This window comes from Tiliqua scincoides, chromosome 3 (genome assembly GCF_035046505.1).
Source record: "Tiliqua scincoides isolate rTilSci1 chromosome 3, rTilSci1.hap2, whole genome shotgun sequence".
Classification (NCBI taxonomy): Eukaryota; Metazoa; Chordata; class Lepidosauria; order Squamata; family Scincidae; genus Tiliqua; species Tiliqua scincoides.
Window position 1 is genome coordinate 117,475,023 of NC_089823.1, and position 72,089 is coordinate 117,547,111.

General features: G+C 42.7%; 1 long non-coding RNA gene and 2 pseudogenes across 1 annotated transcript; 2 read left to right on the top strand and 1 right to left on the bottom strand.

The window, feature by feature from the left end:
- The first annotated feature begins 2,418 nt into the window (after positions 1-2,418).
- Positions 2,419-27,551, top strand: LOC136645410 (uncharacterized). Its single transcript, XR_010794127.1, has 3 exons — positions 2,419-2,583; positions 26,921-27,087; positions 27,369-27,551. It is a non-coding gene; the product is annotated as an uncharacterized lncRNA (long non-coding RNA).
- A 14,571-nt stretch (positions 27,552-42,122) lies between these two features.
- On the bottom strand, positions 42,123-42,242 carry LOC136646178 (5S ribosomal RNA; annotated as a pseudogene).
- Positions 42,243-43,836: 1,594 nt separating this feature from the next.
- Positions 43,837-44,909, top strand: LOC136645110 (craniofacial development protein 2-like; annotated as a pseudogene).
- Positions 44,910-72,089: the final 27,180 nt, after the last annotated feature.

The window sequence follows — 72,089 nt, forward strand, 5'->3', positions numbered from 1 at the left end:
TTTGCAAACACCAATATCCACTGGGAATACCATGAGGCAACAACCCAAAGATTTGAGTTACAGTACATGTTTGTTAGCATATAAACATGTTGTTGAACACATGTGTGAACAAGAATGTGAAGATAGTCTTGTTTAATTGAACAAAACAGGAATTAGTCAATGCATGAAGAGAGGTCAGTATCATACTTTGTCCATGATGTCCAGGTTGTGTGCATGGAGGCCTTGTACAAGTAGTGTGAAACCTACTTAGTGTAAAGTAGTGTAAAGTACATGTCCCCTGCATAGAGAGAGCCTATACAACTTCTGCATGCATCAACTTCATCAAAGAGTGCCAAGTCAAACTCAGGGATAGGAGCAGTAGGCATGATCTATCCTCTTTTAGTCAACAGAACAGGGCTAATGAGTTTATTCTCTGAAAATTGCTGTCATTGTTCGATAAGCTGCATATTTGAAACTGTTACAGTTGGTCATGCTGGTTCATTGATTTCTTCTTAGGCACAGGCCAAATATAAGCCAAGGATTGTCCTTTCACCATATTCTATTTTTTATTTATTTGACGCATTTGTATCCTCCCTTACTCCAAGCAGTTGAAGTTTCAATGTTTTTTCTCTCTAGAGTTGCCATTGATCATTTCACATAAGATGAAACTCAAAAAGAAATGCAGAGGTTCTTCCTCAGGCAAAACATCTGAGGAATTCTGAGGGATAACCTAACAGCTTCACTGAGATAAGTAAAAATTTCTGGGGGGCTTTTTTGTGTATCTAAGATGTAAGTGAATTTTGCCTAAGGGAAATTCAAAGCAAAAAGTTCCACCTTCGTAGAAATTTTGAGTGAAAACAAAAGAGCTTTGATAAGTCTGGTGATATTTCAAGGAGGGTGGTGGTATTTCACATCCCTTGAGCATCATTATCTGTTCCCACAAGTGAAGTTTTAGGTATCTTCATCCTGGGAGCTGGCAGTTCTAGTGTGATGTGTTTCATTAACTGGTGACTCTTCTACAGGAAGTCTGATAATACACAGGTGGCCAAACCATGGCTCATGTGCCACAGGTTGCTCTTGGACATATAATGTGTGGCTGGGGAAATACATTGGCTGAGCTTCTTTTTGCACCACAATTAATATAAAATAAACAAATTTTCAAGCTTTATAATTTATTGGGTATAAACTGAGTCTACTGGATTAAATCATAAGTTTAATGTTCATGAGTAAATATATTTAAAAATTTAAATGCTTCTTAAATATTGTAGCTCTCAAGTATCTAAAGTTTATTGTATATGGCTCTTTCTTACATAAAGCAATTTTGGCCACCCTGGATTAATAGCTTGCCCATTATTCAGTCTGCAGTGAACCATATCCCTGTGCTCAACCCACCTTTGGAGAAAACATATCCTTCTGAGGACTAAACAAACAACTCTACATGGCAAACCCACTTCCTACCCTTATCCATATTCTTAGCACTAGAACCTATATGGCCTTCCCTTGACCAGACTGGATTTTGTTCTTTGCCATTCCACAGATATAATTACCAACAGGAATGTTATATAATATAATGAGGATGAAATATGTCCATTAAAATTAGTGACAGATCTGTTCTGGTCTAAAATTACAGGCAGTTTCAAACTTGATAGCAAGTGAATGATGAATAAATCCTTTCTGTCTCCTAAGTTTTTGTCAGCCATGTAATTGTAGTGGAATCTAGTAATAAAATAGTTGCAGGTAATGGGTAATTTCCCTTTAAGTAATTTCCTGCTTATATCCATATGAATCCTCCAGAAATGGACTGCGACAGCAATCAAGCATTATGTTACATCCCTTGCTGCAGTGAGAATAATGATAAGCTTTCTTACAACTTAATAGGGATTCCATTAGCTTTTTAACTTCACCAAAATACAAGCAATATTTCTATTAGTTATGTATGAATTAGTGCTATAGAATTACACAGTCAGACACATTACACATTACACATTATTGTTAATGTGCTAATATTCCCTTATAAATAAGCATGCATGCTTTACAAGGGGATAAAAAAATCATTAAAATACTATGGAATTAATACAAGAAGAATGGGGTAGATCTACCCTGACTGAACTCTGGCTTTTACCAGAAGCTACCTAACAATCTGCCTTAAATCAGCTGGCTTGTGCCCTACTTTTTACCATCTTGTAATGTACCATCTTGTGAGAAGCCTGCATAGTTTAGAACACAATTTAGAACACATCAAACTTAGCAGAGCTCCTCAGTCAAGACTAGCCCTTTCACAAAGCTGGGCAAAGCAGGTCACTTCAGGTGACAGAAAGTGAAGGATTTGTTGAGCCAAGTTGGCAGTGTGGGGAGGAAATTTCTGATATGATATCTCAGTCACCCTTTAAAAAGAACAGGGGCTTTAACGCCCAAATCTGAAAGTTTTCATGCTGGCTCAGTACCGGCACACAGTGTCACAAACGTACTGTAAGGCACATCTGCGACACTGACTGCCCAGCCAGTGCAAGCACTGGTTCAGCACAAGCCTGTACTGAATCGGTGCTGAACGGAGGACATGTGACCACTGCCCGGAGCTCCAAGTGAGCGCCAGGTGGCAGAGAGGTGAGTGGGGGTGTGGGGGGAGGCATTCTGGAGTGGAGGGAGGGCAGGGGAGGGAAAGGGGCAGGAGGGGGCAGGACCGGTGGAGCTCATCTCTGCCTGATCCATAGCCCTGCATTGGACCTCCTGGTCTATTTTACTCTGTACTGGCTGGCTAAATAGCCAACACAGAGTTGAGTAGCCTCATTGTGGGGCCGCTTCTCTTACTTGAGGAAAGTGAATGAATGTTCCTTTCCCCAAGGAGGCAGTGGGAGCCTCCCATGGCTGCCCAACACCCATAGCATGCAGTGGTAGACATTTTGATGCCACTGCAGCCTTAGGCTTTGGGCAGCTTAGGACTCAGCTGTTAGCCTGCTGCTTTTTGACTCCTGCTTTTGGTTTCCTTCAGTTCTGCTTCTGGTTTCTGTCATTCATTCTTTTTAATGGCTTATTATTTTTGATTTGTTTTCAGAGTTGTTGTCAATTGTATTTTTATGTTGTATTATTTAACTTGTATTTTTGTTTTATTGTGGACAACTTTGGGTGCCCTTTCTGGGGCAGAAAGGCAGCGCATCACACGCATAAGCAAATGCGTGGAATTCTGTCTGCCTGGTCAGTCTTTCTGTGCTGTACTATTCCCTATGTAAGTACTATGTAAGTAAAGACTATGTACAAGCAGGGTCTCTGAGAGGAATTTCGTCAGGGGGTACAAAGTTTCTTTTGAGCTCCTTCCCAAAGAGGGAGGGGGGCAATGGAGGCAGGCAGAATGGGAGGCAAAATAGGACAGGGGAGGGTGCTGACAGCCAGAACAATCTTTGGAGCCCAGTTCTCCTCAGCTGTGTCCTTGAGCTCCTATACACTCCTTCATGGTTATTGGATCCACAAGCCAAAGAGCTACTGTCACAGGCCAGTTCTCTCCCAGATTTGAACCTGTGTTAAGGAGGGTCATGAATGCATTCCTGGGCCCAGTGTGTATGGCTTGTTGCCACTGCATGCCTGTGGTTGTGTCCCCAGCATCATGTGCAGGCAGCGAGTTTGGGTGAGACTGGAAAATCTAGGATCCAAGGAACTTTCTGGGCCCGCTCCTTTGGTTCCTGGGCCCCCTTTCTGACCCTGGGTCGGGGTACAAATTACTCCCTTTCCCCCCTCTCCTAGGCCCTGCCTGTAAGCAACCTGATCTAATGGGAGAACTTGGTGAAGAAGTGTGCCTTTTCCTGAGATACATTGTCTTGTATTTCTTTGCAGAGCTCTAGTTACATGCTCTGATACATGTCCAGCATTCAAGCACACCCTTGGATAAAAGGAAAAAGACTTTTGTTTTTTCTTAACAAACTGTAGCTTCCCTGTAAAGCATCACATACGGATTTCTGAACTCCTCTGAGACTAAAAAGGAGCTTGTTTTGTGGCTTCGGTTGGTGAGTTGGAAGGGGAGAAAAAAATAGAAGCATCTCTTATACATATGCATAATGGCTTACTGGATTATAGCAATATAATAATAATAATGTGTTTAATTCTGTTTGAACCTCTGCAACGTGCCAGCACACGTGTATAAAAGAATGTCTTTTTGATTCACAAGTGCACGTACATCACTTGAAATATCCTTGCAGCTGAGGCACATCATATTTTGTGATATTGTGTAGTTATAGTAACCAATAAGTTCCATCTTGAGCTCTTATTTGGGCATCCAGCAAATCTTAGAACTTGGCCATAAGAGTTTTAAACTCCTTAGGCTGTTTGGACATTCTTCCTAAGTAAATTGAACCACAGGGGCTAGAGGTATTTATCTTACTTGAGTAGCAATATTAAGCAGATTTTTACAGTGTACTGAATGCATGCGACATACAATACAGGGATGTAGCTATTCAAGAGCCGACTGGCAAGGGTGAAAAATGGTTCTCAGTACTGATGAAGACTCTTCTCATCCAGGACCATTCTGAGGGGATTTCTCTGGAGCATAGTTTGAAAATTGAGAATCCTGGTAGAAAAAGAACAGTGTCATTAGTTAATATATAGGGGACAACCTTACTGAGAACACTTCTAAAAAGGAGCAAAGAATAAAAGCAAAAGTTTTCTTGCCAATCAAGTAGCACTTATCTTTGGAAAATATAAAACTGCAGTTCTGGATAGGGCTACTTGTATAAAACAGCTAGACTGGCTGCTACTGGATTCAAACTTACAGTTACTAGCCAAATTACTATGCTCTGGCTTAAGCACTGCTTGGCAATGTATGGAAACGTGCTTTTTACACTTCCTTATCCCCAAAATGTTTACAAAATTGGAAAGAAATTGCTCCCAAACATAGCCATATAGTTCTCCTCTGTGGCTTTTGATATCTAATATTCTTCTGATAGCCTTTGATTGTTCAAATATTCACTGAGTATTCAATAGCTATATTTTGTCATCCTATATTTGGTTTGAATAGCTGATAATATTTGATAAGTAACATGGCATTTACAACCAATCTTATGAGCCAGGGCACCAATGGAATGAGTGTTCTGCTGGTGGCAACTGCTGTAAAGCAACTATAAAGGGCACTCCAGCAGTGCACAGAGTAGTGTGCTGCAGATGTGCTGATAAGAAGCAGCACTTGCTGTCCATGGCAGCAGATCCTGGAGGACTTGCTGAGACAGGTAAGATGGTGGGGGAGGTGGAATGGGGTGGGGGAGAGTGAACAAGGCTGGGGAGGGGCAAAACTGAGCAAGGAAGGGGGAGAAATGGAGCAGAGAGGCTGTGTGAGGAGTGGGTGTGGCAGTAATGTCATGTGCCAGACCCCATCCCTTCCATCAGCAACCTCCCCACTCCCTTTTTCTCCTTGAACTTGCACCAGCGAAATTGCTGGCACAGGTCCAACGAGACCCATTGTGAAGCAGGAGGCATACAGTCATGTAAGGGAATTTAAATCATCTTTTGCTTCCAAGTTTTCTGATCTCCCCCCCCCCCCCCCAATTTGGCATGTTCCTTTTCAGCACAGCTGCACCAGCGCGGGGGTGGGGGAATGTTAGGATTGAGATGTAAGTAGTTGACAGTATTCAACCTGACATGCAAAGTGATTTCATGTTTGACAGCAGTCATTTAGTATTTAACTAAGGGTGCAATCCTAACCCCTTATGTCACTGCTTTCTAGCACTGGCATAGCGGTGCCAATGGGACATGTGCTGCATCCTGCAGTTGGGTGTCACTCACAGAGGCCTCCTCAAAGTAAGGGAATGTTTGTTCCCTTCCCTCAGAGCTGCATTGCCCTTATGTCTGTGCTGGAAAGCGCTGACATAAGGGGTTAGGATTGCGCCCTAAATGTAGTATTTGATAGTTAACATGAAATAGTATTTAGTAGAATTTGATAAATAACACTATGACATGAAAATGTTCTGATGTTCAATCACTAGCAGCCTGTGAGATTCCATATTTGCTATCTGCAAAAACAAACTGGAAATGTTAATCTTCAAAGCAGATAGGAACCATTGTTACTGTTGCCAACACTGCTCTCATACTAACGCACATGTGTCTGCCAATACTCATGTCCGCATGGGTCCAGAAGACTTTGTTTACATGACCCAGAATTAAGCTAAATTGGAGAATTATAAATGTGAAAGGGGAGTTAGATAACTTTGGACAAAGAAGATGATATTCCTGGGAGAATAACATTATCTAGAATATCTCCTGCATGTATAGCCAGGATTTTCCTGGGCTTGTTTGAGTGTGGCCTTTCAGGTAGGCACAAAGGCATCCCAATTAGAGGTTTACCCCAATTATGGCAGGGTGCAGGATATACCCAGGCTTAGTCATGGGTGGGAGAGGGTTCCTGGAGAAGGAGTCTGGAAAGACTGTCCAGGAGACTACAGGGCAGGTAAACGTAATGTATTATGCAGGAAGGTTTGTGCTTGCAAGTGAGATCATGCCTTGGAGGAGAACCGGATTTGTAAAACCTTAGGGGAATGTGACACACAAATGCTCTACTGTACTACAACTTTCTGTTTTAACCAATGGCCATTTATTGGCATGATCTTGATTAGAGGGAGAATTGTCTCACCCTCTCTAGACTGAAGTCCTGGCTGACTCATAGGAATGCCAGCTATGGAACCAAGAAGGAGTTAGGAGAGGCTGTACGTATTTTGGAAAGTGAGGTCAGAGATAATATTATACATCACAAGATTGTGCTTACCCACAATTGGCTTAACTGAGCATGTGTGAGTACCCAACTCACTGCTTTAGTGGGAGCAAGTGTGTCAATTTGATGAAAACATATTCTGAGGACCTTATTAATAACTTAACCAAGGCATGGTTTTCACAGAAGTAGAATATCACAAATCTTTGCAGCAGCAGCCTAATTATCATTATTAAAATGAATACCAAAATCTTATTTTTCAGTTCCATCTATTCCTTTCTTGCACTTCCTGAGGCCTTCTATGTTCACTTCAGTGACAGGGTCAGCTACATATTTCCTTGCAAATTTGGAATTCCCAGGGAAGGCGGCACATTTAGGAATCCTTTGTGTGCATCAGAGCTCCTATAGAGGTTTGGATGAGGGTATTTGCCTAATGAATTGGAGTCCAATTAATCTTAATACTAATCAGACTTCCACTGGGGAAAGTGAATAAAAACAGCCTGGGAACTGTTTTTCATAATCGCATATTCTTTATGTGCACAGTATTTCTTGGAGAGCTTTAATGAATTATCCTACCCATAGGCTAGGCAATACCTTGTTGACATCCTTCAGTCTCTGAAGACTATGGTATCCTGCTCTGAATGATGGTTCTGGAAAAGTGTCCTCTCCAGTGCGCAAAGCCTGGGTAAAGTAAATATGGAGGATAGACTGTTACCCATGCAGCAAATCCCCTCTCCATGTTGCTGAAATGGTCCAATGGAAAGGCAGAAGCCAGTATGGTTGGTTCCAGTGGCGTCGCAGGAGTTGCCAGAACGTGACTGTGTTCAGCCATGAACTGCCTCAGGGACTCCGGCTCGGATTTTGCCTCGAGGTTGACTCCTGAAGCCTTTTCCACAACTGGATAACAAGGAGTGGAGGTTTGGGATCAGAGTTTTCCTTCTCTCAGATGAGCTGCCTTCCCAGGCTGACGAGTTCCATCTACCCGGTGGCTGTTTAGTCGCCTCTTAGGACAAGTACAGCCAAACTGAGAGTCTATTCTTATCCCCCAGCCCCCAGGGGTTATTGCCCCAGCTAGGCAATAATATAAGAAGTATCAGGTGACTTTGACCCGAATGGAGTATGTTCTTCCCACTTTTACAAATTGTTTCCAGTTTTCAGGTTCTGAACTATTACTATGTGAAAATCATTAGCTTTGAACAAAATGCCAGAAGTGGTGAAGTAATTCAGAAGAAAATAGATTTCCTCCCTTCACTTTTTCTATATATCCATTGGCAGTCCCCTTTATGTGCAAGGATATTGATCAACTAGTGGACTAAAAGAAAGAAAACCAATACTCTGATACACAAAGTTCAGATGAAACATTTGTATTCCAGCCAGTACAGCTTCCAAAAGAATAAAGTGAGACAAGCTAGGCTGGAATCCTAATACTGTTTCAACTTATTTGATGACTTTGAGGATTGTTTGATTAGGACAAGGTAAGCTAAATATCCTTGGATCCAATATCAAAGCAACTGGAGGTGCCATGGCTAAAAAAGGATAAAGGTGAGACGTGAAAGGGCAGTTGCTTATGATACAAAAAATGCTGGGGTTCCCTGGGAGCTTCTCAGATGTGCTTCAAGATATTCATACAGCTCAATCCTATCCCTTGTCAGTGTATGCAATGCAGCCATGCTGGCAGAAAGGCTGCTGCATCAAATGGTGGGGGTGTGGGGGGAGAATCAGAAGGTCAACCAGAGGTGAAAAAACTCTGCCTATGAATCTCCATGGACCCATATCAACTATGTAGCTGGTGCAAGTCTGAGGACAGAAAGGGGCGGGTTGGGAAATGGAGGATTGGATCTGGTGGGTGCTTTTGCTGCCAAAATCCACTCCCTTCAGCCAACTCCCTGTCCCATACCTTCTCCCAAACCCCTTCCTTCACACCCAAGAGTCATCCTCTCTACCAAATTAGCCTGGTCAGCAGTGTGTTCAGCTGATTCTGAAGCATGCATGGAGCCGCTGGCTGGTTCTACCACTCGCTCTGTTGCACATGACAGCTGTAAAATGTTTCTTCTGGCACTGCGCCTTTTATACCAGTGGATCAGAAGTTCTACCATTGCAAAAGACCCATAGGATTGGGCAGCATTCAGATCAGTAATAGCAGACAAGTGTCTCTGAAAACCACTAGCTTGCTACTATTGACCTTCCCCTGCAATATCTAGCCAGAAGGGTGTGTTCTCATATCCAGTCTTCATTTATGCAGACCAGTGAGGAGGCTCAACAGATCTGACCAAGTTTCTTGCAGGTACAGGGGATGCATTCTATGTAAGTAAGTCGATGTACCAAAAAAAAAAAAAAACCTTACTGTGTAGTGGACCTTTTTTTACACAGTGTCAAGATTCCAGTAGTTCCAGGGACCATGGTTCATCAAATCAAATTTTTTTTTAATAACTTGAACTTTATTGAAATCTCCAACTTTTACAAGAGCATAAAATTACAATGAAGGTAGAAGGGCAGAATAGAAATAACAAGCTGTTGTGCAAGAGTTACAGGTGGGTCCTTTATATTCCAAACTCATGCTAGAGGGCCCCACCTGGTTATAACCACAAGCACCTTCCAGTCACATCCGAGAGGCTTTCTGAGGCTGGGGAGGCCACGTGCAGCCTCTCTAGACCTCAAAAACTCCCTGGAGATGGAGGAGATGCCTTTCCAACAACTCCAGGGAACATTCTGAGGCCCAGAGAACCTGCATGCAGCCCCTCTGAGCCTCAGAACACCTCCAGACAAGACGGGATGGCACTTTTGTTTGTAGGTTATCTGTGGACCAGACCTATGGATTCAATTTTCTTTTCTGTGGGTTTTGGTATCAATGTGGGGGAGGTCCGGAAATGGATCCCCAACTAATAACAAGGGCCAACTGTATGTATTGTCTTAGCTTTATTTAAATTTATCCAACTCCAACAAGCATAATGAATTTATCGTAACACTTAGCTGGAGTATAGCACTTGCTGAATATGCAAAGCAGTTTGCATTCATCATCTTGATGCTGTCCTTACAATAAATCTATAAGGTAAGTCCTATTATACCCATATTGCAGCTCGGGAGCTATGGTTGATAGGGAGTAGCCTGTGTAAGAACACTCAGTGAGTTTGATAGAAGGGAGATATGAACCAGGGAAGTTCTGATTTGAAGCATGGGGTGCAAGCCTATACATATTTACCAAGGAGTAGGTCAAATTCATCTCAGTGGGACTGACTTCTGATTAAACATGCATACTGTTGGGCTGTTAGCCACTACACTGCACCAGTTTTTTATGAATTCATCCACAAGTAGCTACAGAGCAATTTTTTTAGAAAGCTTGTATAATAAATTGTTGGCTTCAAACATACTCTGTTTGCACATGATAGGTTTATATTTCCTTGCACGTAATCCTACCCTGCGCTGGAATAAGCAAGCTAGGAGGCTGCTCATTGTTTCAGCTGGAGGCTTGCGCTGTATCCAGCACAGAATAGGGGCCAAAAGTGGCTCAGCCAGAGGCAAGGGGAAACTTTTCCCCTTACCCCTGGGTAAGGCACCCTTGCCTCTATGGGTCTCCTCAGACTTGCGCCACCTCTTGGGTGGGAAGCAGGAGGCAGGGCTGGGATCTGGCAGTAATGCTGATCCCAACCCCCATTCCCAGGGAGATCGGATCAGCTTGAAGCTGCTCTGCTCACCACGGACTTGTGCCAACTCAAGGCGTGGCGCAAGTCTGAGCAGAGCACAGCGGCTTCAAGCTGATCCGATCTCCCCAGGAATGGAGGTTGCAATCCAGCATTACTGCCAGATCCCAGCCCCACCGCCTGTTCCCTGCCCAGGAATGCCTTCCTCCTTCCTCCTCTCCTCCTGCCTCAGAGCCTTGTGTCGGCCCAGCGGTTGTTTTTCATATCTCTGGTCACCAAAAGTTGTTTAGTTAACATGTTCTTAATTGCAAGATTTCATAATAATTTATTAAGCTAGTGTGAAATAGATGGTACCTAAGTGGATTTTCGAAACTGTGAAATACTTAGCTTGGCAGCAGCAAGTAATTTCTTAATCTAGTCCTTATATATTAGGAATGGAGCATCTCTCATTAAGGAGAATCTGTTGTGGATCAGATGTCAGTCTGAGCCCACTGATTTAATTTATCTATTCAAGATTTCCAAAAGTTTGTACTGTGTTCTAGTGTCTGAGCCAGTGAGAGAATGGAATGACATTGGAAGAGTGAGAAGCAACTGTCAGAGAAGGTTCTATGGACGAGTAGATGAGAAAGAGGTCTAAAAAATTGGATCTCAGGGAGTTAATAAATTGTGGTATTGTTAACTAACCATTACCAACACCCTGAGATAACTGAGTCATTGAGGATGACTTTACACTTTACACAAGCTGTACCTGCATTGAATGGACTATGAAAATAACTGTACCCAGGTACAGACTATCATGACTAACTGTTCCTCCACAGAAACCCTTTAATCTTACATAAATTTCAAGAAAAGTTAGTATTTCAGAGTCTAGAGATGGAAATACTACTTCCATTAAGTCTGATCATCACATGTTAAACTGTATCTAGGTACACTGTGTTCCTGAGAACACAGTTGTGTGTGCTCATACTGCATGCCCTGGTTCCTCCCCTTCCTTCCTGGTTACTTTTCTCAATCACATGGAGGGCAGCACATTCAAGCTTTCTCTTTATGGGTGTTACTAAACATATTTTTAAAAGTTTGGATGAACTGTACTATACGCAGTTAGAGAAACTAGAAGGAAGGGGATGAGTAAGGACATGCATGTAGTGTGAGCAGACCATCTCTTATCTGGGGCTAGTTGTGGGGGGTGGCAAATTTTGTCCAGACTGGTCGTGATAGTCTGTACCTGGGTACAGTTTTTTACACAGTCCATTCAATGCAGGTACATCTTGTGTAAAGCGTACACAGATTATTGATCTATAAAAATGAGCCCAGGTACAGTCATTCATATGAAAATGTGTACAGATAGTTGTACTCAAGTACAGGTACTTTGCACCCGAGTATAGCACAATGCATGAAAAGTATAGACTACACATGTATGGTCTACAATGAACAGTTTGATGTTGAGATTATTGTAAATCCTGTGCAGCTATTGTGATGAGTGTGGGAAGGGAGAGGGGAGTGAAATGGTGCCTGCTCTTCTTGCTCCTGGCCTCCACATGGTTAACTGAATCCCAATATAGAGCCTACATGCAGTGGCGTAGCTAATGATCATGTAGCCCGGTGCCAAGTTCAAAATGTTGCCCTAGAAGTGACATCAAAATGCAACTAGAAGTGACATCACGCCCAGGTTTTTTAAAAAGTGAAAACTGGGAGGAACCAACCTCCTGTCCTCAGCAGCTCACCACCCACTTGCTCTGCTGCCTCCCCCCAGTCAGAGGCATAGCTAAGGCATATATCTGCTACCTGGGGTCAAAGAAAATTTTGTAGCCCCCCCCTGCATGACAAAATCAAATTTAATTAAGTAAATAAATAAATGGTTATTGGTTCCATGCTGTATCATAATAATCTCATAGGCACTCAGAACAATCACTCTCATAGGTCGGTTTGGAGTTAAGAAAATCCACTTTCTGTTCCACAAGGCAGTTGTGTTTTCATTTTCTGGTTAATTGACCATAACTTTTGATACGAGAATACAGATATTCCAGTGCTGTTTGTTGCATTGCATTCTGCATTAAATTACCTTTCCAATGATATATAACATGATGTTATTATTCATACATAACAAGATTTTCACAATTTTGGTCACTCGTGTCCAGCTCAGCTTGTTGCCCTCCTTGATGCCCAGTGCAACTGCTACCCCTTGCACCCCCTTACCTACGCCACTGCCTATATGTGTAAGGGTCTATGTCAGTGGTTCCCAAAGTCCTCCTTAGGAGGAGGGAACCACGTAAGTATATGCTGGGGCGGGGGGAATGCAGTAATGTGATCTTCAGGATCATGTTGCTGACAGGGATGGGAGGGTTTAAAAAAAATTTTTTACTTACCTCCATCCAATGCTGGTGTCCTGGGCGGTAGGAGGGTTTCTAGGGAGCCCTTCGCAGGGCTCCCCAAGCCTCTGTAATTGTGAAAAAAGCGGACATTTCCAGTGTTCATCACAAAAGTGGAAGTGCCTCTCCAGCCCCCCCCCTTTTTTTTTTAACTTTTTCACAATTACAGAGGCTTAGGAAACCCTGTGGAGGGCTCCCCAAACCTCCTAGGACTCTAGTGCTGGCTGCAAATAAATAAAAAACTCCTCTCCCATCCCTGACAGCAGCACAATTCTGGGGAATCGCATTGCAGACTTCCCCCTGCCCATCCCTTAAAGGGGCAGGGAAAAGTGCTTCCCTGTCTGGTGGGTCACAGTGCACCAGTTTGGGAACCACTGATCTACATGACTGGGAGCTCTTGAAAAGAAAGTTTCCTAACTGCATGAAAGATGTGCACATTTGTAGGTTAATCAATGAAGATATTCAGCTGAAAGTGTGGAAGTCAGAAGTATAGACAGCAAATGTGAACCTACTCTCCCCTTTTACAGATTCATTGTAATGTCTTCACAGGGATCTTGTCTAAAAATATATAATTTAATGTGCAGCTTAACTGTAGGCAATGGTAATTGAGGAAAACACCTGTTGATGTTTGTTGGCTGATTTAAAAAAAATCTATTTCTGTTTCCAGTAATTATAAAATGAACATTAGTTCATGTTCCCAATTAATTAGTAAAGATAACAGCTCATATTAAGTGAAGTTTTACTCAGTGAGAGCATACAACAAATATCACAACAATGAAATAAGCTTCAAAAGAAACTGGTCAAACAAGAGCTCATATATCAAGAGCAAGACTGGTTTCTCTAACAAGTTCAAGAAGAATGAATGAAGTAGTATACCTGGCAAGGAGTATAGGTGAAAAACAGTGTCTAGCACTGATGTATATCCTTTGAGACCATCAGGTTTCTATGCAATCTCTGGACTACCCATTAAACCAGGAGATCTAATGAGTGGGTAGATGTAGCTTTGAGAGTTTTACACGTACCTTTTGAAGATCAAGTGGAATTAGTAAAGCATTATAATGCAGGTCAAGTCACCATACAGCTAAGGATTTGAATTTTTGGAACATTTCCAAACTGTTATCTGATGTTTTATGAATGAGAAGAGCAGCCTGTGGGGGGGGGGGGAAATATTAGGGTATTGACAAACCCGAGCAGAGTGCTGTAGCCCAAATCTTCTACAACGCATAGGGGTTCTGGGGCAGTTCCACCAAGAAGACTACTGAACTAGGGGGAAGTGCGTTGGGGGGCATGGGCTGGGTCACAATTGAGGTTGCGAACCTTTAGAAGTGCACTTCCATTTTTTAATATAGTAAAAATGGAACCATGAAGGCTTAGTACAGATGAAATATAATTCCAAATACGTTAATGAAACAATCAAAATCTTTTTTAATCATCACTGTCATAGAAGGAGGGCTTTTTCTTCCCACATCTCCAAAATGTAAAATTGTGAAGACCCAATATCAAGACACACCAGTGTTTCTCCATGTATGTTGGCACAATGATAACCCTGCCAGTGTAGAAACCTGCCCACTGACAACCACACCACAGATGCCAATGCAACACCAGAAAAATGCTGTACCAACATACCTCAGACATCACTCAGGTATCAGTGCAACACTCTGCTGGTGAGAGAGGACAAAACAGGAGGGAGGTTGGGGCATGGCATGGGAGGGACATAGTAGACACATGGGAAGGATGTGGGAGGAGTTAATGTACACCATATTCTAACCTCTCTTCAGACAACACCAGAAAAATGCTATACCGGTGACAGAACTGGCATAGGTAGGAATAACCCCAAACAGAATAATGGGGAAGGAGAAAAGGCAGAAAATTGCACCTCTTGCCACCCCTTGTCCTACTTGCCCCCATGGTGGAGCATGGAATAAATGGCAGCCAATCACACCACACCCTCACCAGTACTAAGGCCTCTACCAGAGAGACTACAGCTCAGATTATCAGATACACAGTATGAGGCTATACAGAATTTTACCTGTTGAAGTTAATTTTTTTCCATTAGTCCAGTTTTCTACCCTATCAAGGTCATCTTGGATCCTGCTCCTGTCCTCTAGGTCAGTGGTTTGCAAACCTTTTAGCACCGGGATCCACTTTTTAGAATGACAATCTGTCAGAACCCACTGAAAGTGATGTCATTAACCTGGAAGTGATGTCATGGCCAGAAGTGACATTGTCAAGAAGGCATGCATGCGCGCATGTGGAGCATTCTGTGGATCATCCTGAGTGCTTCTGACTGTGTTTGAAGCCCCTGACTCCCTTGGAGCTCTGCTGCTTTCACTGGCTGTTAAGTCTTCGGAACATACTCAGAAGCTACCATGGAAAATGCATGAGTCCTGTGGAAATTGAAACTCAACCACAGTGCATGTTTACTCTTGCATAGGTGACCATGCCTTGGTCCATTGGAAAGGGCGGGCCAAGAGGAATGCAACAGCACCAGAATTGTTCCGATCTGATGAATGCAGGCCCCAAAAAGACTCGAGAAGGTGAAGCCTCCCTCCAAGCTTGAACCCTATGGAAAGTGAAACGGAGCTACACAGTTTTTACTCATGAATCAGCAAATGTTTATTGGTTCTTTGCTATGTTGGTGTGTTTTTTTCCCTGCACTTTCAAATCAGTTTGTTTTCATAGCAATCCAATGCTATGTTCAATTCTGTTAGTTCAAGTGCTATCTTCTCAATGTTTTAATTTGGCAATGTTTTAGGGCCCGATCTATTGGGCCAGTGCCAGCCCTCTGCTGGCTCTAAGTGTCACAAATATGCCATAAGGCACATTTGCAACACTCACTGCCTGCTCAGCGCGGGTGCCGGTTTGACACCAGCCCATGCTGAGGCAGCACTGGGGGTGTGAGAGGGGCAGTAGGGTGTGGGACCAACGTAGATCTGCTCTGACAGATCCAGACCCCATGTTGGCTCTCCTGGCCGGGGCTGCTTTATTCTGCACCAATGATATAGCTGGCACAGAGTTGAATAGCCCCATTGCAGGGCCTCCCCTGGCACACCTCCTCCCTCCCCTCCCCCCAGCCTCCCCCCACCCTGGAGTGCTTCCTCCCTGCCTCCCCCTCATGCCCTCACCTAACTCACCACTGCTTGGCAGTCCATCCAACCGCCGAGCAGTGGAGCTCCACCACTCCACTGGCGCTAGCCCAGCACTGACCAGCGCTGGGCTAGCACTGGCAGAGCACTGGCACTAGGGCCTGCAAATGTGTCTTATGGTGCATTTGAGACAGTAGGATTGGCACATTTGTGGTATGTACATTATGGTACATTTGCTGAGTAGGATTGGCACCTGAGTCTTGTGATATTTTTGTTGCTTTCATTGTATTTTTCCACTAATGTAAGCTGCCTTGGGGGGGGGGGTCTCTTTTGGGGCAGAAAGAATTGCACATTAAATAAATAAAAACAGTTTTTAAGACTAGATTAAAATAATTATAAAAACTGTTGGGATACTGTTGTGAATTTCCCACATAACAAGTTTGGCCTTCAGTCTGTCTTTCTGCTGAGTCAGTCCCACACTGGTTTTGAAGAAGAGCTGTAGGAAGTGAAGTCTCTTCAAAAACCTTGTGGGGATTAACTACATGATACAATAACCTCTGCTAACTGTCACTGAGGCATTCCCCCTTTGGCTACTACGGCAAAGAAGGTGTCAGAAGCTCTAGTAAGCCTCACATTTAATAAGAAGCACAGGGAGGAGCAGTGTCATAAAATGTTCAACTAAAGGAAGCACAGGCAACCAACTACATGTTACACAGGGGATGTGCATAACTCCCTCCCCCCCTTGCCCCCAGTAGAAAGCAGCCATATTTTAAGTAGAGAAATGGTGGTAAAAAGAGAAAAGATGCAATCTTAATGGTACTTTCATGGAAGTAAATCCACTACATACAATGGGACTTCCTTCTGAGAAGACATGCCTGAGATTGTGCTATAACTCCTTTCTTCTGGTCATTTTTCTACTGCAAATTACATAGATTCATGCATCTTTCACCCACTGTGTGTGTGTGTGTGTGTGTGTGTGTGTGTGTGGAGGAGACAGTGTGTGAGTAATTTTTATTGGGAAAACTGCTATTCGGAAAAGAGTTATTCCTGTTACAATCCCAACTTTTCACAACTGCTTTTTTGAAAAGAAAAAGTTGGGCAGGAGTTCTGTTAATATGTATCTCCCTTGTAATATCTAGTTTGGAGTGAAATGGGTAATGAATACAGAGCCATGATAGGGAGTCTGCTTGGCAGAAGCACAGAAAACCTGTTAATTGGATTTGTGCTCTTCTATTTCACAGGAAAAAAATAAAACACATTAGTTCTTGGTTTCCTACAAACCTTTGATATTCACTCTACCGTTTTGTCATTGCAAGATAGGACAAAGGTGAAGTGTCCCCAAAATGGTTTGCAATTTAAGCCACAGCAATAGGCACGTGCCAGAGGGTTGGATGGCAAAGGGTGAGAGTTTTTTGCCTAAAAGTAAACAAAGTACATGTGCTCAAAGCAGAGATACTGTCAGAAACGGGATTTCTGTGTTGAGTTTTTCCCCTCTTCCTCATTATGTTACATAACACATACATGTTATGTATATATCATGACAAATGGGTGATGGAGAGAAGGTGAAACTGCTCAACTTCAACTTTGCATCTATCTGCTCTGCAGATGAGACTGTTTGACCTAGGCCACATCTGGAGTGTGAGATACTGAGATATATTTTGTCTGTTAGTGACCCCGGTTTAGTGGAAAAGGTAGCTGCCTTTCTGGAACAAGTACTGAAGAGTAGTAGGTTAAGACACAGGGTATTGCGGCTAGTTAATGTTTCATTGTTGTAACTTGTATTTGTAACTGTCTGTATATATTTGTCATGGATTCTGATGATGACCTAGTGAGAACAATGGAAGAAGTGAAAAATTACTTTGTGAATAATTAAGAATTCCAAAGTATAAATTAGAAAAGCTACAAATGGACAAGAGACTACTATTCCTTATAAGTAGACGCCACCAAAACACCACATGCCAAATAAAGTATACCTCTGTGGGGTACCTTACAAGGAAAATGGTGTCAAACAAGGGTGTGTTTTGGCCCCCACCCTATTTACTCTATTTATTAATGATTTGGCTCCCTCTCTAACTGAGGTGGATGGGCACTGTCCCAGATTAGGATCCACTCAGGTAGGATCCACTTTGGGAAATTTCATAAAATAGCTCATTCTAAAAGGCGATGCCCTTGTGGGCTGGCTTGTGTTGAGACATATAAGAACATAAGAACAGCCCCACTGGATCAGGCCATAGGCCCATCTAGTCCAGCTTCCTGTATCTCACAGCGGCCCACCAAATGCCCCAGGGAGCACACCAGATAACAAGAGACCTCATCCTGGTGCCCTCCCTTGCATCTGGGAGACCATTGTCCATTCCATTCTTTATTGTCCCTTCTACACCGAGATCCATCAAAGATATTTGGATCCTATACTGAGAACAAGAGGACTTACAGACGTGGCAAGAATACGCTACCTCCTAACCGATTCTTCTGCAGAAATAACAGATACTGTGGCAACTTTCCTGTATCAGCTCATTGAGCTACGCAATCGAAAAGTTGATTTGTTATCTGGCTGACCATTTGTTATCTGGCTGACCGAATGTATATACATATTAGCAAATGTAGATACTCGCCTATAGTACATAAAATTTTTTGCCAAGCAATCAAGCTCCAATTATCACTTTGCCTTATCTCCGGGTCAATCAGAGGGCAGAGCTTTTCAACTCTGAAAAGTTTCTTTTCTTTCTCAAGCTGGTCATTAGAAGCAATGCAGAGATTAGTTTCTATAGTAACTTCGATGGGAAATTCCAGCCACACTTAACCTTTTCTTCTCCTCGGTTCCATTTTGCAAATGCTGTTGCAGTCTGGTTCTGTTTTGCATTTAGCAGAGATCTGTTTCTTTCAACACCAGGATGGGATCCTCCTTTCCATTTGAAGCAAAGTCCCAGGCTACAATTCAATGCACCACTACTTAAGAATAACACCCATGGAAAGCAGAGGGTCTACTTCTGAGTAAAAAGGGTTGCAAATATATGCAGCTACATCTCTCTGCTGTGAATTGAATTGCACACTCTCAGTTATGTGTTATGGGTTGTATGTTGTATGTAGAGCTTCTGGCTTAACCCATCAGACATCTTAAAGTAGGATTTGATTCATGGATCTCCTGCAGTGCTTCCCAACGTTTTTCACTTGCAGCCCATTTCCATAAATTGTACCCTTCATTTTAGCAAAATGTTTGTAATTAGTAATACAAACCTTCATCTCCTGTATATGAAAGCCCAGACTTCATGTATTTATCAAGTGTTTTCTCTTTTTATCTGTTTGAAGAACAGAAGACTCTGCCTTTATACTGTTTTGCACCAGAAGTATGCTGAGAAATTCTGGGTGATTGATCACTTTTCATATTATGTTTCAGCTTTTTTACTGTGCTGGTTTTCAATCACTGGTTCATAGATGAATTGATGACCAAAGACTAGCTGTTGGTGGGGCTTTCACAGCCAACTAGCTACCTTCCTTCCTGCCTCACTGGCCCTGCAAAGCATTCTGGAGTATGATCTGCCTTTTTCTGCCATTATGTCATTCTTTTTCAAGTACCCCTAAAGGTCCTGTTGAGTGCCCCTGGGAGTACATGAATCCCAGGTTGGAAACCACTGTTCTACTGGTATGTTGTTTACAGTGCACGGATAGTGTTTACAAAAAGGTGGTGAAGACCAGAATTTAAAAAGAATAAAAATGTATCTTATGATCTTTTACTATGTTTTGAATAAATCAGAGACTGTACAGTTCTTAGGTAACAATTAGTGGTAAATTATTTTTCAGGATCTGGCCTTGGGTAAAATCAGTCAAAACTACAGTCAGACACCCCCCTAAGTTTAACCCCTGACTTATCCGAGGGTCATAGAAAATTCCATGATTTTTTGCTCAAAACCTGCCCTCGATTTATCTGTGAGATGGGCGAGTATCTGCGGTACTTGTAGATTTGTTTATTTTATATGCCAATAAAGGATTCTATATCTAATTAAGGATGTAGTTTGGGATCATGTAGCTGGTCTGTGGGGCCAGATGTGCTAGGTGGATTCAAGTTAAACATAGATTCAAGCCGTTTACAGAAGCCACAGCACAATCCTACACATGTTTACTCAGAAGTAAATTCCATTGTAGTCAATGGGGCTTAGTCTCAGGCAAGTCTGTATAAGATCACAGTCACTACATATAGCCCCTCTGCATCCTCAGTACTGTGTATGTTTAACAGGTAAGCAAGTGGCACTGATGTCAGTGCAGTTACTCTTAGCAACTTAATACCAATTTATGACATTTAGGACCAAATTCTATCCAAGTTTCATCCAGTGCCGATGCAGCTGCAATGCAGCTCCAAAATAAGGGAACAAACATTCCCTTACCTTGAGGAGGCCTCCATGACTTGCCCCTCCACTGCAGGATGCAGTGCTCACTCTGTTGGAATGGCTACATCAGTGCAGAAAAGTTGGATAGGATTGGACACTTAGTTATATATTTTGTACTGATTTATTAGACACTATCTTTGCCTCAAAGACATTTCTGGTATAGTGCACCTTTTTCATTTCTGCTGTGTGCTTGTAGCCCATGAAGTTTGGTGGGCATGTGCATATGGAGGGTATTGCAGCCCTATAGTAGGTTAGATTAGATGGCCTCTGAATGACAGCCAGAAAGACAGTTCTCTGACTAATGGCTGATAGTGTCTTTGTATTAAGGACAGGGTGATTCCTCTTGCAACCAATGAGAATATTGATTTATAAAAGCTGACCTATCAATTCAGAGCAGGATCTTAAAATATTTACTGAGGAAAACTCTTTGATGTGAATGTAGGAATGAATGAAGATAATGGGATATTTGACTGAAAATGCATTAGAACAAGTTGGAAGATGCTTCTTGGATTTGATTATTCAAACTGACATTCATTGTCAGTACAGTCTGCTTCTCCAGCTGTGATCGACATGTTAACATGTCTTATGTAAAGAACAACAGAGAACAGGATCATTTATTTGTTGACTAGAATAACAATTTAAACTGCTCTAGATTATCTGGACATATCCTGAGAGTCATGTGTTTCACTTTTTGTAAGTCAGTTACAATATGTTAAAGAACAAGAGTATTTGTTGCCTCACGTGTTCCTTGGGCAGTGCACAGACAATGCTCAGATGTTCAGAGATAATGTCAGGTGTCATCACCAAACTTCTGGGTTGCGAGCTCTGTGCTATGTAGTTTGCTTGGAGTTGTACATCTACACAACTTACAGGAGACACTGGCCATGAGCCAGACTGAGAGGAAAATTCCAACGCAGCAACTGAAGTCCTGCACAGAGTTCATTCACTATAGAATTCCTTAGAGCACAGGTGAGGTTCCCAAGGCAAACTGTTCAAAGTGGTTTCTTGTTTCATAACATTCAAAACTATCAAAAGTCAATTGGTCATATTCAAGTGACTGGGATTGATAGTACAGTGCAGGCTATTCAGAATGTGCATTGCACCTGCGCTTTGATTAAATTAGAAATTTTGTTAAATTCCCCTCATTGCAAGTGTACCCACAGAAAGAATCTCTTGTGGGTTAAATATTGTATTATTTTTAAATACCACTCAAAACCTGATGAGTAGTAAAAGTGATTTTATATTTGCATAATTTTGTGGATGGGATTTAGCTTTTTAAAATTATTTTCTTGCAGCCTTTTCAGGTTTTTTTTTTCTCACATCCTTTTAATACCAGCTTTTGTTACACAAGTTTCCTGCACACACCATTCTGAAAGCAGAGCGTTTACAATTCATATGTGTGGAGAGATGATAAATCTGCTTTCGGTGTGCAATGTCTGGCTGGCACCTTGCAGTTAATTGCTAGCATGTTACATTTTTCTCAGTATTCAGGGCTGCTGAACCTGCCTAGGAATACAGTTGCTGCCATTTTACAAACTCTTTACTTTGGCCAAAAGATATTTTTACTTTTGTTAACGTTATCTGTTAACGTTTGACTGTTTTGTACGTCTCTCTTTTTCTTTCCCATACACATAAAATATTGGGCAATTGACACCAATACTTACATAATTAAAGAGAAGAAAATCTTGTTTCGCCCTGCTTTCAATGGACACTTTTCTTCCCCGTTGCAACATGTTTCTTAACCTATGCAATTACCGTTTTTGCATTGTCATACTGCCTGCCACACCAGCAGAACTGCAATATACCAGCCCCATGAGATGGGCAGAAGATGAGATAGTGCTCTCACTCTCACTTCTCTCACAACTGCTCCTGGGCACCTGGAAGATAATACTGGTGTCTGAATTATTCACATAAGCCATATGTATTATGCCTCAGCCACTCAGAAGCAGCCACTGTGGCCTAGAGATCATATAAGATCCCTTTATATGTTATCTGAAAAACAAGGTTGCCTCTGTGGTTACTCTTACATTTGTTGGTTTCATGCATTGGGTCCACATGGTCGTCCACCAGCATACCACACAAACCACATCTGACCTTTGTGATGTGCCTCGTTTGTGTTGCATGTTAAACTTAATACGAAAGGAACCACCCAAGAGGAAGTCTTTACACAGACACTTGCCAGCATACCAAGTTCCATGGAAATGGAAGCAGCCACAGTTGTCTGGGTATCTATGAAGGAGGTCTGAGAATCAATCCTTAACGATATATCTAACTTCTCAACTGTGAGAGCTGGCCTTGAAGGAAGTTCTTGTCAGAGTTCCAGTCCCTCGGTACTGCAGACATTAACAACCTCGGCAATCTGTGTTGACTAGCAGGAGTTGCTAGCTAAATAGTTAGCAGGTAATGTTAAGTAAGGATATTTTGAAGCAATTCTGTTAACAGGAAATACTGCAGCAAAATACCACTGAAAGATCAGACATTCTGTAAAGGCAACTGTTCCTTTGTATAGGGATTCTTCTGTATTTACATTAATTCTAGGAATGACAGAGTAGCACCTGGTTCCTCATTATTGATTACTGTTGGTCTCATTGTGTAGTCATTGCCCTCTCATATGTCCTTGAGACAATCTGCTGAAATCCAATTGCCCTGCTTTACCCTTTCCCCACTGCTCACTGATCTTAGTTATTGTGTGGATGAGGCCTCTGAAATAGCTGGTTTCCCATGAGAAGGCTGATAATAGAAATTAAACAAACACTGGTACTGAAACAAGATACAAATTCAATAGCAGCAACAGTAAATTGTATACAGCTCCTATGTTCTATCACACCTGCATCTCCTTTCTAGTTTAATACACGTTCATTCTTCAGTGTGTAAGAAATAGAATTATCTATCCGACTTTAAAATAAACCAGCCACTATGACATTGGTTTAGCTCCTAAAATTCTATTAAGTATGTGTTCCATTGCCAACACACTGACCCCTCACTGGCCCTATTCTTTGCCAGTTTGTGTTCCTGGATTTAAGGAACAGGATGAACATCCTGTTCCTCATCCACAGATGCTCAAGAAAATAGGACTTTTTACACATTAATAAAAAGGAGCTAGTGCAATGTAGCAGTTAGCAAACTGAGCTGTGAACAAGGAAGTCCCTGAGTCAAATGTTGCCTCTGCCCTGAATGCAGTAGCTGGCCTCGGGCATGCCACTCTCAACTTCAGCGTCCCCCCAATCCTGTTTGCATTTCAGGAATAACAATTCCAGGCATTACTTTTACAAATTGTTGTAAGATTCGGTATAAGGACTGCTTTGAACACTCCCAAGTACTATAGAAATGCTAAGAATAATTTTTGTTAATTGTGTCATATGAGCAAATACTAATTCAATACTTAAGTCTTGTTATACCTAGTTGTTGTTTTTCTCCTTGTCATCACTTTTAATATTTGTGGGAAAATGCTGGATGTCCCAAAATAGAATTTTAAGAGACATCCTCCAAAATCTACCAAAAATGTCTTTTTGATTCCCACTGAGTGCCAGATTTGCTGAAAAAAAATTCTCAAGTTTACCCCTTGCAACTTTGTAGCTCTCCTTTCTTCAAAACCACATCTTAATAAGCATAACATCTTTGCCACAGCAATCTTTCTCCCACATAAGCATGCGAGGTATAAATTGGGTTTAACTTGGTCCACATTTATTAACTAAACAGGTCAACAAGATATAAACACTGCAGCAGGTCCTAACTCCACCTCCATTACTCCACCTCCCAAGAATTCAGGCACCTATCTTGGGGGATACAGCATACTTCTGTCTATTTCTCCCTAGAGCAATGATTTTCAACCTTGTTCATCTTTTGGCACACTGACAAGGAGCTCAAATTGTCAAGGCACACCATCAGTTTTTGGACAGTTGACAAGGCACATGGTATTGTTGACCAGGGACTCACATCCCCCAATGGCCCTACTAATACATTACTCTCCCCCAAACTCATAGCACACCTGAGAATATTTGTGGCACACCAATGTACTGGGGCACACTGAATGAAAATCACTGCTCTAGAGTGTTCCCACCCTGAATCAAGACTGTAGATTGTCATAAGCCAATCTGTGCTTCTCAAAGCCAACCCCAACAGGATAGAGGCAGCTGAATTACACCATTCACCCCAAGTCAGATAGCCTGCCAGATGTGACCAGCTTGGCTAAGCTCAGAGTTGTTGGCAACCTTCAGTCTCGAAAGACTATGGTATCGCGCTCTGAATGGCTAAGCTCAACCACTACACTTTTAGCAATACAGAGAAGGCAAAAAATCCTACAGCCAGACCAGGCAAAGCAAAGCAAAAGATTCTTTCCAGGACACAAAGACAATCAACTCAAACTGAGAAATAAATAGGTGGGCTATGGAGAATCATCATAACTGACCAAACTGAGATGCTAAAGGGAAACATAGCTCAGCTCTTGCTTCTGGCCCCACCCCCAACTTCTGTTCCATCAATCCAGAGCTAACCCTTACTCTAAGCATCATGCACTGGGGCACAACTAGGCAAAGCTACCCCCTCCTCTCACAAGGTGGAGGAGCAATATTACCCCAGCACCCATATGCACTCAAAGTGTGGGTAACATCCAACTCCAAAATATTTCCTATTTTGCCAACCAAGTAATATGTGCCACATTCCCCAAACCAAGCTGCATGCCAATGTTGCTGCAGCCTGCCCTCTTGTAGGCCCCTAAAAGGTTCACATTACTGCAAAACAAGACAGCGCTCTCACTGGCTCTCTCAGGCCAGCACCTCCTGAGAAAAAACAAAATCAAAGGGGCAAGAAGAGACTTAAACTAGAGCCCTTGAACTGGCTATCCAATTTATGGATATAATATTATGAGAAGACATAATATGTGAATGCATTCCACTGAGCAATGCTTTACATATCCTTCTGCTGCATGTCCATTCCAGCTGCATGCTGGTCATCATATCTCAAATAAATAAATAAATGTAGATCTGGAAAAGGTGCAAAAGACATCAAGTGAAAGTGATCAGAAGTCTGGGAACACTTTTCTCATAGATAAAGGACACAGTATTGGTTTTTTTTTTAGCTTGGAAAAAAGTTGTTTAAGGAGAGACATGATTGGGGGTTCGGTCTTATCCAGCTTTGCTGCACTGATGCAGCCGTGCCAATGAGATATGTACTGCATCCTGCAATGGGAAGGCAATCACAGAGGTCTCTTCAAGGTAAGGGAATATTTGTTCCCTTACCTCAGGGCTGCAATGAGGCTGCATTGGCCCTAGAAGGTTGAAGAAGATTGGGCTGGAGACTTATAAAATTATGCATGGTGTGGAAAGAGGTGATAGAGAGAAAAATTTCTCTCTTTCCCACAGTATTAAAACCAGAGATCACTCAATGAAGCAGACTCTCAGGAGATTTAGGGTGGATTAAAAAAAAGAGCTATTTCTTCACATAGCACATTATTAGTCTGTAAAATGTGTTGTCATAAGATGTAGTGATAGCCACTTACTTTAATCACTTTAAAAGGAGAATTCATGGAGGGCAATGGTTACTACTCATGATGGCTCTGTGCTACCTCCAGGATTAGCTGTAGTTGTTGGCAGCCTTCAGTCTCGAAAGACTATGGTATCATGCTCTGAAAGGTGATTCTGGAACAGCATCTAGTGTGGCTGAAAAGGCCAATCCGGGAGAGACAATCCCTTCCACACTGGGAGCAAGTGCAGTTTGTCCCTGGTCTGTCTCCCTGGCTATGGGCCTTCCTTCTTTGCCTCTTTGCCTCAGACTGTTGGCCAAGTGTCTCTTCAAACTGGGAAAGGCCATGCTGCACAGCCTGCCTCCAAGAGGCCAGGGTTTCCCACTTGTTGAGGCCGCTTAGAGGCCAGGGTTTCCCACTTGTTGAGGTCCACTCCTAAGGCCTTCAGATCCCTCTTGCAGATGTCCTTGTATCGCAGCTGTGGTCTACCTGTAGGGCGCTTTCCTTGCAAGAGTTCTCCATAGAGGAGATCCTTTGGGATCCGGCCATCATCCATTCTCACGATATGACCGAGCCAACGCAGGCGTCTCTGTTTCAGCAGTGCATACATGCTAGGGATTCCAGCACGTTCCAGGACTGTGTTGTTTGGAACTTTGTCCTGCCAGGTGATGCTGAGAATGTGTCAGAGGCAGCACATGTGGAAAGCGTTCAGTTTCCTCTCCTGTTGTGAGCGAAGAGTCCATGACTCGCTGCAGTACAGAAGTGTACTCAGGACACAAGCTCTGTAGACCTGGATCTTGGTATGTTCTGTCAGCTTCTTGTTGGACCAGACTCTCTGTGTGAGTCTGGAAAACGTGGTAGCTGCTTTACCGATGCGTTTGTTTAGCTCGGTATCGAGAGAAAGAATGTCGGAGATCGTTGAGCCAAGGTACACAAAGTCATGAACAACCTCCAGCTATAGTATTAGCTGTAGTATGTCTATGAATATCAGTTGCAAGGGAATGATGATGGGGGAAAAAGTCTGCCTTTTTCTCCTACTTCTCAGAGGTCACCACAGGAAACAGAACTAGATGGGCTTTTAGCCTGTTTCAGCCCAGCTTTTCATATGTCCACTTATGCAGTGACGCAGCACATTGCACCAGGTGGGAGAGATGTAGACTCAAACTATGTGATGCACAGGAGTGATAGATATATCATCTAAAGTGACCATGGTATTAAAATAATGGAGTAATTTATGAAGTGGAGTTTGGGAAGTGTTGCAAAATATTTATGTATAATAGGTGCATTTCTGTAATATGTTTGTGATATATATTTGTATTTTAGAAAACATTATGCATGTTTTGAGAGTATGGATAAAAATACAAGAAGAGCCCCGCTGGATCAGGCCAAAGGCCCATCTAGTCCAGCTTCCTGTATCTCACAGTGGCCCACCAAATGCTTCAGGGAGCATTCAGCATTCTGGTGCTCTCCCTTGCATCTGGCATTCTGAGGTAAGGATACAAAGAAATGTTAATGTATTTAATATTTGGGTTGCTTTGGTGCAAAGATGTGTCTGTTGATTAATTGTATGCTCTTTTTAGCTTTGCAAAACAACTTTTTCCTTGAGAATAATTGATATTGAAATCTCATTGGGAATAAGGGTATACCCTTTTTTTGTCTGCACAGCTGGTTTATATTGCTTTTTTAATGTTGCTTTTTTTAAAAACTGTATTTTTTTGGGTTGTAATTAGTCCCTATAAATTGAGATTTGTTCATTATCTCCCCATTATAGCCTTCCTTTATGTTTGAGCCATGAGACTTGCTATCTGATTGACAACGACATTCATCATCATCAGATGGTGGTTTATATAATGTGTAAATGACATGGAAACTCCAGCACAATAAACAACCCAAGTTTCCTTGAGCTTCATTGTTTTCTGCAGCCTTGAACAAGGAATCAACAGTTCTGTTTCAACACATCAGGTAAAAGAATTTGATGGGGGGAGAGAAGATTTATCTCTCCCACTCGGTACTCACTGTAAAAGAATGGGGAAACTCATGCCTGCAAAGTATTGGAATAAGAGGGAACATGTAAAGTACTAAGAAATAATTTATTGGTTTGAGCGACAGCATTCAGAAACCCGCTCTATTATGGCTTTAGGGAAAATGCGTTCCTTCTCTTTCACTATACAAGTTGTCAAAAATGGGTAAAAGAAAAATGATGTTAGGTCAAAATACAATTGCAATGAACAACATCTTATTTTTAAAGACATTTATATAAGAGTTAAAAATAAGGTAAACAAACAAAAATCAGAATTGTACAGGTTGAGCCTCATTATTTGTGTGGGTTCCGTTCCAAACACTCACGTGGATGGCAAAAAATGCACTATAGCAAATCAATTTAAAAAACAAAGTTTCTTTGCTCTGGTGATTTAAAAACAGCCTTGCTGACCTTTGCGATGTAAGATAAGAGTCATTAAGAAGACAATCCATCCATCAGTCTCCTCCAAACGCTTCACTCAGCCCCTCACTTCACCAATGCAAAGTGATCACCTTTCTTTCACGTGCTCAGGGGGAAGGGAGGGGTCGATGGAGAGAGAAGGATTGATGGATTGTCAGCCAGCTGCCCTCTCTCTTTCATTAAGGAGACTATTGTTAAAGGACTGTTCAGTTTTTTAAACTGATTTTAAAGGGGTGCATTTTTCCCCTTCTCCAGGGATCAGCACACTCCTTCTCATTTGCAGTGGCCATTTGTGTTGAGTCAAATTCAAGTATAAAAAATCTGTGTATAAATAGGCTAGACCTGTAATACAGTGTCCAAATGCAGAAGTAACAATCCCAGTCTAACAAACCGTACAAATGGGGAGGCAAGGGCCCTGAGTACCAAGCTGCAGGGGGGTGACATAACTAGTGACCAAAATCGCTAAAATCGCGATTAGTAGGAATAATACTATTAGTAGGAATAATACCATCATGTTATATACCATTTAATGCATAATTTTCAGTAGAAAGCAATAAAAAAAACCAGAGTGAAATATCTGCACTCTATCAAAAGTTACGGCCAAAAAAACCAGAAAACAAAAATGCAACATTTGTGACTAAAATTGTGGAAGTAGTGGTTTTTAGGAATAATACCATCATATTATATACCACTTGATGCGTAATTTACAGCAGAATGCAATGAAACAAACCACACTGAAATATCTGTGTTCTATCAAATGCTATAGGCAAATAACCAGAACAGCAAAACAACTGCCTTATGTCATAAAAAGTGGATTTTCTTAACTCAAAACTGACCTATCATTCTGAGTGTTCTGAGAGCTAACAAGGTGTTATGACACAGCACAGAACCAATAAGATGTTGTTATGAGTCAGCTCCCTTTTCCATGTATCAGAGCTAATACTAGAACTCTTATTCGGTTGTGTGAGTGTCATCAAGCTGGCCACTTTTTTTATTGGTTGGGTAACCTGTACTGTATAGTAAAATAAATAAAGTTAATGGGGGTGACATCATGCGTTATCAGACCAGGTGACACCAACCCTAGTGGTGGGAAGGTTGGGTGTTGCTGTACACTGGCCTAGATGATTTTTAAAGTGGATTCTAAACATTGATGGTGGACTATAGTCTATCAGTGGTTATTAATCATGATACTTGCATTGAACCTCCAGATTCAGTATATCACTGAATCAGGGATGGATCCAGAGTTTTTGTTAACTCTGGATCCTAACTTCAGAGCCTAGGTCAACCAGGCAGGTAGACCTGCGCTCCTGGCTGAACTTGTGCCTCTGTGGCTAAAGTTTGCTGGGCGGGTAGACCTGGGCTCCCACACAGACTCGCAGCCCAGATTAATTAATTTTGTCATATGGGGGATGTCAAAAATGTTGGGCCCCAGGTGTCAAATGAGCTTTGTACACCACTAAAGCCAAGAACTAGCACTGACCAAGGGGTTGGTACTGAAATTTCACATGAAGTGAAATCTGAAGCAAGTTCCAGGGTTCAAGATAATTTTCAAAAGAATTTCTGTAAGACAAATAAACTGCCTTAGAAAGTTTCTGCAGATCAAACCATGATTTAATATCCTAGTTTGTAGGGCGTTCTTAAACCACAGTTTTTGGGTCTGGATGCCCTATGAAATTATGATTTAACACACAAAGCAAACTTCCAGTTTAGTGAGGTGTGCATGATCAGGATACACTGGCATTCCTGGTGGCAAAAGGTTACGTTTTGCAGGCTCACAAACACTGGTGTAAAGTGGCCCTTCCCCTTCAGAGCCAGTCATGGCTGTGAAGGCAAAGCTATTGCATCTGCAACTGGTTCTGAGGGAATTGGAAGCCTGAAAAACTTAATGTTTTGCCTCCCCTCTAGGAATGTCAGTGGGCAGACAGAAGAGGAGAAAACAGGATGCGGGTTCATAAAGAGTGCTTAAGTCACAGTTTGTTGGTTCAGATGTCATGGAAAACTGGTTTAGCAAACTAGGATAGCTCTGGGATCTTAGCCAGGCATGCAAGAGAAGTAGGAAAGGCAGAGGACAGAATGCACAGAATCAGCACTCATTTTTGGTACCACAAACCACAGCTGGTTGGACTGGAATAATGATGTCTATATTTGAGCAACACTATTATTGGAGAACACACACACATGTCATTGAATTACTGTTATCTACATTAGAATGCAGAGAAACTGAATATTAAATGTGAGTGAGTTCATCCACATCTCAGCTGGGCTGAGATCTTGCACGAGTCTCATGAGATCTCACACCAGTGGTAGATCTCCCATTCACTTGATGGGGCAAATAACCTGGGCAAGGAGCCTTCCACACCTTTAGGACCCCGAGGAAGCATCTTTGATGGGGTTGGAAACTGTACTTCCGGTTTGCCAGAAGCACAGTTTAAAGCATCGGGGAACCAATGCGTCCCGGAGTCAACGAGGCACTGTGCGCTCCAGGTAAATGGGGGGGATTTGCGCGTGGGGGCCAGTGGCATCCCATCATGAACCTTTGCCCTGGGCGCCATCATGTGGGCACCATCACGAACCTTTGCCCTGGGGTGTGGGGCTGGGAAGGTTCGCCACTGTCCCACACAGTTCTTGTGTACAGCATTGCAAGCAACAGGGCACTGTGGAAGAAGGGTACTGTGACCATAGTGAGTTTGGGGACCACTAACTTATAACATGCTTGTTATTAAAGGAAAACAAACATTATCACTATTTAAATCAGTAAAACCAACTCAACAGACATCATAAAACCCCTACTTCTATGAGTATTGTACTAAAAATAAGTTTCTTGTAATGTTGTATGCTCAACAACCTACTCAAATATATACAACTTTATTTCCATTTAAAACAACCCACAAATATTATTCTCACTACCAGGTTTCACTAATTAACTCTTCAGGCATTTTAATATTTAAAAGGGGAAATCTCTGCTGGAGTGTGTTTTCTTTAAATTCCCGAACTTCCCCAACTTGAAGGCAGGTTATTTGATGGTTAAACTGAAAACATAAAATACCCAGAACAGTCCCACAAAACTTCAGCAAGACTACAATTTTATGTAAACCCCAACTTGAGACAGCGTAAGTGGTAGAAATCTGCCTTGGGAAGAAAAATTTATAACTGGGCTAGGGCTGAGCCAAAGTTTACACACACACAAGATAATCTCTTCTGCCCGTTTCCCTGTGATGAGCAGAGAAAGGATGTCAGGCTCAGCACCACAAACTCCACTCCTGCCAGTGCTGGTCTACCTAAGTCTTAAGAGATCAACCTAGGTGGGCACCTCAGGCAGCAGATTGGTGGGGAGACACCCATTTCCTTCCAGCCTTGCACATCTATGTCTCCTCCCCCCACACCCTAGATTGGAAAAGGAAGAGGTGGACAGAGCAGAAAAGGAAGTCTGGAGGAGAGGAGGCAAACAGCCATCACTTCTCCTTCATATCTGGCCCCTGGGCCAGGGTTTGGAAACCCCTGGTCTGGAGCATCTTCAATATGGGGAAAATACACGTTTCCCACCACATTTATTGTTTCTGAGAAATAGGGCAAATTCAGAGTGTATGCTCTTGAGCCGTTGCAGAGAAAGTCAAAGGAAAGACAGGAAGGATATCAAAGCGAAAATGAATCAAGGAGATTTGAAGAATAACCATGATACTGACATTGGCAGATCCAGTGTTTTTTTTTTTTGGGGGGGGGGGAGTCCATGAGCACTATCAACTCCAGAGCCCAGGTCAACCAGGTGGGTAGACCTGGCCTCCAGGTTGAACTTTATGACCTTCATTGCCAAGGTTTGCTGGATGGGTAGACCTGGGCTCCCACCTGGCCTTGGAGCCCAGGTCTACTGGCAGGGTAGCCCTGGGCACCCATTCCAGCCAATCTCACCAGCGTCCATCTAGTGGGTGTTCTCCTGATGCCCGATTTTGCTACTCAGCCCAGTGGGTGTCTTGCCTGTTGGCAGGAAGTTTGGGGGAGAATGCACCCATGGTCCCCCCCCCCCTTGAATTCACTCCTGTACTGACATGACAGGTGCAATTTTATGGCTTTTCTTAGGTTAACAATATACCTTCAAAGATCTTATCATACTTCTAACTTTCATCATGATTCCTACACATTCCTCCAGGAGCACTGAGTCACAGACATGACAATGGTCTACCCTTTCTGAGTACAAGGGAGGGGAGGTGGTCTTCCTCCTGCTTTCTCTTCACCCAGCAATCTCAGCCAGATGTACATTGCACTGGGTGCGGTACAACTTCTAAGCCATTACTACAAAGGGAGGTTCATCATCTATCCCTCCCATTTGTAGGTCCAGGGCCCTGGAGCATAGGCTACACACAAACCTGAAAGAGTGGGTGAACCATGCTGTGTGGTTTTGCTTCTAAGTTAAATTAATTAACAATGCAATCCTAGGTATGTCTTCTTTAATTGCACGATACGCCCGAGAGCACAGTTCTCCAAAGTTCTGCTGCTTTCTTGGTTACTGTTTTGAACAGCCTATAAAACTTTGCAGGGAAATCAGTGCACTTATTGGTAGGTTGTTTTGTGCAATGTGAGGTATCACGGCTTTAGCTCTCCCTTCTTTCATTGTCATTCTCAGAAATGTTGCCAAATGCAGAGAATCTGTGGGACTAGTGCCATTGGCTTTCAGTGTCCTTTTGCCAAACTCAGTGCTGCCCCCCTCTGGGTTCCTGCTGTACCTCAGCAGGTCCTTTCTATGAGCTCTGACCTCATGCTGCGGCTGACTGGCAATGTCCCATAGCAATTTCGCTGGAATCGCTTAAATAATCAGCTGGGGGTGACTGTGGGAACAGATTGCTGATATTTCCGTATTTTCAGCTAAAGCATTATGTGATGTCAATTTCAAAATATCAGATTCAGGAACCTGTTAATGGCATAAAATAAAACATAAAAAAACATAAGACAATACACTTAAACCACACCTAAAACAGCCCCTATGTATACCAAGACACCGCCCTTACTCACTTATACTGCACCTCCTCAAAATTAAATAAAGAAATTTTGCAACTTGGCATGTACGTATCTCATCCTTTCCAAAAAGCAAATGATGTAGCACAGTCCTTCAACCTGCGTATGGAAGACAAAAATGGCCTGAGCAACTGCGAATGCAGACCGTCAAACAATTTGCAAGTTAGAATCATATGTGGAAGAGATTCAATGTCCAGAGAGTTGCAGCGGCACACCCTCGCTTGCACACACAGGCCATTGTATCTCCCCAGTGTAAAATTAGATGGCATAACATTGCAACGCGGCAGGGAAAAGGATTTCAAAATATCAATTTAAGAAGAAAGACTCATTTAGAGAAACTTATTTTGAATCAAAAGCAAAGTTTACAATTTTGTAAAGGAATTATTTTGTAAAGGAATTATTAAGGAATTAATGTTAAATGAATAGCTGTACTCAGCAGTGAGATAAACAGTGAGGTAAAGGACTAGGTACTCCACTATTTCAAAATAGCTGGAAACCTTTGCAGAAACAAGGACTATTTTTCTTATCCTGGCTAAATTTAAGAAAAGCCTACTTGATTATTTAATTAGAAACATGTTTCTTAAATTGTCAACTCTTCATGTTTCAAAGCAGTTTATAGATAAACACAATGATAAAAATGATGGGCTGACTTGAATAATACTTGTCTGAGCATGTCCCATTCCTCCTTCTGGTGTGTCTTCCAGTTTTGTCAATCACAGGAAGCATGGTTTTTTTCTGAACTGCACCCTTACATATGATTGAAATACTTTAATCAGTACTTTAATTGCAAGCGAGGGGGAAGGTCACACATAAACACTAACACCGAAAGGTACACTGGAAAGGGAATCAGGAAGTGCTTGTATATACCCTGCATCATGTGTGACAGGAGCCAGTCAGAGGAGTGTCATCCACAGTGACCCAATATAATAAAGGTCCACTTACAGACCAATCTTGAGCCAGGTCAGCACTGCTCACTCCCACACTGCCTGGGCAACAGCTGTTGCGAAAGTGGTGTAATTGTAGTCTATATGAGGGCTGCTGCTATGGAAGTGCAGCACAGAACTTCTCACAAAGCCTGCAAATCCCACAAGCAGCTTCATCTCCCTTCCTTTTTGGAGAAGAAGGTTAAATGGTTCCTTTTTCCATTTTTGGCTTTCTGCTGCTGCCTCAGAATAATTCCTGATAAGTCATTTTCAAAGAATTTCATTTACCCCAAAGTTTCAACCCCCCCCCCGACTATACCAAAAATCAATAGAAAATTCCATGATTTTAGGCTTGAAGCTGTCCTCGACTTATCTGTGAGATCAACTTATACTCTACTATCTGTGGTAATCATCTTTTTAAAAATTGTTCTGAGAGAACCTGTTTGGAACTTGAACAGTGTCATTCAAGAGAGGATACATTAAAGTCAAATTTCCCTTCAAATCTAAGCAAGGTTTAAGTTTAGTTTTAAGAAACCTGGGAAGTTGAAATCTATTCATTCCTCTTCCTGCCCAATAATTTCTTGCTTTCTTTCCAACTTTTGTGACTATTTCAATAAACTTTCCCTGCCACAATCAATATTGACTTTTGCCTTGTAAACTTTTGCTGAAAAACTTCCTCTTTGACTTGGAAGTAAGATGTTAGTACTCAGTGTTATTAACTGAAATAACCCATGTCAACAAGTCAACTGTGTTATTGCTGCCTTTCCTACATTTTTGCTACAGAGGTCTAGGTAAGAATTATGATTGCCTTCTGTTTATGATTGCTACAATTATATTGTGAGTGCAAAAATAGCAGAATCAATTAAAAGCTTTTTAAAAATGAATCCAAAATATAAAACAAGAATGCAAATTTGAAAGGCTATCAGATGTTAGGAGCATCCAATCAGTTTGGCTGGAAGATCCAAACTTTCTTTGGGCCCTCTATAATGCATGGGACATCTCAATGTGGGATCAAATGGTTCTACTAATCTATACTCCTAATGAAGAAAAACTTTTTGCCCAATCCTACCCCTCCCAACTCATATATGGCATGCAGCCGCACCAACATAGTGTTCACTGCATGCTGGGGGGGGGCAACCAGAGGACCCATAAGAGGTAAGTAAAAAATATTTTTATACTCCCCCCCCAGCAGACCTTCCCTGGTCACCTATGGGTTTTCTTGGACCCATACCAGCTATGTTGTTGGTATAAGTCCAAGGAGAGGAAGGTTACAGCTGTGCCACACCATATGCAACAGCAGAATGCAAGTCACTGCTGTTAATTATTTAATGATAGGATTGTGCAGAAAACAATGTGCATGATTTTCATATCCAGGTATGAAAATCGCATATGCAAAACTACAGATAAGTGTGCAAAATACAGTGGTGCCTCGCAAGACGAATGCCTCGCGCAGCAAAAAACTCGCAAGACGAAAGCGTTTTGCGATTTTTTTGGTGACTCGCAAGACGAATTTTTCTATGGCCGTGCTTTGCAAGACGAATTTTTTTGCATATTTTTTTGTTTTGTTTTGGTTTGTTTTAAATCGCACAACCGTTAGTACCCAGGATGCATTGTGCATGTTTAAAAAGTTGAAGTTTTGTGCTTGAAATTTTTGAAATCCTCTGTACAGTATGTATGCCTTTAAAGAGCACTTAATAAACACTTTGTAAACCAAATTTGACTTTGTTCTGACTTTTTTTGCCCATAGGAACGCATTAATTAAATTTCAATGCATTCCTATGGGAAACCGCGCTTCACAAGACGAAATTTTTGCAATACGAAACGACTCACGGAACGAATTAATTTCGTCTTGCGAGGCATCACTGTATAACAGAGTTAGTACAAATCAAGGAAAACAGGAAACCACAAACTTCTTGTGTTTATTTTGTGCTATTTGATGTAATCAAACCATTATAAAACCACTGCCATATGCTATCTCTTTGTTTGAAGGACACACATCAATGCTGAACTGAGTCTTGAGACATTGAAAAAGATTAAGTGTCCAAAACTAAGGTTCCCCAGCACACAGGAAAACAGCAGTACTGAAATGGCTGCCGCTATATCCTGTGGAGTCATGGAAGCTGCCAGAGGTCTCTTCAGGATAAAGGAACAGCGGTTCCCTTACCCTGTGTTGAGCCCTGGCAGCCCTGATGGGTCTACTCAGATCTGTGTCCACTATTTAGCAAGCACAGAACCGAGGAGACCCGTGCTGGTCTCCACGGCTCAGGAGGGGTATAGGATGTGGCAGCAGCCTCTCCTGCCATACCTCCCAGTGTTACCAAAAAGGGCTGTTATGTTTTTAAGGGGAATTATTATATTACCCTTTTGGAAACTTCAGGATCGCAGGCTAGATAACAAGACAGCGTAATGCAAAGAAATTCCTTTTTAGCTTGAAAAGAGACTGGGAGAAAGATAACTTTCAATCAACGATTATATTTTTATTGCAAAAACACAGACGGTATACATAATGCACATGGAAAATGATAAGTATATGTTTCTTGGTTTCTAGTACTTGGATCCTGTGTACCTAGCTTTATGGTGGTTGCATGTGCTGTGTATTTGGTGCATTCCGAGGAGATCAGAAAAGGATAGATTTTAGGGAAGGATTTTAGGGGTCCCTGGTCTGCATAACCCAGTTGCTAACTAAGATGGGGAGAGAATGGGAGAAAAAAAGGGGGGGGAGAAGGGAAAAGATTCCAGACGCAAGATATAGTTACCTGTCCTGGGAAGCAGTTGGGATGGTGGTGGAGAGTCCTATGGAGGACCTCTTCCTTGGGAGGGCAGCCAGAGAGAGAGAGCGCACATGGCAGCCTTTTTCTTTTATGGGTTTTTGCTGACCTGAAATAACTGGGATGTGGCCTAGAGCTGTCCTAGATGCGCATGCTCAGTACACACAGTGTAACACGTGGAGCATGCAAGAAAGACATGATGAACAGGAAGTCAGCTTATCAGCCAAGGCTGACCTCCTGGGGGAGGGGGGGTAGCTTGCTTCCTGTTGCCACTGGACTTTGGAGTCAGTATGTAGCTTAATGGCTTGCTAGCTAGGAGAACTTACACAATAGACAACAATAAGCAACGATTTACAGTGATTGAGAAAACAATTTACTCTTCCAGATTCCTTGACTGGGGGATGGGGATGTGATTACCACGAGCCTGACTTGACTTGATTGTCCTGTGTGTTGAGGTTTAATGGGTTTGCATAACGGTGACTGGATTAGGAGACACTTTGCATAGAAACAATGATTTAGGCTTTGTTGCCGGGAGTCTTCCTCCCATGCTGTGTGCATGGAGAGGTAGAGGCTGTGTAAACTTGTGAATTTACCAGGTTTTTGGAAACTGGGCTTGTTTGCTTGGCCTGTATGATATCTTAGTCCATAATAACATAACCAGATATAAAAATCACAACTTAAAAGGGGGATTTTCATGTAACACCAGGCCCAATTCCTCCTCATTCCACCCTCCCTCAACCCTGTTTGCTCCACTCCTTGCCTTCTCCCCCCACTATAAAAAGTCTCTTCACTGCCTGGCGAGGATACTTACCAGAAGGGGGTCCTTCTCCTGGGCATGCAGGTGGCACAGAGGCCCAGCGCAGTGGCAGTCCTTTTCCTTCCCCTTCCCAGGGCCACCCCTCTGTGAGATGCTGCCCCCCCCACGTGCAAAGCTGCCCCGTCCTACCTTTGGAGCACAATGGAACCTCCTGTGACTGCAGAACCAACTGATCCTAGAGGCATGCGGACCCAGTGCCTGGGCCCCTTTTGTCCAGCACTAGGTCCACTGTTGGCCCAATGCTGACTGGCGCTGGCCTCTGCTGCAGACTCACTGCTGGTCGCAAAGTACACTTTATAGCACTTTAGTGATGGCTGTTGCCTGGGCAGCTCGGGAGTGAGTGGCACTGACTGGACATGATCAGGCTGACCATGTTTTGCATTCCTTGGGGGTAAATTGTAGTTGGGTGTTTGTGAAAGAGGGAAGGGTCAGTGTAATAAGCCTCTGTTTTATTGAATGCTACCTCTGGTTTTTCTACCACAGCTTAATTATCAGTCAGAAAGCTTCTTTGCATACTGTTTCTTTAGCAGTATCTCTGAGATGTGCTTCCACGATGCCTTTAATTTATGCTCAAGCCCCATTCTTCCATTGAAGCATAACTGTGATATGATGCTTTTGGAGCGATATTGCTATATCTCTGTTGAGCTGCCACCAATATTTTGAAACTGTTTATTTATTTCAACAATTAACATCCTCCCTTCTCAATGATGCAGCCACCAAGTGATGAATGTGCAAGTGGGAATCAAACCTAAGTTCCACTGAAGCAAAATATTTCACTTGGTTTGCTCAAGTTTACTTAACAAGGGAATGCAGCCTCTGCAATCAGAGTTCTTTTGATGAAACAAGGTGTTGGTATGATAGAGCGCCTTGTTTGTTCTGGTGGCACTGCTGGTAACAGAAGGCAAAATCAATAACTATTTAAAGCAATAGAAGTCTTGCTCCCGACTTCAATAAGTTGTGCACTGCATGCTGAAATTAGCAATTCAACCACAGATGTTAATTATAAGTTAAGTGTGAGACAGCAACTTCCTTCTGGACTCAGTGTGTGTTTCATAAAATTCCAAAATATTTGGGCATAGTTTACTTTCCTTCAAAGTCAACCTGTAGCACTTTCATGTGGCATAGAGATGTGCAAAGCAACTCAAAGAAATTGTTCTAACAGGACCATTGCATTCTAGACCAGGGGTGCCCAAACCCCGGCCCTGGGGCCACTTGCAGCCCTCGAGGCCACTCAATGCGGCCCTCAGGGAGCCCACAGTCTCCAATGAGACTCTGGCCCTCCAGAGATTTGTTGGATCCCACACTGACCCGACACAACTGCTCTCAGCGTGAGTGCGACTGTTTTACCTCTCACGTGAGCTGTGGGATGAGGGCTCCCTCCAGTGCTTGTTGTTTCATATCTGTGATGCAGTAGCGGCAGCAAAGGAAAGGCCAGCCAACCAATCCGTTTCATAGACGAGCCTTTATGTTAGCCTCAACATTTTCCCCTCAGCAGTTCATTCTGGCCGTTTTTTTAACATTCCACAGGAGAAAAGGCTCTGTCTCTTCTGTCATGAGTCTCTTGATTCTTTGTTTCATATACTCTTTCTTTGCCCTGCACATTTTGATATTCGTAATCATTACCTTGATTCTTGGATCCCTTCTGACCTTTCCCCCTCTGATATTACTCTCTCCAAGTTCATGAGTGATGTTTGTGATTCTTTAACTGCAGCTGTTGCTGGTTATTTATCCGAGATCCTTAAAGTAATGTTGTCAGAATTTAAATAATTCTGGTATCTTGTTTTAAATTGTTGAGTTGTTATGTAAATTGTTACATCAATTGTAAAGTACAATTGTTAATCGTGTTTGATATGCCAATAAAGGTTTCAGAAAGAAAAGGAAAAAAAGGCCAGCCTTGCTTTGTGCAAGGCCTTTTATAGGCCTTGAGCTATTGCAAGACCTTTATTCATTAATATAAGTTCATCTTTAATAAATCATTTATGTAAACTTATGTAAATTTATTCAAATTTTAAATGTAAATTAATTCTTTTTTTCCCTGGCCCCCAACACAGTGTCAGAGAGATGATGTGGCCCTCCTGCCAAAAACTTTGGACACGCCTGTTCTAGACAACTGTGCCTCTGTCTAATGTATCCTGGGATTGACATTTGCATACATTCTTTTTATGTCCCTGACATTTGTCTCCAAATATATGTATATTAGATGTATTTTTTAAACTTCTAAAATGCAAAGGTAGAGTTAGGATTAAGGCCGGGATAAGAGGCTTAGGATATATAATTTGGGGTTGGTTGCCCAGCTATACTTAGTTTGTTGCCCAGTTATAGTGAGACGCAAATAACTGAGACACAAAACAGGGTAAAACAGACAAAAAACCCAGACACGCATGTCCAGGGATGCCAAAAAACAGGACACAAATTGTCCAGAATGCAAATACCTTAGTACCATTTTTCTTATCTTTTTCAACTAATTAAGCAGAACACTTCAAATCTAATGGCAACTGTTTGTTATAACTTATAACTTTATTTCTTTTGGATTAAACTAAGGGTCCAATTCTATCCAACTTTCCTACACCAACGCAGCCATGCCAACTGGGTGCATATTGAATTCAGCAGTGTGGGACAGTCATGAAGGACTCCTTAAGATAAAGGAACATTTGTTCCCTTACCCTGGGGCTGTATTGCAGCTACATCGGCGCTGGAAAGTTTTGGATGGGTTTGGACCCTAAGTTATAAATTTATTGTGGAAATTATTCTGCAGATTCTGTTTTTGAATAATTCCAACCTGGTAGTCTAATACTTTGGTAAAATGGACTTACGTCCTCTCAGACTTATGTAAGCCTCAACCAAGAGGTGTCACTGGGGTTTGCATCACCTAGTGTAAGAACTCATTGTGTCACCCCCATGATGGACCTCCTCCCATAGCAGACCATACAGAATGCATTACAATATCATATGCACAACCTAAATGCACTGGCAGCACTAGGGTTGGTGTAACCCCCATTAACTTTAGTTATTTATTTTATTATATAACAGTACCAGTCACCCAACAAATCAATAACCAATGAGAAACCAGTGGCCAACTTGATGATGCTCACACAACTGAATAAGCTCTATGTATTAGCTCAGATACATAGAAATGAGAACTGACTCATACTAACACCTTATTGGTTCCCTGCTGTATCATAATAACATGTCATTGGCTCTTGGAACAGTCTTATTGGTCGGTTTTGAGTTAAATAAATCCACTCTTTGTTACATAAGGCAGTTGTATTTTCCTTTATGGGTTATTTGGCTGTACCTTCTACCAGGCTGTAACCTGGTAGTTATATTTAAATGTGGTTTGAATTGCACTCTGCATGAAATTACTCATTGAATGATATATAACATGATGGTATCATTTAAAAATACCAAGACTTTCACAATTTTGACCACTAGTGGTGTCACCCGCTCTAAGTGCATCACCCAGTGCTAAACCCACACCCTAAACACCTTCCTAGTGCTTCACTGCTTCAACGTAATGTACTTTTGAGCCTTCATAAAGTCTATGCTGTGCAAGAGGAGTCACCTATGCTCACCACTCATCACTCTGTAAGAAAGTGGGGAAGAAAGACAGGAGATTTTTTTGTAGGAGTCTCTTCCCATTATCATTATAAAGGAATTTCCTAACAAGTGATTAAAATTTATAGGATTATAGAATCTCCTCTGGCATTATTTAAAGAAACATGTGAGGGGGTTAAGAGGAAGGGGAAGTGGTAAATTCTGCCTGACCTGGCTGATTAGCCCTTCTTCCCCATCCATATATCCTTCCCCTCCTGCACATCACATATTATACAAAAAAGTTTTCCAGTACAAGTGTTCCAATAAAAAGAGGAAAGAGAAAATAAAACAACATGGTGGGAACCATAGTGGAAGATAAAATGTCTTCTAGCAAATTCATTGAACAAAAAGGAATGGTGATTCCTAGTAGGAAACTCCAAACTTGCTTTGGGTTTTACTTTAGGGAAATTTAGCGGCAGCCAAGAAATGTGCAGAACACCCATCCTGCCCCAACAATTTTGTGGGTCCTATTGACTCTGCTTCAGCTTTCCTTGGAATATCTCAAGCAGGAACCACCCATTTTACTCAAAATATGGGTAGAAGCAGAATTCAGTGGCACCTCTACACACTGCTCTGATAACAGCAAGTACAAGAAAACTAGTTGCTGGAATCTCTGTGTACATTTACCAAAGAAAACAGAAGGACAGGTTTCACATCATAAAACAGAGGAAATGAATGCAGAAAGATCAAGAATGAAGGAAGAACAATAATGTTGTATGCAATAATGGGGCTGTCTCTGAAAATGATATTCCATTTCCTGATCTCCCCGCTACATCATTGACTTCCAAAGAGAGTGGGGGATGCACAATGGGATGGTATCACAATACAGGCTGAGCTCTTATTGTGGGAGGAGGGAAAACTGAAAATTGGGATCTCCTTTTTGGCAGCAGCCCCCTATCAAGCATAAAAATGTAGCTTTCAGGTTGATACAGAACTGGTTGGCAACCTTCCTTCAGTCTTGAAAGACTATGGTATGAGTCTACAGCACCTGGTATTCCCAAGCGGTCTCCCATCCAAGTACTAACCAGGCCTGACCCTGCTTAGCTTCCGAGATCAGACGAGATCGGGCACGTGCAGGGTAACAGTTGATATAGAACTATACTTTTGAATACACTGGCTACACTTATAAGATGAAAGGGGATAAATAGGACACTGAACAATTTCATGTCACTCTATTGTCACATGCTGAACTGACAGATTATGTACAAAAAAAGAATAATTTTTTTCTGGATTAAAAATATGGATTTTAAAAAGCCGTATGCCAAACTCAGTACTGAAGTGCTGCATTTACAGCCCAATCCTGCGGGCCTTTTACAATAGCATCTCTCTTAATACTGGATGTTATTTTAAAAGGCCCAGTGATGGTGCAAGTATCGCAGCACTGCCAGGTCATTTGAAGCTGCCTCTGCAAAGTGGTGGCAGCTCTGCATACCCATTGCCATAGAAGTTGGGCTGCATGACCCCAGTACCTTAGTGATCTGAATGTGTCATGCTTACCCAGAATTAAAAAATATTCTCACTTATCTCTGGTTGGCCTTTTGTTTAAACCTCCCCAGCATGCAGTGCTCACTTCACAGGTGCAGCTGCATGCTATAGTATGGCGAGGGATAGGATTGGGTTGTTAGTCCATTAACAAGAGCAGACAGATGTTGCTATTTGGAGACAGTTTAGCATCATAACAACAGAATGAACCCAGAGTTCCTGACTATAATTTTTAACTGTCATTTTCTAGGTCATTCTGGTATTTTTTTTTCTTGAATATCGATTTTTTTTTTAATTGTCAATAATACAGTATTCATCAAGTAGCTTGAACTAGCAAATTATAAGCTAATGCTTCATTTTAGTTGTTTGAATTTCCTTTCAAGGTATAATTCAATCTTTTTAAAGAGATACTTCTTCGCTTTGTAACCAACATGAATTACTTTATAATTAAATGTTTGATATGAAAAAGCATTATCTATTTTCTTGAAGAGAATGGATGCAGATCAGCTAGCTAAACAAAAGTATCGCTAACAATACAGGAACATGAAACAAAAATGTTTTGAATGCTGAGACCATCTTTTTAGCATGATTGATGGGAGGAAGCATTGAATAGACCTGAAATAGTGATGGGCAGGATAATTTGATATTTCATTATCATTTAGCTTCAAGCTATGTAGCTTGTTCAATAAAGTTGATCACTAAAGTTAAACTCGTTTTTCTTAGATGAAATAAGAAATTCAACAAGATGTGGCCAAAGTGAAGTTTGGGAATAAGCACTGCTGATTTATCACATTTTTCCAAGAAGCACTGGATGGCAAACCGGCATACCTCCTTATCCGCAGGGGTTCCATTTCAGAACCCCCACCCCCACCCCTGGCAGATAGCTGAAACTGTCGATAGAGGTGAATGCCCGTCCCTGTGGTCTCTACCCTTCGGAGGCAAGGGGAACCCTGCTTCCCTCTGGGGGGAGGGCTTCTGAGGCAGTGGATGTCTGTCCACAAGCTCTGAAAGTGAAAAAAACATAACTTCCACTTTCTCTGTGAAACCGGAAGTGACTTTTTAATGCCTTATAAGGCATTGGGAGGCCTGGGGAAGCCCTGGAGGGCCTCCCAATGCCTTAAGGCAGTGATTCTCAAACTTTTAGGGAGATTTACTCCCTAAGTCTCGCAGGGGCGGGGTGAGGGCAAGCTTCAGAAGCTGACCTCAGAATGCTTCTTCACCAGGCTAGAAGAATAAAATACAATGTCGTTTGCCTGCAAGAAACGAAGACAAAAACGGTGTTTACCCGCAAGATGGACTATGGACAGTTGCTGATCATGGGCAAAAAGGTCAGTGCAAAAAACATCAGAGGAGTCGGTTTCCTCGTGCATCCTGGAATACAACCAATCTCCATTCCCACGAAGTCCTCAACCCACGCCTCGCTGTACTAAGACTACAGACCCAGCAGAAGACGCTGATATCCATCGTCAACTGCTATGCTCCCACCTCTGCTGCTGAAGAAGAGGAGAAAGACACCTTCTACTCTGAACTTGAGGCCACCACCAAGAAGGAGAAGTCCTATTACCAGTACATCTGTGGAGACTTCAAAGCCATCATAGGCAATGGAACCGATGGCAACTGGAGACTAGGCCAACATGAAAATGGAACAAGGAATGACAACGGCTTCCGTTTGTTAGACCTGATGTCCGCATGCAACCTGTTCCATGGCAACTCCCTTTTTGAAAAGCCAGAACATCGCAGATGGACCTGGGAAAGCCCTAATGGATCTACCCATTCGGAGCTAGACCACATCCTGACCAACCGTAGATGTAGTCTCCTGGATACTACTGTTCTACCTTCCTTTGACTGTGGAGCCCATCACTGGCTCCTTCATGCCAAAATCCACCTTAATGAACGATTCTTCAACCATGACACTCACCGTCAAGCTCCAATCTGCCACCCTCAATACGACGAGGCAGTTTTGGAACTGGCCTTCAACAACTATCCATGGAAGATGATCAAGGACCCCACAAGAGACTACGAAGAGCTGGCCAAGGGACTCACCCACTGTGCAAAGAGAGCTATGAAGATCTTAGAACTAGAAGAAGGATGGCTGAATGCGAAAGCCAAGCAACTTCGGAAGTGTCGAGGAGAAACCAGAAGAGATCCAGCAGCCACACACTTGCAGAAGACCATCATCAACAAGGCCTGTTGCGTTGCTGTTAAAGAATCCATTGCTGAGTACTGGAAGAAGAAACTCCTCTCAACTGCTGCTCAGCGAAGTAGTCTGAAATGCTGTTGAAGAGACCTTACCGACCAATGACTTGTTACCACCTGCCTGAAGGATAGCACCAGAAGGCTGAGAACCACAAGAGCAGACATAGAACGCATCGCGGTAAACTTCTACACAGAGCTATACTGATCCACTATGCCTGTCCCAAGGTGTGCCTCTCCAATGGACGAGAAGCCACCACCCATCCTCACCTGCGAAGTCGAGAAAGCCATTCAGTCACTGAAGAAGGCAACAGCACCAGAACCTGACAGAATCCCTGTGGACCTCCTCAGAGCAGGAGGTGAAAGCATCTACAAACTGCTGGCCTTTCACTTTAACTCCTACCTTGAGATTGGGAATATCCCTGACCAATGGAAAAACTCAAAGACGATCCTGATCCACAAGAAGGGCGACAAAGAAGACATCGGCAACTACCGGCCAATTGCTTTGCTAACAATCCCCTACAAAGTCTTTCCCAAGATCGTCCTGAACTGACTGGAGTCAACATTGGACACATACCAGCCAGTGGAACAAGCCAGCTTCTGAAAGGGCTTCTGCTGCATGGATTATATCCACACCATTACCCAGCTAATTGAGCAATGCCGAGAGTACAAGATGCCACTTATACTGATGCTCGTGGACTACAAAAAGTGACTCAGTAGAAGTCAATGCCGTCCTCAACTCTCTCCTGCACGCTGGAGTGGACCCGTCGTACATCAACATCCCAGAACAATGCAGCACCGGGACATCCACAACCATCCAATTGTTTGACTGCAAGCTGCGCATCCCTATTGAAAAAGGAGTCTGACAGGGTGACACCATCTCCCTGAAGCTCTTCACCTCAGGCCTTCACTATGCCATGAGACAACTTGATATGGACCATAAGGGTCTGTTGATCAATGGTAAGAAGCTCTCAAACCTGTGGTTTGCAGACAACATTGTCCTTATCAGCAACAATACAATGGAGATGAATGAGCTGAATAAAGTAGGCAAAGCTATCGACTTGGAGATGAATATGAAGAAAACTCAGACGATGACCAACCAATGGTGCGACAACAGCAATGTGCAACTCTGTGGTGCCACCCTAGATAAAGTTGACAGCTACATCTACTTGGGACATGAAGTGAACATGGCCAACAACCTAACGATTGAGATCGGGAGATGAAGGAAAGCTGCGTGGGCTGCCATGGGATCAGTCCGAGAAGCCACCAGTCAGGTCCAGGATCTGCAGCTGAGAGACCACCTGTCTGACTCCATAGTACTTCTGGCTTTTTGCTATGCCACAGAAACATGGGCTGATAACAAGACCATAGTTACTGCCATGAGAATCACCCACCGGGCACTTGAAAGATGCCTCCTTGGAATGAACCGCCGAAAGCAATGGCAGCATGGTTTCAGAAGTCAAAACCTCCAGCAAGAAGCCAAGGTCCGCGACCCGCTCAAGTACATGGCTTCTTCAAAGCACAGGTGGGCAGGACATGTCATCTGCCAAACATACAACTGATGGAGCACCAGAATCACGCACTGGATCCCATACCATGTCAAAAGAACCTCCGGTCGACCGGCTACTCGCTGGTCAGATACCTTTTCCAGGTCATTTAAACAACAGAGACTGCCACACTAGACAACAGTTGCACTAGACCAGGGGTGTCAAACATAAGGCCGAAGCTTTTTTTCTGGCCCTCAGGCTCCCAGCTGCTGAGGTGTTACTGCTGAAACGGCAACCAACATGAAAATTGGGCTTTCCCAAATCCTGAAATATGATCAATATTTGCGTACTTTCTCTTCTGTCATTTGCAGTTAATGAGTTTTTATATGAGAACAGAATCTGATTTCTGACCATTAGCTGCTTAATGATGTCACTTTCTGCTTAATGACATCACTTCCAGCCCTCAGCTGGAGCCCTGAATGCTAACTTCGGCCCTCTGTATGAAACAAGTTTGACACCCCTGCACTAGACCAAAAAACATGGAGCGAGTGTGGCCCACATTGGAAAGATTGCCAATGAGGATGGACCATCAATGTATGTATGTATTTTTTAAAATGTATTTTAATGGGTTTTTAGCCACTTTGGATACCCTTTTGGGGAGAAAGGTGGGGTAAAAATCGAACAAACATGTGCTGCAATTTATATTTGATACCCGTACTTGTTTAGAAACCTATGACGATTATACATTTCAAGTTTTCTGGAGTCACCTATGAGACTGTGCAAGTGAGTCCAATGTTAACCCAGCAGTCAAGAGGTAAACATATTCAAAGAGACAGGAATATGTCCCATTTGTGAAGATTTTAAAGGTTGCCTTGATTAAATTCTGAATTACTTCAGCACCTCATAAAGTATAAGTTCAAAAACGGGGCACCTTTAAACAGGGAATTAATTATTCCACAGCCTAGACACGCAGGCTAGTTGGGAGGGACAGGACATCTCTTTCAAGATGCAGCAGTTTAACCAAAATATATCTGCTGCTAGTGGTAAGCACTGAAAGAGGGCTTTTTACTTATATCAATTTAATAGTTCTTCTGTGATGAGCTCGCTGAAACCATCTCAACAGAGAATATTAAGGTTGCACTTAAACTTCAAATTATTGCCAAAAATGAACAAAAAACCTTACTAGCCATTAAAATGTTTCAGCAACTCAGAATGACCACTGTTAGTGAATATGAAACAGCTCTGTCTTTAAACAGTTGAGATAAATGTTCAACTTATTAAAGCCACTTTCCCTTTCCAGTCGATAATCTCATATGTCATTCATGTTTATAGATGGAATCTTCTTTACCCCCTGTAAATTCATCTATATGTCAAAATTTGGAGAGGCTGAAAAAATTCCACTTAAATTAGAAGCCCCTTACTTAATTAGTCCTGTCCCTAGGCACCACACCCTTTCTTCCCACTGATGCAACTGATGTCTGATCAACCATAGTGGGATTATTGGGGTTGTGCTAGTTCATTCAGGTTCCACCATGTTGTTTCTGGGTTCTTCTGACAGCCATGCATTCAGTTTTGTAGTATATGAATCACACAGTTTGGGTCAAAGTGCATTAAAGAAAATTGCAAAATTGATCTGTGTCGGGGAAGGGGGCAAGTTAGTATGCCAGAGGCAAGAAGGAGAAACAGGTACAATCTCTATTTTCATATCTTCATCTTCTTTCATATTAGATATGTGCATATAGGGCTTAGTGCATGTAGGGCTCAAGTTATAGTGACAATAATATCAGTTATATTATTCAGTCCTTGTAGAGAAGGACACTAATACAGTGTCCACCTCTATTATGGCCCATCTGGAGTCTCTGGAAATGACCAAGGATTGGGGGGGGGGGGAATCCTTCAAGCTGGTGAGAGTAGGGGAAAGAGAGACCTGGAAAGCTGCTAATGCAAACATTATTCAATCATCCAGCAGAATGTGGGCCCCTGAGAAGCAAGGGGATGAGGAATGGTGAGGTGCTGCAAATGCTAAAGATGAAAGAGGTGGCAACCAATTTGATGGAGCAGGTTCTAGTAAACTGAAATGTGGCAGTGCTAGCTGGTGCAGATAAGAGCTTGGGGTTAGGAACCTTGGAGCAGACGTATGGGGCAAAGAGCAAGACATGCCTGGGATATTGTATGCTGGTTTTACTGCACCCCTTACATCTGGATGAGTGAAGTTGGGATGGGGTGGTAAGGCATAAGGGACCCTGGTGCAATGGTGGCCAACATAAAATGCATGTGGGCAAATTTAGCAGAGTGGGCTGCCCATGAATCACCTGAGCAGGCAGTCTGTGCCTACAGCAGGGCTCACCTGTTTAGCCAGGGTACAGCAGGCATCACACACCATTACCCATGAGACAGTGGTTCTCAAACATTTAACACCGGGACCCACTTTTTAGAATGACAATCTGTTGGGACCCACCAAAAGTGACATCACTAAACAGATAAATTTAACACCTTCATACAACAAAATCAAATCAATCAATCAAGTTTGCAATAAGTAAAAGTTTACAATGTAAGTATAACTTTGAAATGTGTTTAAAATAAAGAAGAACCCTCACAAGCAGTTGCTAATCTGTGTTTTGTTTTTTAATTCCTCAAACATCCCAAAAGCTGCAATCCTATCCAAACTTACCTGGAAGCAAGGCCCAATAACTATAATTATACATAGTATACATAGCATACACATAGTAGCCTGTTAAAAGTACAGTTCCATAACATTTCCTCAAATGTAGTCATATACCATATATCATGCCTAATATATTAAAAACAAAATATACGAGTACATTGAAATGAATGGGAACCCACCTGAAATTGGCTTGCAATCCAGCTAGTGGTTCCCAACCCACAGTTTGAGAAACACTGCTAAGAGATCTCTCTCCCATTGGGGGACCATTTGCTTCCTGGCATGAAAGGAACAGTCTGGCAAGAGCAGAATATTGATAACTTTTGCTTACTGTGCAGGAAACCAGAGCCAAAATGGATGGAGGGCGAGCTACCACTGAATGAGGAGATGTATTGGAAAACTAAAATAGGCAGGAGCTTCACCATCTTTGTGGGAGTCATATTTCAGGTACAGTCAGTAAAGGCCTCTGTGTTAGTCAAACACCTTGACATTATCCACGAGGCATTCATGGATTTTGTCAAAACTGCCTGATCAATGTATGATAAGGATTTTCTGACAATGGAAGCCACCAAGGACCTGGGATTTGAATGGCAGAAGCAATGGAGGTGCTTTGGATTCAAATCCTGGCTCCAATCAGGCCCATTCAGGATGATCAGTCAGAGAGCAGGCACTGAATTGGTCACTCTCAGCAGTCAGGGCAGCCTTTTTTCAGTGAAAAAGGCAGGGTGTCTGTGTCAGCAGCAAGAGGCAGCAAGCTAAGTTGCTTAAGTGGATTAGGCTGCATCATGGCTGGCTTCCAATGGAAAAAGGCTGGGTGCCTGCATAAGCAATCACTAGGGAGGCATTAAGAGGAGATGCCTCCACTCTGCATATAGAAGAATAAAGCAATTGCTGCTATGCCTGTGTGAAGGGACCCTGCTCAGTCAAAGCAGCAGGAGAGGCATGCCTCATGGCTGCTATGCTTGCTTAGTTTGTATAGAAAACATCACTGGACCTGTGAAAGTAATAAGACACCTGGCTCCTGTTCACCAAGTTCAAGCAGCAGGGAAGGCATATTGGAGAAGGGGTGACATGTGATCCTCAGGAGAGAGCTCGGATTGGTTGAAAGGGGCATGTTATGCTTTGAATTTATTTCCTCACAGAGCTTGCATTTAGACAGTTGATCTCTTGGCAACAACACTGAAATGCTGACCTGCTGCTGGCTGCTTCTTATTGGTAAACAACACTGAAAATTGAGGGAGAGTTTCAGGAAGGGAGGTAGGATCTGTTAAGCATGTGCAAAGGGAGAGGGAGTGAGAGAGAGCATTTAAGGGTGCTGAACTGCACTGGTCATTGACTGGCAGAGAGAATCTGCCCATCTGTGGTTGCGGATGTTAGTTGGCACTAAGAGATGAGGTGGTTACAGAGTCTTATACTTAGTGGAGGGAGAGCCTCTTCACCCCAGCCTGTTGATTTTTGCAGTGGCTATTGGGGGGGGGGGGGTTCTGTCTATATTCATCTTGGTGTGTTTTGCTTTAGGTGGACTCTGTTTTGCATCTTTTTTAAATATTGAGAGCCCTTTGGTGACAGGGAAACATTTGCTTATTTCATGTAAATTAAAGAAACAAGGAAGTTTGTTACCTGGAAGTTTTGACAGTGATATCACAGGTCACTTCCAGGTTAGCAAGCACCACAGTGCTGTGTCTCACTGGCACAGGAACTCACCGCACATCATTGATAATCACTGTCAGCAATCCTATACACATATTTAGTTGATTCTGTTTTGCCAGTGAAGTGACAATACTACAACAGTTTTTGATAATACAGTCATGCACTAGTTAATGATGGGGATCGGGACTGCGGTCCCCGTCGTCAAGTGGTGCTTGATGCAATCTCAACTCTCCACAGGGAAGGGGGTGCTCAGCTCTCCTCCCGAGGGTTGTCTGAGCCTCCCAGAGGCAGTGCTCATCCCAGCACTGCCTCTGCGAGGCTCAGACCAAGGAAAATCACGCCTCTCACGTGACTTCCAGTTTCACAGAGGAAGCTGGAAATTGCGTGAGAGGTGCAATTTCCCTCAGTCTGAGCCTTGCAGAGGCAGCACTCAGACGGGCACTGACTCTGGGAGGCTCAGACAGCCCTTTGGAGGTGAGGGGAGCTCTGCTCCCCTTGCATTTGGAGGGTTGGGTGTGCGCCCCAATGACCATGTGACTACACATGGTCGTCACTTATGCGGTCCTGGCGTAAGCCGGTAGGTTGATAAGGGGCACCAGTGGGTAGCTAGGTCATTTGACACCTGGAGTCCATAAATTTTTGTCACCCCATATGACATAATTATTTAATTATTAATTAATTATTAATTCATTCATTCACATTTTTATACCACCTTTCCTCTAAGCAGCTCATGATTTGAAATGGTCACTAGGGTGTCACCTCCCCCTCCCCCAAGAATGTCTCATTGACCTCTTTTGAGTTAAGGCAGTAGTTCTCAAACTTTTAACACTGGGACCCACTTTTTAGAATGACAATCTGTCCAGGACCCACTGGAAGTGTTGTCATGGCTGGAAGTGACATCAACAAGCACAATAAAATAAATAATTATAAATAATTAAATTACAGAAAAACAAATAATTAATTCCACCACGTGAATTTTCTCTGTAGCCTGCCTGCAAGAACAACCCTCCCCCCCCCCAAAAAAAAAAATCAGTGAGGTTTTCAGCCCTCCCCAGTGCCCAGTTCAGTGTAAATTCTTATATTTCAAGCATATCACTATCAGGACCCACCTGGCTTTATAAATCTAAAAACAAATAAAAATTTACGTTACTGCTCAAGCCTCTTTTATTCTTGGGGGGGGGGTGCTGCCTTCTGGAGCATTTGTTTAGCTCCACTTTCATCAGTTTGGGACCATGCAGTTAGCCTTGCATTCCCCTTTGCCTGACTTGACTAGCAGCCAAGGCACGTTTGCTTACCCGCGAGTAAACATGACCGTGTGACTTACTTTTGCTTTCCATAGGGCTCAATACATTCATCTGCTTAGAGGGAGGGACTTCCTTCTTGGGTGTTTTTGGGGAGCTGCTTTCATTGGATTGGAACCATTCTGGTGTCATTGGATTCCTCTCAGCCTGCCCTTTCTGACAAAGTATGGCAAGTTCACCTACTCACGAGTAAACGTGCAATATGGCTCGGTTACATTTTCCATAGGGTTCCATGCATTTTTTTTGTTTCTGGTTTTTTGGCCATAACTTTGATGGAAAGGAGATATTTCAATCTGGTTTTTTTGCATTGCATTCCGCTGGAAATTCCACATCCAACAGTATACAGCGTTATTTTGAACTTCTGCAATGTTAGCGATGTTGGAACATTTGTGGTATCACCCCCCAAGGGGGGGCAGACTGCCCCCCACCCCCCGCTAGCTACAGCACTGAGGGGCACACACCTGTACAGGAATCTGTAAATTGAATCATGCAGGTAACCATAACCATTCAGGTCAAATATTGGTGAGGGAATAGGAGCAGTAGGAGGAGTAGTTCTCAGGGGCAGCAATAGCCACTTGGAAAAAAATTGTATTAAAACAGCTTATTTTATGTTTGGTGGAGTATTTTATGATAATTAGTTTCGTGAGGTCAAATATAATTTTGAAACAAATACTGAAATTACTGAATCTTTAACACAGGCTGAGGCTTGACTGGCTCTCTGACTTAAGGAGCCAAACAGAGCTTAAATGACATTGTATGGCAAACAAAAAACTGTTCTGTATGCGGAGCTATAAAAGAAATCTCAGGAACAAACTCTAGACCTATTTTTGGATAGGAACAAAATCCCACAGCTTGTTACTTGGACTTAGGAACAGAAGTGGATTTTATAACCTCTTTCGTCTGCCCTTCTTCTTCCTCTTCTTTTTTTTTAAAAATGCTTTAAAGTCATTTTATTTTTTCTTCACTGTTGCTTGGCAATAATAAATAGCAACATTCTAATGACCATGAACAACTTTGGCTACTGCAGTGCAGAGTGCATCAGTTCCATAACAAATGTTGTATGAATTTTTGTAATGCAGTTTAACACAGCATGAGAGCTTCTTGTGCTTGATGCCAAACCAATTTGATCAGTACAGCTCCCTAGAAACTTGACCTTGTAAAAGAAAATGTAACTTTATCTTGGTAAAAGAAATAAAATGTTGTACGGCTGAGCAAGTTTTGAGAGTGGGCTAATGGTAGGAGCTGAAATGAAGGATCAAGTTATCTAACAAGGACTCCTGATTGGAAGTTAATTAGTATTCATCACTGTCCATACCTCAAAAACAATTCAGAGAACCTCAGAAGACTTTGTTTTGTTGAGGAGATTTCACGGATACCAGAAGGCACCATATACCATAGTCAGAGAAGCTATTCCAAGGGGGCATTATTTAAGGAGTAAAGGAGGGAGCGACACTTCTCCCTCGATGTTTCAAATGACATATTTCTGGTTCTAGTTCTACTCACTATCTGACTATGATTATAAACAAATACACCTTTGAACTAGAGTTGCTTGCCAAAGGCACAAAGCTCTTTTTCAATAAAAAAGGGGGGAATATTTGAGCAGAAGTATTTGCAACAATGTTGAATATTCATTAATTTTTCTGGGATTACACCTATCGAGAAGAAGCAGTTGTCATAAAGTTGTACATGTGGGAAGAACTTGCTATTCCAGTAAATAAAAAACATCAGTTCAACACTTCTGCACAAACCTTTACTGCTTTCAGTGCTGGGGAACATACAAAGGGGGATTATTCAAAAGGTGATACAATTTACTTTCCACTTTATTTTCTGAATATATGAGCATTCAGGACAGGGACAAACCAATTCTTGGACAGCATTTTCACTTCAATTTGCTGATCCAAATATTTGTTAAATATCTTTCAGAATACAAAATGTATTACAATAAAAAATGTATTTCTATGGATTGATTGTCTTTTATGAATTGCCTCTCTGCCCAAATGCACCTGAGGCAATGTATAACATTTAAAATCCCAGTATAATTTGTTTTACGTTAAACTACTAGAAACCGCCTAAAAGCCTACTAAAAAATAATCAGTAAACAGCAGCAGCACAAACATATCAGCAAAATAATACAAATCTAGCACTAAAAAATTGGAGCCTAAATGTCTACAAGACACAGCAATAAGGCAGCAAGCTAATAAAATACAATCAGCACTAAAGTCAGTAATAATACAATAAAAATAGAAGCAATGGCAGCATAACAATAGTCTATGAGCAGGAAAAATAGTAGCCCAGAAAAGACATTCTATCAGCCCAATCCTATCAGGGTTGGCCAGCAGCAGAACGTGCATTCTGCTACCAGCTACTGCTGCAAAAGCACCGTACAGCACTTTCCAGCAGCGTGCTGCTGATTAGTGCCTCTGAAGTAGTGCCTTTTGCCTCTGAAGCCTCCCAATCTGTCCTCTTGCTAGACATATGGCGCAGATGCACCAGTGGGCAGGGGAAAGCATAGGACTGGGCTGTAACTGTGTACCTAAACTGGATAAACATTTGGATGTTTATGTTGCCCTGCACTGCTTTCAGTGGGATGTGCATTCCAATGCTTATCCAGATGAGCGCCTCCAACCACATGCTAAAACAGTGGCCGCCAAACCAGTTGTGTGGCTGTTTCTGAGGTTCATGGAAAGCAGTGTTCCCTGTAAGCTCAGGGCCACAATCCACAGAGTTTGAATTGAAGCCCTGCACAGCTTCCCTCTCAGTGCTCCAGAATGTTTTGATGATGATGATGATGATTAACATGAACCCACTCAATGTGTTGCTGAACTGAGAGAAAAACAGTATTTAGGGCTGCTGTCAAAACAGCCAAAGAGGTTATAACCCAAAGCAAGGGCTACAAGTGAGCCCCTTGGTGGGCCATGAAACCACTTGAGGTGGACTCCTAAGGTGTCAAGAATCCCCAGTCACAAAAAAAATTCAAAAACAAGCAACTGAATAAAACACAGTTACTTCCCTCACTCCTTTCCACATTATCCTTTTGAACAAAACAGGAACTGCAGGTCATGCTGGGGCTTTCTGTTCTATTTAAAGGGACCACAAGGAAGAACTGAAGGTAAGTAGTTGCTTCCCTTCCCCCTCATCTCACTCCTTCCTCACACAGTCCCTTTAAGTTTAAAGGGCCAAGGGAAATCAGGAGGTTTTAAATTTAAAGGGACCTCATAAGGAAGAGCAAGGTGAGAGGGTAAGGAAATGGATTGACACAGCTCTGTGCATGGGAGGCTCATGGGCGGTATGCTCAGGGTGAAGAGGTATCCCATGTCTCTTGTTCCCCCTGACACCTTTCATTGAACACAAGCCATATCATTTGTGTCACAGATGGGGCCAGCCCTATTATCTGTGTTGGAAAGGAGAGGGGAGGAAGCAGAGAAATCAGTAGACACAATCCCTCCCTATGGCAATATCCCATCACACAGGCTAGTTGCTATCAATAAAACATACACAGCAGCAGAGGCTAGGTTAGGGCTTCGAAAAAATTTCATTACTTACAGTTCATAATTGATTGCATACATTTTCTGATTGTTCAGAGACCCTAAGAGAGAATCATAGAAGCTGACCTCTTTGTGTGGAAATCTGGATGTTCTGCAGAGTCTTTGCAGAGGACATCCTTCTCCTTTGGTGTCTGGGGAGAAAGAGAAAATGTGAAAAGGAGGGAAGGAAGGAAACAGATAAGGACCATGCCTCCTGCAAGAACCACAGAGAAGACAGGTAGATGGACCCAGGTGACTGGACAGAATACTACCTTCCAGAGTCCTGCAAGGCAGCATTGCATCTACATACCTGTTTTGACTGAATCATACTAGGGGTGCGTGTGCACGCACATCCCTTATCATGTCTGAATCAGTTCTGCGTTGAAGTGTTAGCACATGGCAATACATCATCTATTGATGGGGTTTAGAGGTGCATCTCCCATTATTACAAACATTCCTCCCTGGACTTGATTAGGAAGAGGAAGGGAAAGAGAATAATAGGAAAATGGATAGAATTTTACGGATTGCTTCGTTCCAAATACATCTCTGCAAAACACTTCACAATGGGGAAACTCTGGATTTCACTTCAAACTTATGAAATGGTGCCTCTAATCTACAGAAAAAAAATTGTTTTCTTTGATGTCTTTATAAACTCATGCTGCTGTAAATTCTCTCAACCTGTGCTCCTCAGGTACCATTTTCATTTTTCATGATGCTTTTGAATCAAAAGTTGTTTTAGAATGAATCTGGGGGTTACCCACTGGTATCTCAGTTCTTTGCAGTGATAAATATAGCCTACAGTTTATTACTTGCATACAGTACATTGCAGGTACCAGAATAGCATACAGGCTGCATATATGCATTATATATATTTAAGCATGGGGAAAAAAATCAGTTGCGTGCCTGCCATAGACTTCCCTGGGGCAAATACCCCAGACACTAGGACCCACCGGAACCCTCTCTGAGGCTCCCGATGGGGGTGGAAACAGTGCTTCTGGTTTGCCGGAAGCACAGTTTATAGCGCCGGGAAACCTCACAGAGGTTTCCATTGCATGGGAGGAGGTTGCACGAGGCTCTGTGAGCCTCTGGTGAGTAGGGGGGGGCGAATTTCTGCACAGGGGGGCAGTGATAGCCCACGGGGAGGTGCTATTGCGGAGATTTGCCCTGGGCATGGGGCTGCTGACGTCTGAAACTGAAAAATTTTTGGAAAACTGTATTTGATTGAAAGCTCTGAACTTACAGAAAAGAACATGCTATGAGTTGATCAGCAACATTTTGGGTCAAACACAATGGTTTGTAATTACATTCAACCTCTGTCATTGCCTTTGGGAAACAGCCCATAGTTGTAAATGTAGCAATTGGCTGAAGGTGATTTAGTGGTATATATTTTAGGAAGAGTCCCAGAGGAGCTCGCAGTGTATGAAGCAATAAATGTCACCTATAGATCTGGTAAATAAGGCATCTTGCTGAGCACACCACAAACCGCTCTACAATCCTTGCCTTTAACACTGGAAAGTTTTAGCTGAAGCTTTAAAAAGAATATTATTTTTCAGCTCAGGAAATGTTTCGTTAAAGACAATAAAATCTGGTCATTTGAGTCCGAGAAAATGACTTAAAAGCGGCATGTCCCGTCCTCCCCTTAAAAAAAATTGAATGTGTCAGGAAGTTCAGCTTTTTGTCCAATTGACATGCATGTGGAGCAGTAAATCATGTTATCCATTCTAAGTTGAGAAATGGAATTTTCTTCTGTTATCACCTACTATTTTCTTAAAGCCAGCCAGGAAGAAAGGCTACCATGTTTGGGGCTTTTAGTTTAGAAAAATGGTGACTAAGATGAGGACACAGTAGAGATTTTTTAAAATGTTCTGTCTAATCCAACATTCTGTTTCCCATAATGGCCCACCAGTTGCCTCCAACAAGCAGGAGAAGAAGACATATCCCTCTGCCAACATTACTTCTCTGCAGTTGGTATTCAGAGGCACAATGCCTCTGAACCTAAAAGTGGCATATCATCATCATGTCTCCTAGTCAGTGACAGACTTGTCCTCTTACAACACTAGAAGCAAGGGTATCTGTATTGCCAGGAGTAAGGGTTCTTTTTGGATATGGAGGCAATGAATACACCAATGGAACAGGATCTAGTAGTCTAATTCAGATGCAAGCAGGATTTCTAAGCAAGCAGAATAATACAGATAGCTTATGCCACTTTATTGACAGCACCATGAAAATGGCAGTCAGACTCTGGTGGGTGTAGAGCCTCCCCAAGAGACCCTTCACCTATGCTAACTAATAATGGGATGTCTGTTCAGCTGCTTGCAGCACCATATTCATTAGCGAGCAATTCCTGACAGCAGCCGCGGACCTCCACAGCCCCACACCCAGGACAAAGCTCTGCAATGGTGCCCCCGTGAGCTATCGCTGCCCCTCCTGGACAGAAATCCAACCCCCCTACTCACCAGAGGCTCAGAGAGCCTCGCGCAACCTCCTCCCATGCCAGGGAAACCTCTGTGAGGCGCGATAAGAGCCTCAGAGAGGCTTCTGTGGGGTCCCAGCAGCCAGCACCTGGGGCATTTGCCCCAGGGTGGTCAATGGTAGGCACGTATGCAACTGCCTGACAGTCACGTTATGTGTGTAGCACCTTCTAGGGCAGTTTACACTGAAGCTCACTAATAATGGGCTTCTTGTTGCTTCTTTCTGGTCCTCAGAAATCCTATAAGAACCCTTAAAGAGGTTCTCCTTACACCTGAGAAAGCTGGTATAAGGAGAGCCTTCTCAAGTGTAAGGAGAGCCTTCATGGGTATAAGCAGGCAGGGCAGCTGTGGTGCTTTTCCAGGGACTATGATGGGGTGGTTTTGCCTCACCTGCCACACCTGCACCGCATGTCCCTGGAGAGCTATAAACCACTTGGCTCCCCATCTGCTCTTTCTCTCTTCCTCTCTCCATCTTTAACACTAAGTGCCTTTTCTTTAGGATTTAAGCATAACTGTAAGCACTGCAAAGCTACCCAGTTGATTTTTATGTATCTTGTTATAAATATAGTTTTTTTCTTTGGAAAACAGTTTCTGTTGACCTTCAGCCCTTTTTCTGGTACATTGCAGAGCCTTATTCCTTTAGCCTTTTTCCAGACCAATGATCCCAGTTACAGTGCCCAATTTATGGCCCAGTCCAATGAAAGCATTGCACTGCCAGGACTAGCACTGCAGCAGCGTAAATTCCTTTATGGCTGTTGCAAAATACAACATGACATTTTGCACAGCCAGCCTGTTACTGCATGTGGTGAGAAGGTTGCAGCAGCACACCAGTGGACCATTCACACCCCTTGCCACCAGTACATCAGCTGGGAGATGATAGGTGGTCAAGAGGGAGGTAAGGGTGAGCAGAATGGGGGTGAGATTGCGGCAGGGAGGAAGGTGGGTTGAGGCCAGGAATTACCAATATCATATCCCGCTTCCAGGCCTTAATCCACCTTCTCTGTTAAATCACTGGTTCAGATCCAAGTAGACCCATGCAGGTGATGGTTTACCCCCAGGCAAGGGAACAAATATTCCCTTAGCCAAAGGAGACCTCTGGCACGTTCACATGTGTTAGAGACATCAGTCTGAGCAAATGTGGTACCATTTGGCTTGGTTAATTACTACAAGGCTATCTTTCAGAATCTGGAATATGGTATGAATCTGACTTTACAACTTGGCTTATGTATGTACATATCTATCAATTCATTTTTGGCCTTTTCTTCATGCTTCAGATGTATAGCCCCTTTTTAAAAAGAAAAGTATAAGTTTTAAAGTTTTGAGGGTTTTTTTAAGTTATTCAAGTGCATGCACATAATTATCACCTTATTAACAAAATCCATTCACATTTTTAAAAGAGTTGCAAAACTGCAACTGGGGACAGAAGGGAGAGTGTTGATGATGCCCCATACATTAGCCAATCAGCACCACCCATAGCCTGGTTGTTCCCCATTCAAATACTTCAAGAACTGCAAAATCATTTTTTTGAGAGAGAGAGAAGAAAAAGGTATGTTCAGATTTAACATTGTGAAAATGCTTCTAGTACAAACACACACACGCACACACAGCTCCACTAATGTTACATTTCTTTTCACCAGAGAGTGGGAAATAATTACTTGTGTAGTAGCCCGCACTTTTAAAAGATTATATGGTCTGTAATTTAAAAACACAGGGAATAATTGGGGGGGGGGAGGGGAATGGAACAGAAGGAGAAAGAAACCATTCAAACTGCAGGTATTCCAGTACAACTGAACACTGTCAGTGAACTAGATACTGCTTCCTCCTCCTTTTCCCCCAAGGAAATTAGCCTAGATTTCTAGGAGCCTTGCTCTTCCATAATAATTTGATTTCTAATATTTGCAGATATAAATGTATTTCAATTACTGAAGGATGAATTATGCTACGGAAAACTGATTAATATGTTCATCACTCCCATTACCTGCTTGCCTCTTCCTTTGAGATGGGAGTTTTATTATAACATATGCACTCGATTTCGAGACCCTTTTTTGTGCTTCAGGCAGAATAATTATATAATTTCTAGCCAATTCAAATGAGTAAAAATAGGTCAATGTCCTGACCAAACGTTATCACTCTCTTTCAGCTAAATTGATACACCTGGGAATACAAGATGTGTAATCTTTTGTCTAGCAATCTATGATGGAACCACACTGCACAGGCAGTAATAATACCAAGTTAAATACATTCCACAAATAAATTTCAGCTGAAGTGAATATAATAACTTTGTTAAACTGTTTGGAAGATTGTGCGGAAACTTACCCTGTCTCCTGTCAGAAGCTTTCACGTTTCCAAAAGGAAGTTGTTACTCCTACTCTAGTTCACATCTCATTATCATGTAACTAAATTTACTCTTTGCCCTTCAAGCACCCTAGGCTTTCCCAAGGTGTTTCTTGTATCTTGTTTCAGTTTCCTCTATATCAAACAGAGGAACTAATCTAGGAATGTTCCTGTTTCACTGAATTTGTACTTGGATGAAATGACCTCAAGGTATCTAGAAGCCCTACAATTCTGTGATCTCTGACATCAAAACATTTCACAGCTCCTTCTGGGTATTGTTCTATCAACTGCTTCACACAGTTCAAGAGCAGCAGGCTCTGGCCTACTCTGATAGACAGTGGATGTGATCCAAAGAAGTCATTTACTCATGGCTTACCAAGTGGTTACCTTAATAACTTGACCAATGGTAGTCTGTGGTTACAGAGGGTACCAGAGAACAGAAATGCATGCATCTCATTTCTAAATGTGCAAGCAAACCTCCAGCAGATGCTAGTTTTACTGAAATGCGATTGGCTCCTCCCAAAACCCTTAAAAAAAGGGGGGGCAGCTCTATCTTCAGAATGCTTCTCTTTTAAATGTGTGAGAGACATTCTGCAAAAGATCCAAGGTAGGGAACCTGTCTTGTTACATTCACAGTTTGGGAGTAATAGCTCCTGACATCTGAGGCAGCAGGCCAATTGCTGCCCCACCTTACTCAATGATGAGCCAGCCTCTGCTCATCGCACTCTCCAATGTGCTGGCTCAGTACTCTCCAGCCCTTCACATTTTGGCCTCATTGAAGGGCTGGTCCTGGAAGTCACTCCAGCATTGCTCCTTCACACACAATAAAGGCACAGTGAGCCCATCCCAGCTACTTCAGAGAAGCTCAGGTCGCAGCTGCTCCTGCCCCTGTCATCTTTGCTCCAGTTTCTGGGTATTGTGGATTCCTTCTAATGCCTGCAGCTTCTCCCATTATCAGAAGCCACACTGCAACCACTTTCATACTATATCACAGAGCTTTGACGCCCCAGCCTGTGAGCCCTGGCCTCTGCCCCCTTAAGGAGCGGGGGCAGCCTGGCGGCAGGGAGGAGGCAGTGGCGCGATCCCCAGGATCGCGCCACCCAGGGGGGGCAGCAGGGGCTTGGGTGCACTTACCCAAACCTCCTGCAGCCTCCCCAGGCTGCGGGGAGCCCGGCGTGACCTGCAGCTGGCCTCTCCGCAGCAATGAAAGTAAATGCGGAGTGATTGTGCTCCACTTCTGCTTTAGCTGCCTCCCCCCCTCCCTGCCCACGCAAGTACTTAGTGGCTCTCAAACTCTCCCAGAGATATCAGACTGGGGTGGATTTTAAAGTTTATTTGTATTTTTATTTTTTGGCTGCCAAGAGGTTTTTGAAGTGGTATACAATATATAGTAAATGTATTACATTTTTGAATTTATGAATACTTCTCCACAATTAAAAAGAAATCTCCCTGCATTCAGAAAGCTAGCATGCTCAATAAAGTCCTTTACCTTTTTTGAGTTCCCTACATACAAAGAACCTTAAAATGGAAAAGGGTTAAAAAAAAAAAAAAGAAAAAGAAAAGCACCCCAGACAATCTAAAGTGGAACTGTTTAAAATTTTATTCCTTTGGTCTACCACTCCATTCTGCATGACTTGCATAATGGTTCTGATATTTGTCCATTCTTCCTCATATATAAGGATTGTTCTTTCTGGTTAATGTCAATTGCTAAAGGGTATTGTTGGCAGGTTGTGGCATATATTAGAAGCTATGCATGTAAATGAACCTTTGAGGGATTTAAATTCCGACTTAAAACTGCAGCACCACACAAAATTGCTAAGCTACTGTTAGATCTTGTTTAAAATTATGGTGTATGCATGTTTCTGGGTGTGTGTGGGTAAGAGATAGAGTGCATTATGGAACACAGAGAAGACTAGAAGGTTAATGTCAGTTACCAGAACAGTATTTTAAAAACAACAGAGTGAAAAGTAAATGTGTCCCTGGGGTGGGTGCCACCTGGTGCAGTATTTACCTGGAGGAGCTTGGCATTCCAGAATTTCAGGGGTGACATAATGATGTAATAAAATGACCCCAACCTTCTGAACTATTGCATTGCTTTTAATGAGAAATATCCTTCTCCACACTGCTTCCATTCAGTGATCTTCAGTCCACTCCAGGTCCAGTCACTTTGTGTGCTTGCCAACAAGTGGGGATCTGCAAGCTTCCAAGATTTGTATGTATCTGGTTTAAAAGAACTTTGCCAACATCCTTATGTGCATCCTGTCCTTTTTCTGTATGCCCACAGAATGCACACAACCCTAACTCAGCAAGAGCTCCTCTTTTCATTGTTGAACTCTGTCCCCCTTTGAGACATCACATTTCATGTAACCTCACTCTCACCTAGAATCAGCAGATAATCAACAGTTAGTTCCATTGCTCCCAGACTCTCTAAGCTATGGCATCTGACCCCTTTGATCCAACTAGTGCATGAGACAGGAAATCCCTTAGCTGTATGTCAAGGAAAAGGGGACTTGACACTGCTTTTTCTGCAGCAAGTTGGACCTAACAAATCCCTTGGCTTTCTTTTAAACCTCATTGAAAGCATTGTACTGAAGAACCCGAGGGAATTAACTGAGACAATGTAGCTCTGATCTTTCATTTTGGTCACCTAATAAACAAATCAGAACCTCAATTCGCCATCTGACCCTTTGCAGCATCCTATTGAGGATCCTAAAGAAAAGTAAAATAACTTTGACTTGTAAATGCAAGATTGGAGATTATTTACAGTGCTAGCCTTTTCTGCAGATTGGAACAAGAACAGGTTGATTCTGGTCTAGCTTTCTATTTCCTACGTGAAAGGCATTTATTTGAATGCCAAATCTGTTTGGATCTAGGCAGAAAAGATCCACAAACAAAAGCAGAGAATTCAGTTTCTTGCACGAAGACCTTTCCTGTAAAATTGTCATTTTGAATTCAGACTTAAAGTTCAATCCTATCTAGTCCTTGTGCTGCTGGAACTTGGTGAAAGGGGGGTGGTGAACTGCAGGACAGAGGAGATGGATCCTTGTGTCATCAGTGTGCACCACAATCCTATCATCCTTTTTTCAAACTGTCTCTTCCCTTTTCACTCGTCAGACTTAGGAGAGACTGAGAAGTCCCATAGGCTACCAGGAGGCCTATGGAAAGGTAAGAGGAAAATATTCCTTACCTCTCCTTGGCCTTCTGATCACTGGATGCACCTTTGGATACAGCGCACAGCCTGTTGGTGCAGCTCTGACATGCAGCTCTGTTGGTACAGTGGGGTGGGGGGATAGGACTGGGCTGTTAAAGATTTTCTTCCATGGTCACGCTTCCTAGGAAACAAAGCTTTGCATCAGAATCAATTGAAAGAGCAACAACTTGTTATGTGACACAGTTTCAGATGAGTGCTTATTCTGGAATTGCCACTATTTGTTCATGCACATTTTACTAGGAATCAACATGATGTCACTATCAGATCATTGCCTGGATGTGTTTCTTGTGAGATGGCAGAACATTTGATCTTTTATATAAAGAATGCAATATCTACAACAATGGGTAAGAAAGAGGGGAGTTGAGGCACCTGGGGAGAGGAGGAAACTGTTGATTCCCCTGTCATTTCCTGCTTTCAGTGCAATGTCCTATTCCCCCCTACTTTTCATTGAGATTTGCCAAATCTGAGGGACTGCTGAAAGGAAGTATCTCAAAATCACCATTTTGTGTGTTTTAAAATTCTCCCCTCTTTAATGCAGGTGTACAAATAGAAACAAACGTGCAAAAGAGAGCGACTAAGATGATTACGGGGCTGGGGCACCTTCCTTATGAGGAAAGGCTACGGCGTTTGGGCCTCTTCAGCCTAGAAAAGAGACGCTTGAGGGGGGACATGATTGAGACATACAAAATTATGCAGGGGATGGACAGAGTGGATAGGGAGATGCTCTTTACACTCTCACATAACACCAGAACCAGGGGACATCCACTAAAACTGAGTGTTGGGAGAGTTAGGACAGACAAAAGAAAATATTTCTTTACTCAGCGTATGGTTGGTCTGTGGAACTCCTTGCCACAGGATGTGGTGATGGTGTCTAGCCTGGATGCCTTTAAAAGGGGATTGGACAAGTTTCTGGAGGAAAAATCCATTATGGGGTACAAGCCATGATGTGTATGCGCAACCTCCTGATTTTAGAAATGGGTTATGTCAGAATGCCAGATGCAAGGGAGGGCACCAGGATGAGGTCTCTTGTTATCTGGTGTGCTCCTTGGGGCATTTGGTGGGCCGCTGTGAGATACAGGAAGCTGGACTAGATGGGCCTATGGCCTGATCCAGTGGGGCTGTTTTTATGTTAAGAAATTGTGTATATGGCAATCAGACCCCTGTCCCCCCAAATAAAATTATGGGTGCCCTTCTAAAGACTCTTGAATTAAAAGATTTTCTCTCTTTTTCGTCAGTGCTATGTGTTAAAAAGCTCCGTTCCATGAATGTTTGCTCAGATGTAAGTCCCACTGCACAACAGTCCCAAGGGAACACTCAGAAGCTAGTCCTATTAACTGCAATGGAACCTGCTTATTTTATTATTTATTATTTATTTACTTAACAAGATTTATATACTGCTTTCCCCAAAGCTCAAATGGCATACAACATTAAAAAAACACACACATAATTTAGTCCACTGACAAGTTCTGACAAGTGACAAGTTGACTAGTTCTGACAAGTGAACTGGAAAAGCAGCTGCAACTGCCTTCTGCTTCTCCACCAGACTCTTGGAAGAACTCGTTGACAAGTTGGAAGAGGAAGACAGCACTGCTACACCCCTCTTCTCCCTCCAAGAAGATGAGAGAACCAGTGCTGGCTCCCCAAATCAGCAGTGGGAGGAGGAGAAGCAGGCAAGAGCTTGGAAGTGGGAGGACAGGGGAGCAGCAGTGGGGAAGAACACCTGGCACTGGTGTCAGCTGCATCTCTCAGTCTTCTCGAGAGCCAGGCAAAGGGCAGGGGTGATCTTTGCTGAGAATCTAGCTTAGGAGTGAATTGAGTGGGTAGGAAGAAAAGTCAAGATGGATCATGCAAGAAGAGTCACTTAAATCACACCCTCCCAATCTGACCTCTGGTGCTATTGTGATTCTTCCCATATAGTTCTGCCCTTTCTACATGGTTTATGTGGGCATCAGGACAACAAGGAACAAGCCCAGGACAACAAGGAAGCTTAATGCAGAGAGGGACTATCCCCTCCAATGGTTCTTTCAATAGTAGCTCAAACTGCTATTTAGTATTTGCACATTTCAGAACTATGAGCCCTGTTCACATGTTATATATCTAGATTATAAGTGAGAGATCGTCTAGTTTTTTTTTCACCTGTTTGGGATATGGGGGAGAGTTGTCAAATACCTGGTAGGCCACCAGGAATGGCTGTTGGGGGGGGGGGGCTGGATTCAATGATGTGACACAAGCTATTTAGGCCTGTGTTGAAACATGACGGCTATTCCTGCTGTTGGGAAGCTCAATCCTAAACTTCCTGGTGCCCAGAGGAACAGCTGCACAAAATGGCAACCACTGTATCCTGCAGGTGCCGGGAAACTACTGAAGGTCTTTCTGGAGTCGCCCAAGTAAGGACACAGGCCCTTGAGTGGGCTTCCTCAAGTCTGTGCTAGCTATTTTTCCGGTGCAAACTTGAGAACCTCTGTGTTGGGCTTTTCAGCCTGATGCAGGGGATAGAATCCAGCAGAGGAGGGCTCTGCTAATCTCACCCCCTTTCTGGGCTGGTTCCTCCCCCGCCCTCTCCTACCCCGGAACAGCTCCTCCCACCCCAAAAGCCCACACTGCTGCCTAGCAGCCTCACTCATCTCCAGGCACATCCTTCTGCCACTGGGCCCAGTGCTGACTGTCCTGGTGCCAGCTCTCCCTTTAACCATGGTGCTGTAAAGATGCTTTTCAGCATGTTTAGGACACCTAGTGACAGTGCTGGAGCTCAGCACCGATACTAATGGCCTATAGGATTTGACCCTCAGTTGATTCAAGGAAGAAGAAAGTTTCTTTTCTAACAGTCCACTTGAAGAGCACTTAATATGTTCAACTACCAAGAACAGGTGACTTTTTTTTTCCTAATTAATGATACATGTTGAAAATCACTAGTTCTTTGTTTAATGAATGTGATTGCACTGATTTAATTATTCTTCATTGTCCAATGTGGTATCTCTCAAGGAGCTACTCTTAAACCTTGGAATGAGAAGAACACTTCACAATGCGTTCAGGTCAAAGGTTAAGTATTGCGGCTGGGCACTTTGGAATAATTCAAATATCACAACTCTCTTGATAATTATAGTTGTTACAGTTGCCAAGCAAAATAGTACCTTCTGGTCTGATGTTTGGAAATTGTTGTGGAGCCTGGAATACTTCCTGCCTGTTTTAAAGTGAAAGTTTGCTACAGTTTAAAAAATTGTGAAAGATGACTTTGGCACAATTTTGTGAGTAATATCTCAATATTTTTAAAGAAAATTTATGCTGTAGAAATTAATTGTTTTTTTTCTCTCTCCCCCCCCCCCCCCCACTGATACTGTGAATCTGTGGATACAGGGAAAGCCTTTTTAAAAGGTAGGAAGAGTAAAGCAAAAATAAAAAAAAAGTTCTGCCTACATTTGCGCAGTGAAACTGCTGCATTTAATCTTCCAAGCTGCCTGCAGCCCCTTCCTGGTCACACTGGGGCTCCTCCCTTTGCTGAATGTTGCCCCAGAATGCATCACTACTTAGGCATGACTGCAATAACAGCTCTTACCGTGGCAGCTGCTTTACCGATGCGCTTGTTTAGCTCGGTATCGAGAGAAAGAGTGTCGGAGATCATTGAGCCAAGGTACACAAAGTCATGGACAACCTCCAGTTCATGCTCAGAGACTGTAATGCAGGGAGGTGAGTCCACATCCTGAACCATGACCTGTGTTTTCTTCAGGCTGATTGTCAGTCCAAAATCTTGGCAGGCCTTGCTAAAACGATCCATGAGCTGCTGGAGATCTTTGGCAGAGTGGGTAGTGATAGCTGCATCGTCGGCAAAGAGAAAGTCACGCAGACAAGAGGAGGCAGCAGACATGCGCTGCCTCTGATGCATCCTCGGCATCACCTGGCAGGACAAAGTTCCAAACAACACAGTCCTGGAACAAGCTGGAATCCCTAGCATGTATGCACTGCTGAAACAGAGATGCCTGCGTTGGCTCGGTCATGTTGTGAGAATGGATGATGGCCGGATCCCAAAGGATCTCCTCTAAGGTGAACTCGTGCAAGGTAAGCGCCCTACAGGTAGACCACAGCTGCGATACAAGGACATCTGCAAGAGGGATCTGAAGGCCTTAGGAGTGGACCTCAACAAGTGGGAAACCTTGGCCTCTGAGCGGCCCGCTTGGAGGCAGGCTGTGCAGCATGGCCTTTCCCAGTTTGAAGAGACACTTGGCCAACAGACTGAGGCAAAGAGGCAAAGAAGGAAGGCCCATAGCCAGGGAGACAGACCAGGGACAGACTGCACTTGCTCCTGGTGTGGAAGGGACTGTCACTCCCGAATCGGCCTTTTCAGCCACACTAGACACTGTTCCAGAACCACCTTTCAGAGCGCGATACCATAGTATTTCGAGACTGAAGGTTGCCAACAACATGGCAGTAACAGCTCTGGCATTTTTTTTCCCCCAATGTAAAAGTGATTTGGAGAGATAAGACAGAGTTGCCAACTCACCAGGACTGACCTGGAATCTTCAAGAATCAACATCAATCTCTAGGTAACTACTGAAAGCAATGCTGGAGATGTCAACGCAACAGGGACATGTGGTGTGGGGGCAGCAGGTACGGAAGAACTCCCCTGTCATTATCCATGGAAAAGCACTGCAGCTGCCCTGCCTGCTTGCACCAGAGGAGGCTTTCCTTACACCCGCTTTCTTGGGTGTAAGGAGAGCCTTCTCAGGTGTAAGTGGGTGGGTTGGCTGTGGTGCTTTTCCACAGACTACAGTGGGATGGTTCAGCCTCATTTGCCACCTCCGCACCACACATCCCTGCAACATGGCCCTCAGGAATTTCCAACATTATATTGCGTTAGGAAAAAAAATCTCCAGGAATAGCTTTAGTTAGAGTTGGCAATGCTAGTATGGACAGGACTATGGCACTATAGGAAGGAGGAATCTTTCTTGCTGCAATCCCTTCCCCCCAGTGAGAATGCTTGTGAGAGCATCCACTTACCACAGCCTTGAGATTAGCCTGAGCTGATGGGAGAGCTTTTTGCTTCTTTTTCCATTGTTGATCAGCCTGCATGGTTAGATCAGTTCTACCTGTAACTGGAAAAGTTGAAAAAGATATGCAGTGTGATCCCAAGATGTTTACTAAGAAATAAATCCCATTGGATGGGAAATCTTCCCTAATAATAGCCAAACTACAGTAGATGCAATGTGACCTGATTCTTTCTTTTTTCTTTTCTTTCCTTCTTTTTGAAGGGGAAGGTTGTTTTATTTATAAAGAGTGCACAAGGAGAGGGCCTGAAATGTGATGAGACCACAGTGTGGGGGGAGAGAAGGAAGGGGGACTTCAGTAATTTTCCCCTATTGCGTTGTTCCCCATGCATTGTTTTTTTTGAAGAAAAAAAAATCTTCCATTGGTAGTATTTGCTATTTTGCTTTGAAAATTAATTTTTGTGTTCAATATGTAGAGCTTTTGTTTTAAAGATTGAGATAGATTGTGTTTATAGTATTTGCTTTGATGTGGCATCAAGCATAAAAACAAGGGAATGATTTTGTGATGTTTCATAGCATTACATTACTTCAAAGTTTTAAAAACTAGAAGCTTCCATTCCTCAGAAACAGCATTTCTGTAAAATTGTATGTACTAGGGCTATTAATAAAATCAGATGGCAAAAGCTTTAATGGAAACCCTGACCTTTACAGTGGACATAAAACCTGCCCTAATGAAATAAATTTTATCTTTTAAAAGCCATGCAGAACAGGTAGTGAGATGACATTTGCTCTCTCTTGTGAATCTATGTTGTGTTCTAATGAACAGTGTGTCCTTTTGATATGGCTTGATAGTTTTTTTTACATGATAGTCTTTTTTTGCTGTAGTATAACATCCCAAAGCAACTTGAATGCACAAGAAATGACATATTTTTAAAGTGCTAATACATTGCAAGACAAAAAAGTGGGAGGAGGAACAGAAGGAGTCCAAACTCTACAAGTACAAAACCACAAAAAAGTTCCCATCAGAGACCAGAAATATGGATTTATGCTTAGACAAATTTTAATGTCATTAATATTTAAGAACTTTAACCTCTTACCAGTGTAGACTGACATTTTGCCTGACTCAACTTCTTGAGGCCATCAACTATGGTATGATATTTGATTATCATAACTACTGACTTATTGTAATTGATACATTCATATTTATGGTTTTTTAATTAGTCTCTAGTTTTTTCCCCAAGCCTCTTGCATTTGCCTTGAGAGTCCAATATATGTCTGTCTGTTCTGAAGTAATCTCCATTATAGTCAATAAGGCTTACTCCCAGGTTAGTGTGGATAGGATTGTAGCCTAATAGAAATAATCTTTTTGGGGATATATCCTAATTTTGGATCATTCCATATTTATATACTCTTTACTTTCCTAGTTTCAGTCTCCTTGCAATAGCCTTGTGGCGAAAGCAGAGAATTAATGGCAACTTACCAGTGTCGACTGGTAGTGTTGTTTGACCCTTGGTCAATATCTACCTACCATTCTCCTGATGGCATCCCCTCTAGCCTCCTTAAATACTACCACTGTCACTGGTATTGAGGATTCAGAAATTGACACAACTGGAAGGGTCCTCCGATGAGCGTGGACCTTGGACAGTGCCCAACCTGGCTGAGTCACCCCTGCCAGTTACACTATTGACACCACTGGTTTTCCATTGATAGTGGAAAGATGATGAGGTTCATTCCAAATTTTAGGCAGTGCTGCTGAATAGTATTGTAAGTTTATTGTGGAAAACAGATTTATGGCTCAATCCAATGCTGGCTGGGCAACAGCCCGTCACAACGTTGCACCAGTGGAGGTTGCTTTATGGCAGTCACAAAGTAGCCTCCCCTGCACATGTTGCTGGGTTGCTGATTGGGAGGTTGGAGTGGCCTCCCACATGCTGGCGGATGGCCAAAGATCTGCTGGAGCAGGTAAGGCTGCACAGGGGGTGGAACAGGGTGGGGTGGAACGGGGGAGGGGTGAGTGGAACAGCACAGTGATGGGGAAAAAAAAAAAAGAGTGGAGCAGGGCTGGGAGGTGTGGATTCAGTGGTACATGCCAAATCCTGACCTCCTACTTAGGCCCAATCTGCCTTCCTTGATCAATGTGGACTTGTGCCAGCCCTGTAGCTGGCACAGGTCCAGCTTGCCCCACCAGGCCCCAAGGATCTTAACCTGGGCAAGGGAACAAAGGAAGCCTCTTGAGGCTGAAACTTCTCTGCGCTATTCAGCTGAGCCTGCTCAGGCAGGGAATTGCAGTGGATTGGGCTGTTACTCTCCCATTATGTTCCATGTGATGACTGAAGACATATAACATGAAATATTACCCATTTCTTAGAATCAGATTGTCTGGTCAACAAGGGCACCACTTGCTCTTGATACAATAGGCTGGTACCCTTCACAACTAGTAGTTTTAATACAAATGAAAGTCTGTAGCAAATTAATTATCTGGATTCAGAACCTAGCAATTTATCTTCCTCTATACAGAGTCCTATGCCCTCAAGTTCTGTGCATACAGTGCTGTAAGACCTCCAAGACAATCTTCCTGGCTTGGAATCTGAAGAATTACAAACAGTAGTGCCTGGGATCTGGGACATAACATCATACAGTTTGTGGGGAGGTTTCAGACATAAATAGCTTGGCATGAAAGATGTCAAGAAGGAACATACTTTCAACTGTGGAGCTCCAGAAGGCTTGTTCTTTTTCAGCAAGTTGTGATGTTAACAATCAATGGGGCTCGACAGGAAGGTGTTTTCTCAAAGCCTTTGGAGTGCCACAGGATTTCTTCCAGCACCTCTGGGACTTTTCTCTGATCTGGTGTAGCCTTTTGGATCACAGTAGGGAAGCAAGAGCTTGAAACAGAATGCATGAATGAACAAACAAGGTTGAAAGAAAGGAGGCCTTTGTGCTTTAGTGCGACACAAACGACTTGTTCCAAAATTGCCCCTTGACATGAATTTCTTTTGTCATTTTCCTCAGCTCCAGGCCAAGGATCTTCAGAAGCAAAGCTTTATGCTGATAAATTACTGCATTCAGTTCTTATAAGGAAACACATCTGTCTTCAGAACTTCATAATATCTCATGAAATCTACAGAGCTTTAACATTTCTATTCAAGGAAGCCCAAGGGGAGTAGACTGTTATCAATAACTATTTCACCCTTTTAATATTTCTTGGTTCAGGATAGAGACTTGTTTGGCACTGCTCTAGTAGTTTGCAGCTAGCCTGTAAAAATGTTGTCTCGAAGTCCATGCCAATGAAGTTCTTCATGAAACCACAAATCCTATAAAACAACTTGGTAATTGATGACTTGAGAATTGGTGGCACTCTCATGACTCTTATCTGAAGCCTCTGTCTCATAACCACTTACGCATAATAGGATGGACTTTATGCAATCTCATTCACTAAACGGCCCACATGAGTGCTTCTCTATTATTACCTCTGTAGCTCAAAGTTGTTGTCAGTGGATGCTGAAACACATTTCCATTTGAAACAGAAATGATGAAAACTTTGATGCACACAAGCTATTGCCATGTAGAGCAGAATACCAATTTAATTTATCAGTGGCCTCTTGGTTATAAAGCTATAAAGGAGGAACAAGAATATTTATGATTAAACAAT